This window comes from Panicum hallii, chromosome 9 (assembly GCF_002211085.1).
Source record: "Panicum hallii strain FIL2 chromosome 9, PHallii_v3.1, whole genome shotgun sequence".
NCBI classification, from domain to species: Eukaryota; Viridiplantae; Streptophyta; class Magnoliopsida; order Poales; family Poaceae; genus Panicum; species Panicum hallii.
The window spans coordinates 35,537,860-35,608,682 of record NC_038050.1 but is presented as its reverse complement, the minus strand read 5'-3'; the positions used below and the strand labels follow the sequence as shown (position 1 = coordinate 35,608,682).

Genomic DNA, 70,823 nt, shown 5'->3' with positions numbered 1-70,823 from the left:
CATGGCAGCCCTGAACAGGTTCATCTCCCGACTCGGGGAGAGAGGACTACTCTTCTTCAAGCTCTTGAAATGCCAATATAAGTTCCAATGGACGGAGGAGGCCGAGCGGGCTCTGCAAGATCTGAAACATCACCTTCAGTCTCCTCCGATCCTTACAGCACCATTGCCGGGGGAAGATCTATTGCTTTACATTGCGGCAACAACTCATGTTATCAGCAGTGCTATTGTAGTCGAGCGGGGCGAGGAAGGCCATGCATTTGGAGTACAGAGGCCTGTCTACTTCGTCACCGAATCCAAGGTACGGTACCCGGCCGTCTAGAAGCTTTTATATGCAATCCTAATCGCATCAAGAAAGCTGCGCTATTATTTCGATGAATACAAGATCACTGTGATTACGGATTTCCCATTGGCGGATATTCTTCATAATCAAGACGCCACGGGGCGTATATCAAAGTGGGCAGTGGAACTGGGGGCTTTGTCGATCGACTTCAAGCCACGCACTGCATTCAAGTCTCAAGCCTTAGTCGATTTTATGGCTGAATGGAGGGAGAATCAAGTTCCAACGCCTGTCGACATGCCAGAGCACTGGATCATGTACTTTGATGGGTCCCTCAAGCTCGATGGCGGTGGCGCCGGGGTTCTGCTTATTTCTCCACGGGGCGAGCAACTGAAGTATGTCCTTCAGATCCTGTGGGAGGTACCCAACAATGAAGCCGAGTATGAAGCCTTGCTTCACGGGCTCCGTTTGGCAATATCACTAGGGATCAAGTGACTACTTGTGTACGGCGACTCTCTTCTTGTCGTTCAGCAAGTCAACAAAGAGTGGGACTGCAACAAGGAGACGATGGACGCCTATGTACAGGAAGTGCGCAAGTTGGAAAATAAATTTTCCGGCCTGGAGGTTCATCACGTGCTACGGGAGCACAATGTTGGTGCAGATACTTTGTCCAAGCTGGGGTCAACTCGTGCTCAGGTTCCACCGGGAGTTTTTGTTCAGGAGCTCAAGCAGCCATCCACCAAGTCTTCTCCGCAGGTAACCATCGACGCGGGTCCCCAACAACCCGATCGAGAGGTTATGGTGCTGGGGGATGACTGGCGAGAGGCTTTTATCGACTTCATCCAAGATCAAAGGCTACCAGCGGGAATTGACGCCAGGAGCGCAGAGGCGGCACGCGTCATAAGCAGAAGCAAGCGTTTTGTTCTAGTCGACAGCAAGCTCTATCGACGAGGCGCTCGGTCAGGCATCCTCATGAAGTGCGTCACAAAGGAAGATGGATACGATATACTGCGGGAGATCCACGAGGGTGTCTGCGGTAACCACGCAGCTTCAAGAACGCTGGTGGGGAAAGCATACAGGGCCGGTTTCTGGTGGCCCACCGCGGTATCCGATGTGGAGGATCTCGTGCGCAGGTGCCAAAATTATCAATTCTTCGGCAAGAAGTCTCATGTTCCAGACCACAGCCTCATCACCATACCGCCATCCTGGTCCTTTGCTTGCTGGAGCCTTGATATGATTGGACCCTTCACGACAGCGCTAGGCGGTTTCACCCATGTGTTGGTGGCTATCGACAAGTTTACCAAGTGGATCGAGTACAAGCCGATAGCCAAGCTCACACCAGATCGGGTTGTTGATTTCATCTCTGATATCTTGCACCATTTCGGCTTCCCGAATACCATCATCACGGACTTGGGATCAAATTTCACGGCCAACCAGTTCTGGAGTTCTGTGAGAATGCATGCATCGAGGTTAAATATGCTTCTGTTGTGGGCCAATGGACAAGTCAAAAGGGCGAACAGTATGATAATTGATGGCCTCAAAAAGAGACTCTATGATGAAAATAGCAAGAAGGGAGGCAAATGGATACACGAGCTGCCACATGTCATCTGGGGGCTTCGGACTCAGTCGTCCAAAGCCACAGGACAAACGCCTTTCTTTCCCGTGTACAGATCTGAAGCTATATTGCCGGCCGACATCATGTGGAGATCCCCAAGGGTTGAGATGTACAAGAAGGCGAGGTGGACGAGGCGAGGCACTTAGAGCTTGATTCTGTCGAAGAAGCCCGTTGCACCGCTCTTGTTCAGTCAGCCCGGTACCTGCAAGGGATTCGGCGATATCACAATTGCAACATGAAGGAACGGTCATTCAGCATAGGCGACTTGGTCCTACGTCGCATCCAAGATGAGTTCGGCCTGTCGGGTTTTATCCGGCTGCCCACCGAGGGGTATCCCCAAGGTGGTAGGTTTTGGGTTGGGATGCGCCGAGATCAGGAACTCGAAGGTGCAGACAACACAAGATTTAGACAGGTTCAGGCCGCAATATGCGTAATGCCCTACGTCCTGTATGATGGTTTGTATTGCCTTGATGTTGATCTGGTGATCTTGTGTTTTGAGAGGGGTCCCTGCCCGCCCTTATATATCCGGGGGGACAGGGTTACATGAATCCTAGCCTGATACTAGCTTAGGAGTCGTACTCAAGTACAACTCGAGTAGTTTCCTTCTGTATCGACTAGTTCTACTCCGCATGCGAGTAGAATACAACATAAATGAGGTACAGGACATGTCCTATCCCCTAGTCCAATACGGACTCCTTAATGTACACAGCCCCGTGGCCCCGGGTCTGACAAGCCCCCGAGCTCTTCGTAGCTGAGTGCTGCAGGCTCTTCGAGTACTTCTGAAGTAGTCTTCGACTTCTTTCGCAACTCTGTGTTGATATCTTTCTTCGAGTACTCCTTTGGCTGCATCGAAGCTATGAGGTGCTCATGCCCCGAATTCCTTCTTTTATATGGGGTGCGATGAATAATCGCACTCCATATGGAGTAGCCCCCGAGCCTTAGGTTGAATCAAAGAATCAGGCTGAGGGTCAAATTAGTCTTGAGTCTTCTTCTCTTCTTTATCCTTCGAGTACTTTCGAAAAATAAGTAGTTGACGCCACGTGTCCCACAGCCCCCGAGCCTTGAATCCAAAATTTTTTTGGAAAAAAGTCGTGGCAAAAAAGAGTTCCTTTTGAAAAATAAAGTCTAAGAAGAGGCAATTTAGCAAAAAATTAGACTCGAAACCCGAAAAACCTCTTTTTTCGGGAAAACTAACCCAGAAAAAATGGTAAATCGAGTAACGGCCCAAAAAAAATCTGCTAAAAAACTGCCTGTATCCAATTAATCCTTTTGCGCGACGCTTCATCTTTCACACAGTAAACCACTGCCTGAACGCTGGTTATATAACCCCGCAGTTAGTCAGGTTTTTCCTGTGCCTTCAGATCTGACGCCGCCACCAGAGAAAAACAAAACCCTAATCAAAGCCTGACCTGCCTGAGCCCTTCCGCCGCCCAACGTAGTCGAAAAAACTTTCGAGCCCACCACCGTAGCCCCCGAGCATTGTTCGAACAACTCGTGGCGAAAAAAGGGTGGAAATGGCGCCGAAAAAGATCAACCAAAAAGACTTGAAGGAAGCGCAGGCGGCGACCAGCGAATGGTCAATTAGTAAGTGCTCTCGCCAAAATCTTGCGAGTTTAGTACTGGGAGGTCTGCTACAAGAGAGAGATCTCATTAATTGGCGCCTTCCTCTTCGTGATCCCTTCCCAATGGAAAGCGTCGATGAGATTGTTTCTTTCTGCTCTTTTTCTGAACGGGGATTCGCCCTCCCCACTTGCTCATTCTTCCGCAGTCTTCTCTACTTCTATGGGATTGAGCTGCAACACCTCAATCCCAACTCGATCTGCCATATTTCCATCTTCATCCACTTTTGTGAAGCCTTCCTTGGAATTGAGCCCCATTGGGCGCTTTTCCGCTATCTTTTCCGCATGAAGCCCCAACCCACCTCAAAAAATCCGTCTGCAATTGGGGGTGCTGGGATCCAGCTTAGGCAACACGCTAGTGACAAATACATTTCTTACAAATTTCCTTCCAATGTCCCTGGGTGGAAACAGCATTGGTTCTACATTACGAACCATGCCCCCCAACTCCCTGTGCGATCCGGCCGGCCTCCTGTTCAACGCAGCGAGTGGACATTGGAGCCCAGTGAAGCCGAAATGGACCAAGTAAAAGAGCTGCTTGAGTTGATTGCCGCTCACAAAGAGATGGGGGTAACCGGGGCATCTGTGATGCTATCCTTCTTTAAACGTCGAATTCAACCCATCCAACAGCGCCATACCTTAGGGTTCGAGTACATGGGTACTGAAGACCCATCCCGTATGTGCGCAGAAGAGCTTGGAGATGATGCTGCGCTTGTTCGCGTCAGGCGAATTCTACTAGATGTGGATGCCGTCCCATATGTTCCAGCAGGGTTTACAGCCCAGAATCGACCACCAGCAGTAAGTGTGCGACTTTATCGACTTCTTCCCTTGAACTGAAGAGTTGATACTAACTGATTGTTGATTTGTCTTAATGCAGGAAACATCAGCACTATACCGGAGTTACCCGCCACACCCCGATCTGCCCCGGCCTTACCATACGCTGCCCAGTGCCGCCAAAGCGCAGAAAGAACAAGTTGGCAGCGAATCAGCTACGGGCAGCCGGGCGGCTGGGGAGAGGGTGCATGCCGACGACTCCTCCGGATCGTCCGTGGACTGGTCGGACGACGCACCTCTCATTCCCCGGCGACGTCGGGATATGAGGAAACGCAAAGCCAGCGCCACTGATCTTGCCGGGTAAGTGTTTGTCGAAACATGAAAACTGTCGAGTTGTGTTGCTGAATACTGATGACAACCCTGTCTTGCAGCCCCTCATCTTCATTGCCCGGCTCCCGGCACCAAAAGGTAGCGAGAGTGCACTCCGGCAGCAAAGGTGCACCAGAAGCCGAGCCCATAGAGAGCGAGAGAGCCGATCCATCGCCTTCTGTCGCAGGCGATGTGACAATTGCCGTGGCAGGCACAATATCGGAGCAGCTCACGCCCTCGACCGAAGCAGCGCCGCCGCCGGCAATTGGTGTCACAGACATCGGCGTGTCCGAGCTGCCGGCCCCCTCGTCCTGTACACCGACTCCTCCAGCCGCGAGTACCGTGACAAGGAAGCCGTTGAAGCTGGTATGGAGGAAGCCGATAATGACGCGATCCCAGATGTAAGTAACGCCTTGGACCTTGCCCTTAGTCATGTGTAAAGATCACAGTAAAAATGTTGTGCTTTTGTCGTTAGCAGATCAACAGCTGCGGTGACGCCAGAACTCGAGGGTCAAGATGTTCTGAACTCTTGGAACATCCAGAACCTGCGCAAGTTTTACCCATGAGAAGATGTCCGAAGATAGCTGAATCTCTGGGGGCTTAGGCGGTCACTTTTTGTCGAATCAATTCAGAGGCTGTGCGCCACAAAATTCGGGTTGAAAATTTTTTTATGAACCTACGGAGGCCACGGCCATGTGCAGTATTTATATAAATTGACTTCTTGTCATGGATTTTACGGAGGCTACAGCCACGTTTATATCTTATCGACGTCATGTTTTGACGGAGGCCTCGGCTCCGTTCCTACCTTCTACGAATCAACTCCCGCTGTGACCTTGGATGGTCGCTCGCTACTGCATTTATTCCAACAAAGCCGATCCATTCAATTGGTTTATACCTAGTTTGTTGGATGGGCTCGCGTGAAGAGCTACCTCGATTACATCCTGAGTCGTTGCACTCAGGATAGTTTCATTTTTTGCCTTAAACACGGCAGACCCGCGGTGATGCCCGCGTTTGCTCCCAACGGGTTCGATCCGCTTGTCAGGTTCCTACGTAACTCGTTGAGCACGCCCATATGAGGAGCGACCTTGACTACATCCAGAGTCGATGCACTTGGGGTAGTTTCATTTTTCTGCCTTAAGCACGGCAATCTCGCGACGACGCTCGCGTTCTTTTCTAGCAGTTTACACCTGCTCGATCGGGTTGTGGTTAACTTGTTAGATGAGTTCCTACTTGGAGCTATGGCTGCCTTCAGGGTCGCTGCACCCAAGGTAGTGTCTACTATTTAGCCTTTTAAGCCTGGATGCCAATTCAGCCAAGGCACACAAAAAGTAGAGACGTCAAATACAATATATATATATATAGGGGAATGAGTATTTGTTTCTTACACCCTAATCCTGCAGTACACTTTGCACTATTTGTTCTGCTACAGGTTGGGCTTCTCGAAGGTACTTGTCGAATTGTTCCTCGGTACAGTCCGCTGCCATTCCCTGAGCAAATATCTCTAGCTGTGCGTCTGGCAAGAAGGACTTCACAAACGCGAGGGTGTTGCTGACGCATGCGACCGGAGCTTCTGAGAGGAATTTGAGCACCTTTTTCGAGGCTTCACGAAGTCGCTCTAGCAAGGGCCGCTGGCTTGCGTCGCCTTCTTCTGGTGGACCCACCATGTCCATCAGCTCCTGGGCGGCCCCCTTGAGGTCCTCCAGCTCCTTCTGTCGCTGCTCATCCTTTTCGCCCAGCGTCTTGACTTGCTGAAGGCAGTTGGCGAACTATCGTTCAGTATCGCCGATCACCTTCTACAGCCTCTCGACGTCATCTGTACGGCGATAGAGCAGGTTCTTCACGTCAGTAAGCAGCTCTTCTTTACACATTAAGATTTTCCTAAGTTCTATGGTGAAAAGTTTTTCAGAATCCAGGATAACTTGATGAATGCAAGTACTCGAGGGAAGCAATGGCTTTCCTTGGTGCACTTTCTTTTGCTCTTTGAGCTGCTCCTGGTGTGCGTTCCTCTGCTCCTTGAGCACCCTCTTCTGTTCCTCGAGTTGCTGTTGGAGCTCGGAGTTGGCTCTCTGAGGTTCTGCATGTCGTTCTTCAGGAGCCATGTCTCTCGAGTCCTTTCTTGCTTCAGCTTGTCGAGCTCCCTCTGCAGATACAAGTTCTTCGTCTTCTCATCATCGACGCGCTTTCCCAGAGCAGCGAGTTCTTGGTGACCCCTCACAACTGCCCGCAGTTTTTCTGATTTCTTCTGCGAGTGAGTGATCACATCCTGCACAAACGAGAAGATCGAGTCAAAACTATTCGACAAAGCATACAAGCAGACAAGTTCTCGGGACTTACCATGGCAAAGTCATACAGTTCCTTGTAAGCTTTCCTGAAGCCCCTTATGTTCTCGGCTGTCAGCATTGGGTCATCCACCAGGTCGGTGTTGATGACATTCTTGTATCCGGGCCTGGCCTTCAGTATTTCACCAGGACCCTTTGATGTCCCGGCGGTCCCTTCCGGTGGTGTTCGCTGGGCTTCTTCAGGTGGTGTCTGCTGGGCACCTGCAAGTACAAATGTTTTTCAGTATATTGCGCTTGGGTCTCGGCAGTTAGCCGTGGGCGGTCAGATGCTTACCTGTGCCATCTGTACGAGCGGCGTCAGGGGCCTCGACTTGTTCCTCGCCACCAGCTCTGGCTTCGCCTTGTTGGAGCTCGGGAGGCGGCAAGTCGGGCAGCGTCGTGTCTGCCTCGGGGGCTGGCTCCGCGGACGTCGACCCTTTGGGGGCTGACGGCTCGGGGGCTGGAGCAGCTGTGACTGGCCCCGCGCTTCTTGACTCTTCTCGGGTTGATGACCCGGGGGCTGGGGTAGTCGTGGCTGGCTTCAGTTGGAGCTTCATGGCGCTTGCAGCCCTGGTGAAGTCGAGTCTGTTATCACACAAGTCGAAAAAGAGCAGAATCTTTGTCGTGCAACCAGATGCAAACTTACAGTGTGGATATCTTTTTGACGGCCCTCTTCACCCGCAAGGCCTGGCGCGGGGTTTCTGTCGCTGGTGGCGGGGTTTCACCAGCCGATGACGCGGTCCCCCGCACGGCGGTGGGGACGGCAGTGGTGGCGGATGGAGCCGCTCCCACTTTTTCGGGCTCGGTCTTGGGAGAGGAGGTGGAAGGACTATAAATGGATACTGTTAGCATGCAACCATGTCGATGTTCATCAATACAATAAAGCAGCAAACCAGTACCCGGAAGATTCGATTTCCTGCGCCTTTCGCCTGCGCACCACCCGACGACCCTGCGGCACCAAGGGCAGAGCTTCGGTCAACTCCACAGCTGGCCCGGAGGAGTTGTCCCTTCTCGCCTCCCCTTCGGTTTCCTTCTCCACTAGGGGGCTCTCGTCTTCCGTGGACTCGCTGCTGCGATGAGCTGCAGCTACTCGAGCCCTTTTTGCTTCGGCAGCGGCGCTGGGGAGAAGGTGGTCTGGCCGAGGGATGTCGGGCTGTGGCGGGTAGCTGCGATACAACTCTTGTAATATCCAGGTAGTTAGACAACTAGATACTAAGTTTGGGTGTATTATATGTAAGCATGTTATAGTGTATACAAGTTGTACAAAACATTAGGGGTATAATTGTAATTTAGGAATTGTGTGATTATTTGAGTATAAGTGTGTAAAAGTACTCTTAAGTGGTAAACCTACATCATTGTACAAAAGAAACAGTGCAAAAGTCAAATAAAACCTAAGAGAAATAGACTTTGAAAGAAACTAAGGATCTAGGTGTAATTAACAAATGTATAAGGATTTACATATGAAATAGTTAAAAGGTAAAAGTAAAACTCAAATTTACATAAGAGTTAAAGTGTAAAAAGGGCTAGTCATGATTACTGCAGACAATCTTACAAAAAGACCCCAAACATTAAGACAATTTGTTTGAATTATAACACAAAGTTTATAATTTGAGTTGTGTTCAAAAGTTCAAAATAAAACCGTACCCTTTGAGATTTTGAACTTGAGCTCTAAAGCATTCTTGTAGCATTTAAAATTCTCTACAACTTTGCTTTAGACATTTTTCTCATTAGGATTTTGTAGCAGTGGGAAATTTTAGTTTACAGAGGAGTCCCTGAATTTTTTAGAAATCACAAACTAGCCCTTCTGACTCCAGCCTGCTTCGTCTTCCTCTGACCACGCCGCTTCCCCCTTCTGCTCCGCCCTGCCACCGCCGCTCACCGCAGGCGCAGACCTCCCGATCTCCACCTCCAGCTGCAGCACACATCCACGCGTCGTCTCCCCTCGATCCCGACCCCTTTCCTCTTCCCTGGTGGCTTCTCACGCGCACGCCACGACGCCCCGAGACATCCCCGGCCGCCACCTCCTCGCCGTCGTGGACAGCTCACTGCCGCACCTTAACCTCTTCCCTCTCGCGCGCAGCAGCACCACTTCAACCCACACATCCTATTCTGTTACTCCCAGAGCCCAATTCCGAGGAACCAAGCCGCATTCCTTCGCCGCCGTCTTCCTCCACTCCGGCCGCGCACAGCACGCCTGTGGGCAGCCCTCACCAGCTCACCCCCGCCCCAATCAACACCTGCACAAGCTTCCCCGTGACTTGCTCGTGCTCGACGACCAACTGTTCTTCCCCAATTTCTACTGAAGCTTTGTTCCCGACGAGCGCCGCCGCCGCCGCCTTCGGCCTCCACCGTGGGCAGCTCGCTCCGGGCACTTCCACGCCACCACGACCCCCTAGCCAGCACCACATCATCTCTGTGAAGCTGCCTGACCCATTCATTGGCTCTTTAATCCACCACAGTGCCTCCCCGACGCTCGCCGGCGTCCTCCCTCGTCGCCGCCGCTCCTGTCTCTGTCGGTCTCCTTTAATCCAGCACATCTTCTTCCAATTGATAGTACTTACACGTTCCCCGTGCCTCACTGAAGCTTATGCACAGGTTGGCTGCCGACGTTCACCACCAGAGCTCCGCCGTCGACGGTGACCCCTCCGCCGTCACCTCGGGCTCAAGTTGAACTCCATCTTTCCGGTCATCCCAAGCCTCGACAAGTGGTGCCACAGAACCACAGTAAGCCACTGAGCCTGTCCCTGCCCTTGGACCTCGCCGCCGGTGACCGCCGTCGCCGGAACACGGCCGCTCCTGTCTTGCTCTGTTCGGACTCACGGCCAAGGACTTTGGTTTAGAAGAATCAAAACTTCAGGGGGTTTTATGCATAGCCTCAGACTCAGAGAAATAGTATCCAGGGACCTCCTTATGTAAATATTGCTACCAACTTAGAAATGCTATATCTTTTCGAGGAAAAATCATAAAATTGTAAACTAAATTTTGTTAGAATCTTTAGATAAAGATCTGCAACTTTGCTTAAAGGGTCAACCTCAGTTTTTGAATGTTTTATGATCTAATTTAAATATCAAATTTAGTTGCTTGTAGGCTTAGGAAATGCATAGTAATTCATAGAAAAATGATAAAATGGTAAAACCAGTGATGATAATTTTCTTTTAACATGTAGAATTGAAGAAAACTTATAATTAACCTTGTACTCTAGTATTATTTTCTTAATGTACAAGTTTTGTTAGAAATAATGTGTAGTTTCCTTAGTATAATTAATAAACACAGTTTTAAATGTTCAAAAAAAATCATGAAAAATATATTAAGGTAATATTGCAACATGTTATTAAGTTTCCAACCAAGGATTAGGTATTAAATAAATTTGAAATAATATAATTAATCTATCATGCAATGGTAACTTAAAATTAATATAAATAATTAGTGTAGTCATTGTATAAAGCGTTTAATATAATTATTAGGAACCACACCACCAGTGGCTCCATGCCACTAGTTAGATAATTAAGGTAAACAACCCCGTTGTCTAATGAGTTTAGATAAAATAACTCATACTCGATAAATGACTGCCCAGTGCAGGGTAGTTAAGTTGATTGTCAATATGTGATGTCCTTTAGTTAGATTGCAACTTTATCGTGAACTGAACTACAAATGTATGCATCCATTAAACTTCATTTTGCATGTCATGTAGAATCGACCACTCTCGCCGATGGGGATTATCAGCTGATCCCGGAACAAGAAGGAGGTTATTCTGAAGACCCCGGAACTCTCGTCGCGGATTTCTCTGAAGCCCCGAACCAAGGTTCGGAAGAAAATATTTTGACTAACCCCAACCCTACCAACGAAGGCAAGCCCCGGACATAACCCCTACTTTACTACACTGCAACCTATATTATTTATATATATCTTTATGCATTAGGTTCTTAGGAGTTGTTTGGAAACCTTAGTTGCATTATTCCAGGAACCAATGTATTGAACACTAGAACTTGAGTACGACTAGCTGCTATGCTGATAGGACCGGTAGAAGTCGAGTGATTTCCTGTCACTCGCGCGATATAGGAATTGTGATGTTTACATTCCTGTTATCATTATAAGGATGACGGACGGGAGTTTTATAAGGTATCATGGTCAAGATGATACCCCGTCTGTTTTGATGAATTTGATAAGGTCGCAGTGTGTGGTAGCGGTGGTTAAGCGTTTGAAAGTACTAGCCACATACCGTGAAATATGGTAAGTGGTAAGCCTAGTAACCGATCGGCCCGAGGAGTGGACATACCCCCCACCACATGTATTTGCTTCTTTTGGTTACTTTGTTCGACGTGTAGGCATATGTGTTGCTGGGCAACCAGGAGTACGGGTTTTGTAGTCGCGCTACAGACGTACGTCCTGCACTTTGGAAGTGTGTATGACCTGCAGTCGCTTGTGGTGGCCCTGATCCACGAGTCGGAATGAAAGGCAAACGGTTGCTTCGGGACGACCCTTTGGTGTTCCAAGTGTGTGTGTTAGGTTTACCTTGCAAGGTTTGAATCTCGATTCAGAATCGTCCGCCTCTCACGATGCATGAGACTGCTTATTCCCTTTACCACATAGAGTAACAAGAGTAATTATGTGATTATCAAAGGTGATGTTTGAGTAAAGATTCTACCATGTTTGAATAGTTATAGGTGCTTACGTAGAATGGTTAATCCACTAGAACCTGAAAGCTAAAAGTTGAAATTAAGGATCTACTCTTTATTGCTTTTCAGCTAAAAACCCTACCCAAAGCTAAAAGCCATCATGAGTTTAGTTATGGGCAAAGATATACCCATCTCCGGGTAAGTCTTGCTGAGTATTAGTATACTCAGCCTTGCTTTTGTTGATTTAATCCAGGTAATCTCCCTGATGAGCCAGCTTTCATTACCCCGTGGCCCTACCCTTTGCCTGATGGTTGGTCCGTGGAATGGGATCCGTCCCCGGCCAACACAGATTCCGCCGAGTGATATTATGCCAGGGCTAGCATAATATCTGTAATGACGACGTGTATAATGACTACGCTTTTCAAACTCCGCTGCTTTGTCTGAAAACTAAAACCTGTCTTGTAATAATCTCTTCTCCGTGGAAGCTAATGATGCTTTGTACATTTTTGTAATATAACTGCCTGTGGTGTAAGATATTTTGGCATTGTATCTCTGGACTCACCTTCGTGTGAGGTACCTTGTTGGATCCTGCGTTCGGTGGTTTATCGGGACGTTACCCGATAGACCAATAGTTTTATACCGTTTGAAGTACGAGGTAGCCCTCCGGTGAGGACTCGCGTACTTGAGCCGGTATAAATCAGGTTGGTTCTGCCACAACTCTGTGTGTCGCTGCAGAAGATCCTCGGTTAGTAACGGCACAACAGAGGCTGTTCCCAACAAAAAGTAGTCGAATACTCACCGGTTTGGGCGGATTTCGCGTGGAAAACAACTCAGGCACGTAAGGCACGGTGTCCACGTCCAGTAACACCCGCTTGACTCGGAGGAGCACGGCGTCATCTGATAATTCCTCTGCGCACATGCGAGATGAATCTTCAGCGCCTGTGTACTCGTATCCAAGTTTGTGGCGTTGTTGAATCGGCTAGACGCGGCGTTTGAAAAATGAGAACATGACGGATGCGCCGGTCACCCCCGTCATCTTATGCGCCTCTATGATGTCTAACAGTTCCTCGACTTGATCCATGTCTCCCCTGGAAAGTTCAAGATTCCACTCCGGTCTCACTACAGGAGGATTGTTTGATTTTGCTGGGAGTTGAGGAGCATGGTTTTCGATATAGAACCAATGATTTTTCCACCCGGGAAGGTTGGAGGGGAATTTGTATGTCAGATACTTGTCGCTGGCCTGCTGACGCAGTTGGATGCCGGCGCCCCCTGCAACGGAAAGATGTTTCGAGGTGGGTTGCGGTTTGACGCAGAAGAGGAAGCGGAAAAGATCCCAGTGGGGTTCGATTCTGAGGAAAGCTTCGCAGAAATGGATAAAAATCGAAATGTGGCAGATGGAGTTCGGGTTGAGGTGATGGAGTTCAAGCCCGTAATAATACAGAAGGCCGCGGAAGAAAGAATAAGAGGGGAGGGCCAATCCCCATTCGGCAAAATGGTAAAATGTGACGATTTCGTCAACATTTTTCATAGGGAAAGGTTCACGGAAAGAGGGGCGCCAATTGACAAGATTCTTGTCTTGCAGCAACTCCTCGGAAACTAGCCTATTCAGATCATTGAGGGAACACTTACTGTATATCCAATCCCCGGTTGACGGCTGCGCCTCCTTCTTTTTCCCTTCGATTTCTGATCTCTTGGGCGCCATCTCCGGATTCGCTCGCCACGAGTTGCTCGGGGGCTGCGGGGAGAGGGGCGGGGAGATCTGGGCGGGAGGATTTCGCCGGGAGGATGGCGGTGGGCGTACGGCTCTGATTGGGGATTTTTCTGGCTTTGGGCAGATTGCAGATTGGAAGCACAGTCCTTTTTCACTGTTGCTGCGGGATTAAATAACCAGCGATTGGGGAAAAATTTACTGTTCCGAAGTTGAAGAGTCATTTTTGGGAATATTCCGAAGATGAGGGGTCATTTGGTGGATTGTTTGGATTAAATATTCGATTAATCATTTTTTCAGGGTTTATTGGCCTGAAAAAAGGGGTTTTTCGAATTTATGATCTAGCCTCCATCATTTGTATCATCATATTGGTAATTTACCGTGTAGACATCTTTAACCTGCATGCCACAGTTTTTGGATCCTTATCTCCAAATATGGGAAATTTGGATTCAAGGCTCGGGGGCTGCGGGATACGTGGCATCGACTACTTATTTTTTAAATTTATTTGAAAGGTAAGGAGGATTAACAGACTAATGCGACCCTCAGCCTGATTCTCCGATTCAACCTAAGGCTCGGGGGCTACTCCATATGGAGTGCGATTTTTCAATCGCACACCATATCAGAAATAAAATTCGGGGCATGAGCACCTCATAGCTTCGATGCAGCCAAGTAAGTACTCGGAGAAGGGCTTCAAGACGGAGCTTCAGAAGAAGCCGAATGCTACTTCGAAAGTACTCGATAAGCCTGCAGTACTCAGCTACGAAGAGCTCGGGGGCTTGTCAGACCCGGGGCCACGGGGCTGTGTACATAACGTAGTTTAAAGAGGTTTAAGGGATTAAGTTCGTCTTATCTCTTATTTATCTCGTTTATCTCTTATTTATCCCGTTTAAGTAGGAGATAGAGCTAATCGATACAGAGGGAATCTACTCGAGATATGTTTTGGTACGATTCCTTAGCTGGTGTTGGTTAGTATCTTTGTGACCCCGACCTCCCGGGTATATAAGGGAGGGCAGGGACCCCTCTCAAAACAAGATCTCCAGATCATTCTACACCAAAGGCAGTACAAACCACCATACAGGACGTAGCGTATTACGCACCTAGCGGCCCGAACCTGTCTAAACTTTGTGTTCCTTGCACCTTCGAGTTCCTGATCTCAGCGTCTTCTCACCCAAAACTTACCACCTTGGGTATATCCCTCGGTGGGCAGCCGGTAAAACACCGATAGAGATGGGGAACAGAAAGAGGCTAGGGTTTTGGGGCCGGCGGTTAGCGAAGCGAGGGCATGGGCGGCATTTCGCGTGGCTCGGGCCTCGCTGGCTGGTGAGCCACGGCGACATGTCTAGCAGCTTCTGCTCGCCCAACGGGCGTGGGAGAGAGAAGTGAGAGGAAGGAGAAGGGCCGGCAAGTGGGTCCAGGGGAGAAGGGGAAAAAGAAAAACGCCAGTTGAGCTTCAACTTCAAAAAACAGCAACTTCCCGTGATCCAAAAATCACAAAAATTATGTAGAGCAAATATAAAATCATCAAGATCATTTTGCAACAACAAACACCCAAAAATTCGTTCTAACTTGATCGCAGCAAAAATAAATAAAATAACATTTTTAAACCTTCCAAGAATTTTGTGGCTCAGGTTAGTTGACACAAAATTTAGGAAAAATATTGTAAAATCATCGTTTTAGATCTAGTATTTGAATAAATTATTTGGAGGCATATTTTCATAGCAAAAATTAAACTTACTTCACAACCAACACCCAAACAAGACAATAAAATAAATAAACTCAAGCACAACTCAAGCACATGATGCTATGCTATGCATTTGTGATGCTCATGATGGTGTGGTTTAAATGTTAATCATGTTTATAATATTTGAGTCGTGACATGGAGGGTGCGAGGGCGATGATCAGGGCGGCACGACGCGATGGTCAGGGCGTGGGGCACGAGCGGTGATCTCGTCAAATCACGCGGCCGAGATTCCTTCATGGCAGGATGAAGGTGCGGGGGGCGACGGTCGCAGGCGCCACACCACTTGTAAATATTAGTAGTAGAGATTAGACTGTAGCCACCGCGGAAGCCGAGCCGAGCTATAGAAGAGCCACATGTGGGGGTTTGGCGGAATGATTTGGGTGGGTTGGTTCGCTCGGAGGTGCAAGTCAGGCCGGACATAGAATTGGTTATTCTATGGCCGGCTACAAAGAAAAACACATTTATACATACCACATGTCTATAATGCATCTAGGTGAATTCTGTACAGAGAATGCACCCAGGTCAGTGGGTGCACCAGGTTAGACCAATTAGCGCACCCGACCAAATATTTGTGCTTCCCATAATAAGTTGTGTCATCTGCCTACCATACAAAGCCACGTAGCAAAAAAAAATTCAACCAGACTGCATGCATGCATGGATAGAATCTTTTGTTGGTTTGATTCTTTGAAATGAAATTTCTCCTAAACTGTAACTCCAATTGAAAAGCCGTTTGTTGCATCTTACTCAAAAATATGCTTAACAAAACTAGATACAATATCAATATATTTTATTTCTTTTATGCGAATTGCATCTCTGTACCACCTATTGCAACTCTGTATATTATCGAGTTGCAACTGATTATAACTATATGTACTATTTATATCTGATCTCTATAATAAGTTTTTTTTGTAATTCTGAATACAACCAGAGTAGCAATTGATTTGCAACTGAGTAGTAATTGACTGCACGTAACTGGATTGCAACTAGTAGTAATTAGGTTGCAATTGGAATGATAACTAGATTGCAACTAGTGGTAATTAGAGGTTGCAACCAGTAGCACCTGATTTCAACTGACCAGTAACTGATTACACTAGTAGTAGCTGGGTTGCAAATGAGTAGTAATTGATTTTTCAACTAGTAGTAACCGATTGCAACTATTAGTAACTGGCTTGTCTAGTTGCACAAGTAGTAATTGGGTAGTAACGGGTTACAACTTTCACTAACTAGGCTTGCAACTAGGTTGTAACTAGTTTCAACTAGTAGCAATTGGGTAAAAACTAGGTTCTAGGTGGTTGCAACTAGCGCTAACTACACTACAACCAAGTTGCAATTGTATTGCAGCTGTGATGACAACTCATAGTACAGTAAAGTTGCAATTACATACTTGAAAAAAAGTTCATCAAATATAGTCTTCATGGACCTCGGTTTGTTAATCACATTTTTTCCAACAACTTGATGTAAACGGATCTGGAATCAGAGCTACGGTTCAGGAGATATTGCATTTTTTTGATAGGAATCAAGAAAAGATTCTCTACATGTATGCTTCTAGGTGGGTGGCAGAGGGGTGAGCTGTGGTAGGTTATCTCCATCTAATATTGCATGCATGAGGAAGTATGCGAGACCGACGGATCATGGCCGATTGAGAGAAACCCAAACGAACAAATCTATTATGCATTTACTTTTTACCTCCTAAACCCTAAATCCCTCTCCCAACCTCTCTTACTGTTCATCTACTGATCATAGATGGCATTCTAAGTTTGCTGGTCGACCTAGTGCACACTGGTGATGTTTACTCGCTGATGGGTCCCTCCCAGCGAGAAGATCGGCGACCTTTGCTAATTTGTTCATAAACTAGTAGTTTTTCGTCACGTAAGCGCATTGGTTATCATTTGCTAGTTTGCTCATAAGTCTAACTGTGCTCCATCACATAAGTGTGGCCGTTAGCATACTTGGATGACCGACTCGTGCCAAGCCTAAGGGAACCAGCCTGATCGGTCCTTAAAATCGGTTTGACCAGTTGTCGTAGACTCACAGCTATCCGATCTTATTACGATCCACATGTTCCAGTGTATTCAGTGTGTTGATCAAATTTTGCGTTAACATTTTGACTTGGACGTAGATCGCTGGCGTCCACCAGAGCCGCTTAGGGTAGGGGTGGGCGGCAACACGGCGTTGCTCTGTGCCACCATGGAGGGTAAGTATGTTTTGAGGTTTTCAATCTAAATTTATAGCTTAGGTTAAGAAAAATAATCTTTTGCACGAGAGAAAAGAAAGTTATTAGTGGAAGAAGAATTTATTTATGTACCATAATACATACTAGACCTTCGTTATATCCTGTAGTTATTTATGCTCTACCTTTTTTTTATCAGTTTTACGTATCCTATGCAAATATGTCCAATACGTTGCTACAGACAAAGATTTGGATACGTTCGTATACGAGATGGATCAAAATCTACGTATAAATGAGAAGTTGGACCAAACTAAAAATTAAAAATTAAGGTGAAAATGCTATGCACTTTAGAAATAGATAAAGTTATGTCAGCTATATTGAGTTACTAGCAACTGCGGGGAACTTGCAAGGGCCTGCAGCTAGTTCCAATGCCAGTAGCTATGGCCGGCGGCGGTCGAGTCCTTGATTGCCGCAGTTTCTGGAAGGCCGGCGCGTACGAGGCCCCCGCCGCCCCCTCCCACGAGTTCCAAGGTTCCTCTCTCTTCATCGAATTCGCCATCCTCTTCGCTTTGCTGCTTGCTCATGGTGCTATTTTGTGGCGTCAGATGCCCTAGAGACAGGGGACTTCGACCGCGCTCGCGTGCACCCTAAGTTTCTCCACACCAACGCGACCTCCCACAAGTGGGCTTTCGGAGGTTGGTGCCTCAACGCTGTTTCTCTCGCCTGTTCCGTGATTCTTTGGGTATTGCTGCTGTGGTGCTGAAGTGGGAGCCCAGGGCGTCGGGGTTCTACAGTACAGGGTTTCATTCTTATTATTGTTAGGTCAAGGAGGGGGAAAATTTTATGCAACTGAAAGACTCATCCCCTGATTGATGGGTATGGCACTGTTGTTGCTGCACATAACAATCGTATTTGATCTTGATGGAAGAAATTTTTAGCTGATTATGTAACTGTGGTACTTATATTGTTTGATGAGCCTGTTATGTCAAATGAGATAGACGTAAGTTTGTTTGGGTGAAGAGTAATCCCTTGATCGATGGGAATGGGTTAGGGAAACACTGCAGTGTTTCCTGTTTTGTGTAATTGTGCCTGATTATATTATGTACAAAGCTTTTGTGTGACTTCCGCTGAGTGTGGAATTTATTCGTAATCCAATTTGTAATGATCATGCTGAATCTATCAAGATCGGATGCAAATTGTGCTCTAGCTTTCACTTTCTGGCAATCTAGCACTTCTAAGAGTTCTGGCAATTTAGTAACTTCCCGTAACAGATTCATCCCAAATGGTGTTCTATTGGAAAAAATAGTTACAGCTAGATGATTCAGAGATGGCATTCTTCATCTTTTCTGTTCGAGATATCTGTGTGACTGGTCAATATTCCCTTACATTTTATTTCTTCTTCTTTTCTGTTGCAGCTATAGCTGAACTTCTTGACAATGCGGTGGATGAGGTTTGTAGTATCTTCTGAAAACTTAATACATTTTTTGCTCAAAACTAGCTGAATTTTCTCAGTTTGTTATTGGTATATGTTGCAAATGGCAGTAACTATTTTCTGATATTGTCTCAGATAAACAATGGTGCCACGTTCATAAAAGTGGATAAAAGCATCAATTTGAAAGACAATAGCCCAATGCTAGTTTTCCAAGGTACTAAAAAAAAACCAAAATCCATTATAAAGCTTAATGTTGGAATATACTTAGTATTTTTGATAAGTGGAATATAATCAGTTGGATAGGATGGGGTAGATCAGAGTCTTTCCTATAGTAATTTCCGCTAACATGGGAGTTTCACAGATGATGGAGGAGGTATGGATCCTGAAGCTGTTCGTCGATGCATGAGTTTAGGATTCTCAACCAAGAAATCTAAGACCACTATTGGCCAGTGTATGTATTATTTTGTTTAAACTTGATGATTTTATGACCTAGACTACATGAAAACACTTTCATATAGATGCCTCCTACTGAGCTCCAATAATTTAGTCTTGGAGATTATGCACTCTACTTTCTGGAGGAATACTGCTAAATGATGAGATGAAACAAAAATAAGATGGGTTGTTTATTCATAGTACTTGAGTTATGACATGATAAAAGTCTTCAAGACTTTGACTAACATGAAAACACTTTCATATAGATGCTCCTACTGAGCTCCAATAATTTAGTCTTGAAGATTATGCACTCTACTTTCTGGATGATGAAATGAAACAAAAATAAGATGGGTTGTTTATTCATAGTACGTGAGTTATGACATGATAAAGTCTTAAGCATATTTAGTACTTAATCCTTTTAAGATCCCTTGTGTGCTTATTTAGTTGTTGTACTCTTGTATAGGATAGGCTTTATTGATGTAATATGATAGGCATGAGCTGAGGTTTTGTCGAACCAATTCAGTGGACTTCATTTGTGTCACTTATATATATTGATGAATTGATGTTTAAGAATAACATTGAAAGAGTTACTTTTTTGTCAAGTCTTAGTGGCAAATGAAAAATCTTAAGTCCAAGGTCCTATCTGGATACATTGTTACTGTACAAAGGAAAGCCAGACAGTATGGCTTGGAGTAGAGTGGAGTATAAAAAGTTACTGCAGATGGCTACAGGGATGGATACTTCGGATTTGCAGAGACAGGATTGTTAGAAACAGGATGGGATGATATAACTTATTAACTTTAGATTAGATGGGAGAGAACTATTTCTTGCTTCCTTCGGTTTATTGCACAGATAACTATTATATGGTATTAGATGTTTGGGCCCTCCTAGTTCTAGAACCTGGAACTTAATTTGGACTCTGTGTAGTTTTTTCCGTAACTTACTCAACTGATCATGGATCTTGGGAGCATGGATCTTGTGGAAACATAGAAATTCTTGTGTTTTTGATGGGATGGCTCCAAACTTGCAGAAGGCCATTCAAGATTTCAAGGATGAATCACACCTTTGGCAGTTTGCTGGGGCTAAGGGTCTTGTTACCTTGGGTCTCGATGGGGTCCCAACTTAGTGTGGGTGCTATTGCTGGTCTGGTCCTATGTGTGTGTTGCTTTGTAATTAGTCTCACCTAGACACCGACTTCCCCACTCTGGTCCAAGGTGGGGGTTGTTACTTTGTAATTGGACCATATTTCCCTCTTAATACAAAGATACGCAGCTCTCCTGCGTGGTCGAGAAAAAAAAACTCAACTGATCATAACTGGGAGATTCCTTGACCTACCAACTGTCTCTCTGAACTCTTTTCAAATATAACAGGATTGGGTAGTGGGGATTTGGAATTTTGGATACAAATTCATAGAATGTAATTCAAGTTAAAACTTACTAATGTTTATAGAGCAATCCCCATCATGCAAACACCCCTAAGTTTGAGATATGTGGTTGTCAAATTGTTGGTGACTAGCCTTTGGGGACCTTCAAATGATACAATGTGCTACAGTTGATAAGCTGTTTCTCACATAAACGTAAGTAATATTTACTTGTATATCCTATGTACAAGATTGGTATTAAACAACTCAAGATCTTCCATACGAGTTGCGATTTTGTTGCATAATTCAAATCTCAAATAGATCTGATTGTTTGCTGAAACTCATAGACATCTAAACCTTACATTGAAAGAAAAGGCTGCTATGTTCTAGCTGCTGCTGATTTTCTTAGTTCAAGCCACTCGTATAATTTTTTTTGTTATATCTAGCTGCTTTGTAATTCTGTGTAAAAAAAATCTCCTGTTATTCCTATCTATCATTACTTTCTTACCTTTTTCTACTGCACAGATGGAAATGGCTTTAAGACAAGCACAATGAGACTTGGTGCTGATGCGATTGTTTTTACTCGTGCAATCCGTGGAAGGTAAATGTGCATAAGAAAATTTGGAATTGATTTTTTGTAGGATTCATGGCACTTCTGAATCCATTCTGTAATTATTAATAATTTTCACATAGTTTGTTCTCCTGCAGTGATGTTACATTGAGTATAGGTTTGCTCTCCTACACTTTTTTGAGGAGAACAATGAAGGATGACATAGTTGTCCCAATGGTATATGAAATTTTCAAGCGGTATATGTTTCAAGCAATGTTGTTCGTCTGTCTGGGACTCTGGGTCTTACATTTTCCATTACTGTTGCAGCTCGATTTTAAAATCCAAGATGGGGACATTGTACCTTTGGTGTATGGTTCACAGGGTGATTGGGATAGTAGCCTAAAGATAATACTTGATTGGTCTCCTTTTTCTTCAAAGGAAGAACTTCTGCAGCAGGTGAGGCGTATTCGTTCCAGGCATTTAGTCAATCTGAATCCAAGTACTGGTCTTTTTCACAAATGAGTAACTGTGGTCCTACACTAGACAGTAGCTAACATATTTTGGATGGAGCTATGTTTATCCCAATTATAGTGAAGTGCTTCAGCTATGCGACTCTGCAGGACCCTGTAAAATTGAGTTGTACTCCGGATCAGATGAGGACACTCATCATAATCGTAGTTGTTTAAGTTGTACGATCCTACAGTTCTAGACAACTTTGTAACCCTTTTCATCCACAACAGCCAACTTTAGTGGTCCATATATGATCCTATTGATTCTTTGTTAATTGTGAATGAAGTTATTTGCTTTCACAAATTAATCTCCTTGAACAAGAATTGGATATATGATATATAACCTTTAGTTAGGCAGGTTATATTAAATTTATCATATCAATAATGGTTAGGACTGCCTGATATATAACCAGGCTTATTGTAGTCGTATAAGCAGCATCCCAATCCTCTAGCCTCCTGTTGTGAAACCGAGGGATTTTATACATATCAAATGTCAAATTTAGAACCAAAGTAACCTACAATGAATCATTCTACTGGATGATACATCTAGGGGTAGCACCAATGTAGCATACAGACATTGAGGAATACTTTTTTTTTTTGTGGCGAAGTGGGTGTATGTTTGTTGTTATCTTTTCTTGTGCCCTCACTCAGAATTTCTTTTGTTCTTTCCCAAAGTGGCACCCAGGCTTGTTTTTTCATCAGTGCTATTTCCTGTGTGGCATGCATGCTTTATGTGGTCGCAATTCTTTATGACAAGCTAAACTGGTTCTCTTATTTTTCTGAAGCTATTCAATAAGCAAGTTCAGCATCAGTTTCGTTCTTGCTGATAAGCAGCAACTTTTTCTGTATACTTGTATATTGACAGTGTTCATATATGCATTCAGTTTCAGGATGTTGGTAGCCATGGAACTAAAGTGGTAGTGTATAATTTGTGGCTGAATGATGATGGCCTTTTGGAACTTGACTTCGAGGATGACGATGAGGTGAGTGTTCATATAATTTTCATTGCAAGTATACAATGGCTCTGCATATTGTTTTGGTTGTGTGCCTTTACGGCAGCAACAACCGCAACACACGTTATTGTATTCTTTCTTGGTTGTATTTTATTTGCACACAGGAGGCCAGTAACAGAAATTAGCCAGATTAGACATGTCAAATATAATTCTAAAATTTGCTATGGGGGAAGTTATCTAGTTAGTTTTGATTTATACTGTCCTAGTGATAAATCCTCTGAAAACTACCTGACTGATCTGTTCTATGTAAATTTCCTCGAGGAAAAAAGTAAGTATAATTGTCCTAGGGTTAATATATTTACTTGATTAACTATATTCTCAAAGGAAACTAATGTTTGCTGTAGGAATCTGGGTTCAAATACAAAAACGTTTAGTTTCTCTTTGTGTTGCCCATGTAGGTCGCTAAACTTGCAGTTTATAGCACCCAAAATGTGCAGTTTACTTCTTTGCCCTCTTGAACTTGCACCATTGTCTTTGTCTAACTTGATGCCATGAACGGAAGTAAAGTTAAGTGGCCTAGGCAAGACAATCACACATGTTTAAGGGGGTTGGTGAGTGCATTGTTTGGGAGCCAGGTGTCAGGTGTGACAACTACGCAAGTTCAAGGGCTCAGATAGTAAATCAAAAGTTCAGAGGGCTAGGTGAGATGATCATTGATCGCACAAGTTTAGGGGCCTCCAGTGCAATTCCTCTTTAAAAAATGTCACACATGAGAATCACGAAATCGACATTGATTTTTAAACTATGGTTCTTGCATTGCATAGCCACTTTTCTGTTCTACTTTTATTATCCTCCCTGCTTGTTTTGAACACTGGGTTATTCATATCCTTATCTTCTGATGCCAATTTTTCAGGACATATTGCTTAGAGATCAAGGTAGTGCAAGTGGGGGAGTCACAAAGGGCCAGAAAGAAATTGTTCAGCAACATATATCCCACAGACTCAGATTTTCATTGCGAGTAGGTTTTCTTTCTAGTTCTGGATTTTTTTCCGTCTTTATTATCTGGATGGTAACACGTTTCTCCTTGCGCAGGCTTACACCTCCATCCTTTACCTCAAGAAGTTTGATAATTTCCGAATTATATTAAGAGGAAAACCTGTTGAACAGATATGCATCATTGATGAATTGAAGTTTAAGAAAGTTGTCACTTACAAACCTCAAGTCTCACATGATTCTCGAGTGGTAATTAATATTTTTTGCAATTTCAATCCCTGTTATCTTGTTTCTTATTTATGCAATTTCTCTCCAACTAGTAATTATGCTCATGATTTCATCAATAGTTCCTCTTTGGCAGTTTGGCTGTATGAGTGGGTCAAAAGTTAGAAAAGCAGTCACTTTCTTCTTTTCCTTTTTTCTTTTGGTCATGAAATGGTTACTTCAGTTCTTTGAAATTAAATTTCTTTTGTTTGTATGCTTGCTTACTATGTTTCAATTGTAACTGTAGGTCTCAGTGAAAGTTGATGTTGGCTTTGCAAAGGAGGCCCCTATTCTGGGCATTTTTGGGATGAATGTCTACCACAAAAATCGTCTTATAATGGTAACATCCAACCCCACCCTCCAACAAAGATCTGGTTACTTCCCCCACTTTTTTATTTTTTATGGAAGTTTCTGTTTTTATTACACGTCTTGTTGCTAAGATATCAGCATTTATCTAAACCCCTTGTGTGTGTTGTGTATTGGGGAGGGGATGTCTCAGCCTCTCCCAGTGTACTTTTTTCTCTCTTAATGAAATGACATGCAGCTTTCCTGCGTTGTTCGAGAAAAAAGTCAGCATTTTAGATCAACATTTCTCCTAACGTCCAATAATGCGCATGTGTTGTTTCTGGTTCTGGGTATTTAATATAATTGATGTATGAAGTTTTGTGCAAGCATGCCAGCCAAGCATACACTATGTATATCTATTAAGTAATACTTTTAAGAGGTCCATTTTCAGCTATCGATAGGCAATAGAGGCTTCTTGTTTGTACTACTTTCCAACTAATCAGCTACGGCTTCTCGAGATTTCAATTAGTATATTTGTGGAATAAAACTAGAGAAAGGATATAATACATGCCCATTTGTTTTACTATTCTTTTCAGTTATCTCTTTTTCAATAATCGTAGTTTGCATTTGCTTGCATGTGTAATCCTGGTTGATGTCTTCATACGGGTGCAGAAATCTTTAGCTCCATTTTCAAGGCATTCAATATGACAATATGCGATTCAGATATATGCTGATGTCCAATTAATGCTTCATTCCCTCAGTCCTATTGAGACATCGAGAATTTTCTTTTCTTTTTTGAATGGTATCTAGACCTGTTATGTTAGGGATATCAAGCTTTCTAGCAAAAAGTTTTGATATGTTCTGGCAGATGTAATAGTTTCTGCAATAATTTTGCTGGTTTTTTCTTAACATAATGAGAATTGTCTAAGTGCTCCTCATCAATTCGACGTATTATAATTGTTTGGCTAATGTTATTTATAATGTGAAATCAAGGTTCCAAGCTGTGCAAATCATCTTAAATGCACAGTTCTAGAGATTCAAATATTATAGCCAATTTTTGATTGGAGCTAAGGTTGTTAACCTTTCTCCCTTTTACAGCCCTTCTGGAAGGTCCTTCAGGAGGGATCTAGTAGAGGGAGAAGTGTAGTTGGTGAGTTTCATATGTTCACTACTGCATTTATTGTTATTTATCTATGGGATGACAAATGTCATGATTCAGGTGTACTTGAGGCAAATTTTATTGAGCCGGCACACGATAAACAAGATTTTGAGAGGACTCCACTATTTATTCGTCTAGAAACAAAACTTAGACAAATTATTGTTGATTTCTGGTAAGTGCTTTATGCTATTTGGTTCAGAGCTTTCCTTGTGCACTTCAATCTTCAAGGAAAATAGGCATTTTGTTCCTATATTTAATCATCGCTGAGTATACCACTTGTCCATGTCCAATACTTATTAAAAGGTTATGTGGTCACATTGTCATAAGCAAGCATTCAACTAGTTGCAACACTCCTGGGAACTGAGCACTGTATTGTAATTGATGTTACAACTTCTACTGGGCAAAGGATTAAAATATTGCAGAAAGGAAAAAAATTAAATTTGTATGTAACCTATGTATTTGCAGGAAAGAAAAGTGTCATTTGATTGGTTATCAGCCAACTGATCCACATTTAAGATCCCAGTATAAGGCCACCCTTAAAGATTCAGGTGGTCCAGCTCAGGTTCACCATAAAGCTTCCACTGCCCGGAGGACTGCAGGGCTGTCGTCAAATTTGCTACCAGAGACATATGACGACATAGCAGCTGTTGGGTTGGCAAATAATGGTGCTCAATACTACCCTATTTTTTTGTTTGTACTAGTATTTTACTATTTTATGTGTGGTTGAATTATTATAAAATCAAATAGTTTTCCTAAGATGATGGTGCCTTTTTTCTTTTTTTCATTTTGTAAGGTTGTTCATTTCCTCAGTTATGGGGTTTTATGAACCTGACACTGTGTACGCCCCCTTTTTATTTCCTACCTTAATGAAATGATATGAAGCTCTCTTGTGCCGTTCGAGAAAAAAAATACTGTATGCTAAACTGCCAAGAGGTCTCCAACAGCCCAACTATCTGATTAATGTGGAATTCATGTGAAAAGTTCTGTTGAATCTTGGCCTTGGCAACATGATAATTGATAACATCTGGAAAAAAAGCACATTTATGGAAACCATGTCATGCCTTAGGGGCATCAGCAAGTTTATTGTGGCTGCTGTGTTATGAGATACTCTCAGTTGCACCCATTGTTTGATCTATTTATCTTAATTTTTTTTGTTCCATTGTTTGCTTTGTTTTTACTATGCTCATCTTAATTCTTGCACTTGAAATGGCGGTTTTATTTATCATAGACTTAGTTCATGATTTCCTTGTTTTAAGCATTTTTTACATGAGAATCACTGATAACATATGGATTTTTTAATCGTATTTATGCTCTTGCTTTGTTCTTCTGGCCAGGTTCTCATTTGCAGTCATGTGGCCAAGCGGAAGAAAACAATATGGAGTCAGAAGGCTTGGATGAGGTCTGTTCTTTTTAGGCTTTTAATTGAGTTTGGTTTCTATTTAGGTGCTTTTATCCTCCCATTTCTTTAGATCATCATAGCTCTTGAGAAAAATACACCGTTAGCTACCCTTTGCATCATACCCTTTACATCGAGCAAGCACGTCCATCGCTTGGTAACGCAGAAACTAATCAAACAGATGACTGAACTTAGGCGTCCAGTTGATTGGTTAGGAATATTATTTTTTTCCCTCAAGATGCATGAGGGCTGTTTATCTTTGTATTAAAGAGAGAAGAAATGGTACCAGACTCACAAGGGAGTTGAAACCTCTTTTCAACTCTATGGTTTGCCCGATTCCACCAGTCTGTAAACACCGTGTCATCTGTGCCTGAGTGTGAGTAGAGAGGCCGATGTGCGATAAAAGCTGTGAAAATGCCAACTCTTTCTATTTTACATGTCAGACCATCCTTTCAGATATGGTTGTCGATGATTGCCAAAAGTATAGTGATAAGTTGCGTAGAACATTTTGGTTTTGTGATAGGTGCAAAGAAGTGCAATCTAATGAATTCTTTGGACTGCTACACATACTTGTAATTTTGTGAAATTGCTCAATTTATTATTGTAACGTAGGGTCTCTAACAGGTAAGTTAAGAGAACTAGTCGATGTAGCAATTGGGAGGCGTGTAAATATTCTATGCGTGCAGGAGACTAAATGGAAGGGCCAGAAGGTGAAGGAGGTGGAGGGTTCTGGCTTCAAGCTTTGGTACAGGGGACAACTTCAGGTAGGAATGGTGTAGGCATCTTGATCGATAAGAGCCTTAAGGATGGAGTTGTAAATGTTAGGAGGCAAGACGACCGGATTATCCTAGTGCGGTTGGTCATTGGAGATCTGGTTCTGAATGTGATCAGTGCCTATGCCCCTCAGGTAGGTCTTAGTGAGAGTTCCAAGAGTCAGTTTAGGGAAGACCTTGATAGCATGGTTAGCACCGTGCCTATCAGTGAGAAGCTCTTCATAGGAGGAGACCTCAATGGCCATGTGGGTGCGACTAATGTAGGATATGAGCGAGTACATGGGGGTTTCGGGTGTGGTAGTAGAAACGAGGGGAGGGGGGAGGATGTTTTGAATTTTGCGTTGGCCTACGACCTGCTGTTAACGAATACCCTCTTTAGAAAGAGAGAGTCCCATCTAGTGACCTTCCATAGTGGACAATCAACAACAACAACAACAACTTAGCCTTTTGTCCCAAGCAAGTTGGGGTAGGCTAGAGATGAAACCCACAGAAAACAAGAATAAGAAACACATAAAGGGCACAAGACAAAGGAAGAGTTAGGGGTTAAACAAAAAGTAAAAAAGGTTATGGTTCAGGTACGTTAATTGCTAATCTCCAAGCACTCCTATCCATAGCTAATTCCTTAGCGATATTCCACTCCTTAAGGTTTCTCTTAACCGTCTTATCCCAATTTAGTCTAGGTCTACCTCTACCTCTCTTTACATTATCGCCCCGCTTTAAAACTCCACTACGCACCGGCGCCTCGGGAGGCCTCCGTTGTACATGTCCAAACCATCTCAACCGATGTTGTATCAACTTCTCCTCGATAGGTGCCACCCCGACCCTATCTCGAATCTCTTCGTTCCGGACTCTATCCTTTCTTGTATGCCCGCAGAACCAACGCAGCATACGCATCTCTGCTACACTCAGTTGCTGGACATGTCGATTTTTTGTAGGCCAACATTCAGCACTGTATAGCATCGCCGGGCGAATCGCCGTCCTATAAAACTTACCTTTTAGCCTCTGTGGCACCTTCTTGTCACAGAGGACGCCAGAAGCCTGCCGCCACTTCAACCAACCGGCTGAAATTCTATGCCTAACATCTTCATCAATGTCTCCATCTTTCTGAAGCATTGATCCTAGATACTGAAAAGTATCCTTCTTGACCACCACTTGACCTTCGAGGCTAACGTCCCCATCCTCATGCCTAGTCGGGCTAAAGTCGCACATCATATACTTGGTCTTGGTCCTACTCAGTCTGAACCCCCTCGACTCTAACGTGTGTCTCCACAGCTCTAACTTCATATTAACCCCTGCCTTACTCTCGTCAACTAGCACCACATCATCAACAAAGAGCATACACCACAAGGGATATCACCCTGTATGAACCTTGTGACCTCATCCATCACCAAAGCAAATAGATAAGGGTTCAATGCTGACCCCTGATGTAGTTCTATTTTAATTGGAAAGTCACTGGTATCGCCATCACATGTTCGAACACAAGTCATCGCATCCTTGTACATATCCTTGATGAGGGTAATATACTTAGTTGGGACTTTGTGTTTTTCCAAGGCCCACCACATGACGTCTCTCGGTACTTTGTCATACGCCTTCTCTAGGTCAATAAAGACCATGTGTAAGTCCTTCTTCTCCTCTCTATATCTCCCCATCAACTGTCGTACTAAGAAAATCGCCTCCATGGTCGACCTCCCAGGCATGAACCCAAACTGGTTTTGGGTCACCCTTGTCAATCTTCTTAGGCGATGCTCGATAACCCTCTCCCAAAGCTTCATCGTATGGCTCATCAGCTTAATCCCCCGGTAGTTAGTACAACTTTGAACATCTCCCTTGTTCTTGAAGATCAGTACTGATATACTTCTCCTTCATTCCTCCGGCATCTCGTTTGATCGGAAAATTAGGTTAAAAAGCTTAGTTAACCATACTACCGTCCTCTCGCCCAGGCATCTCCACACCTCAATGGGGATGCCATCAGGACCCATCGCTTTACCTCCCTTCATCCTCTTCAAAGCCTCCCCTATCTCTGCCTTCTGAATCCTCCTTACAAAGCACTGTTGGTATCATCAAATGAGTCGTCCAACTCAAAGGTAGGACCCTCATTTTCCCTATTAAACAACTTGTCGAAGTATTCTCGCCATCTGTCCTTGATCTCCTCATCCTTCACCAGAAGTCGATCAGTCCCATCCTTGATGCATTTGATTTGGTTTATGTCCCTTGTCTTCCTCTCGCGGGTCCTAGCGATCCTATAAATGTTCTTCTCTCCTTCCTTCATACCTAGCCGTTGATAAAGGTCATCAAAAGCCTGATCTTTCGCTACACGTACAGCTCGCTTTGCAGACCTGTTCGCTAATTTATGCCCTCGATGTTGGTTGCGCTCTTGTCGAGGTGAAGGCGTTTGAAACACTCCTTCTCTTTAATAGCCCTTTGCACCTCGTCATTCCACCACCAAGTCTCTTTCACTTCCTGCTTGTCTCCCCTACTCACACCAAACACTTCTGAGGCCACCTTCCGAACACATGTCGCCATGTTTAGCCACATATCATCTACATCTGCTCCTTCTTCCCAAGGCCCCTCGTCTAGCATCCTCTCCTTAAACGTTTGTGCCTCTTCCTCTCTAAGCTTCCACCACTTCGTTCTCGCAATCTTGGCACATTTGTCCCGGTGGGCACGTACCCGAAAACGAAAATCCGCCACCACAAACTTGTGTTGGGGGACAACACACTCCCCAGGTATCACCTTACAATCTAAGCAGGCACGTTTATCCTCTCTCCTATCAAGGATAAAGTCGATTTGGCTCGAGTATTGTCCACTATGGAATTCACTAGATGGGTCCTCTCTCCTATCAAGGATAAAGTCGATTTGGCTCGAGTATTGTCCACTATGGAATTCACTAGATGGGACTCCCTCTTTCTAAAGAGGGTATTCGCTAACAGCAGGTCGTAGGCCAACGCAAATTCAAAACAGCCCCCCCTCGTTCCTACTACCACACCCGAAACCCCCGTGTACTCGCTCATATCCTACATTAGTCGCACCCACATGGCCATTGAGGTCTACTCCTATGAAGAGCTTCTCACTGATAGGCACGGTACTAACCATGCTATCAAGGTCTTCCCAAAACTGACTTTTGGAGCTCTCACTAAGACCTACCTGAGGGGCATAGGCACTGATCACATTCAGAACCAAATCTCCAATGACCAACCGCACTAAGATAATCCGGTCGTCTTGCCTCCTAACATCTACAACTCCATCCTTAAGACTTTTGTCGATCAAGATGTCTACACCATTCCTACCCGAAGTTGTCCCCGTGTACCAAAGCTTGAAGCCAGAACCCTCCACCTCCTTCGCCTTCTGGCCCTTCCATTTAGTCTCCTGCACGCATAGAATATTTACACGGCTCCTAATTGCTACATCGACTAGTTCTCTTAACTTACCTGTTAGAGACCCTACATTCCAACTACCTAGACGAATTCTAGTTGGCTCCGCTAGCTTCCTTACCCTTCGCACCCGTCGAGAGAAATGCGAAGACCCTTGCTAATTTTTCACTATACCCGGGCGCAGATGTAGCGCGCCACAGAGGATGAATTTCTTATGGGTTTCATTTCCATTAGAGTGGCTGATTTTTTACGCTGGTTCGCCAAACCTAACACAACCCTCCACATTTTCTCATCGCGGGCTTGGGACCGGCAATACTCGAGCCAAATCGACTTTATCCTTGCTAGGAGAGAGGATAGACGTGCTTGCTTAGATTGTAAGGTGATACCTGGGGAGTGTGTTGTCCCCCAACACAAGCTTGTGGTGACGGATTTTCGTTTTCGGGTACGTGCCCACCGGGACAAACGTGCCAAGATTGCGAGAACGAAGTGGTGGAAGCTTAGAGGGGAAGAGTCACAAACGTTTAAGGAGAGGATGCTAGGCGAGGGGCCTTGGAAAGAAGGAGTAGATGTAGATGATATGTGGATAAAGATGGCGACATGTGTTTGGAAGGTGGCCTCAGAAGTGTTTGGTGTGAGTAGGGGAGACAAGCAGGAAGTGAAAGAGACTTGGTGATGGAATGACGAGGTGCAAAGGGCTATTAAGGAGAAGGAGTGTTTCAAACGCCTTCACCTCGACAAGAGCGCAACCAACATCGAGGGCTATAGATTAGCGAAGAGGTCTGCAAAGCGAGCTGTAAGTGTAGCGAAAGGTTAGGCTTTTGATGACCTTTATCAACGGCTAGGTACGAAGGAAGGAGAGAAGGACATTTATAGGATCGCTAGGACCCGCGAGAGGAAGACAAGGGACATAAACCAAATCAAATGCATCCAGGATGGGACAGATCGACTTCTGGTGAAGGATGAGGAGATCAAGGACAGATGGCGAGAATACTTCGACAAGTTGTTTAATGGGGAAAATGAGGATCCTACCTTCGAGTTCGACGACTCATTTGATGATACCAAGACCAAGTATATGATGTGCGACTTTAGCCCGACTAGGCATGAGGATGGGGACGTTAGCCTCGAAGGTCAAGTGGTGGCCAAGAAGGATACTTTTCGGTATTTAGGATCAATGCTTCAGAAAGATGGAGACATTGATGAAGATGTTAGGCATAGAATTTCAGCCGGTTGGTTGAAGTGGCGGCAGGCTTCTGGCGTCCTCTGTGACAAGAAGGTGCCAAAGAGGTTAAAAGGTAAGTTCTATAGGACGGCGATTAGCCCGGCGATACTATACGGTGCTGAATGTTGGCCTACAAAAAGACGACATGTCCAGAAACTGAGTGTAGCAGAGATGCATATACTGCGTTGGTTCTGCGGGCATACAAGAAGGGATAGAGTCCGGAACGAAGAGATTCGAGATAGGGTCGGGGTGGCACCTATCGAGGAGAAGTTGATTCAACATCGGTTGAGATGGTTTGGACATGTACAACGGAGGCCTCCCGAGGCTCCGGTGCGTAGTGGAGTTTTAAAGCGGGGCGATAATGTAAAGAGAGGTAGAGGTAGGTCTAGACTAACTTGGGACGAGACGGTTAAGAGAGACCTTAAGGAGTGGAATATCGCTAAGGAATTAGCTATGGATAGGAGCGCTTGGAGATTAGCAATTAACGTAGCTGAACCGTGACCTTTGTTACTTTTTGTTTAACCCCTAACTCTTGCTTTGGCTTGTGCCCTTTTTGTGTTTCTTATTCTTGTTTTCTGTGGGTTTCATCTCTAGCCTACCCCAATTTGCTTGGGACAAAAGTCTAAGTTGTTGTTGTTGCTGCTGCTCAATTTATTATTGTAGTCTCTACCTAGCACAATTAGGAATCCCAGCGTCCTGGGTCATTGGCACTGACCAGAGTGTTACAATGACATTTACTTGGTTGCTTTTGTTATATACAATCTTTAATCAATCATAGCATTCCTCCAAGTAAAATTGCTATTACATCCGGCGATTTCTATTTTTTATTTTTGCTGCATTCAGGATCTGGTAGAGTTTGGCTCTGGTGTTCTCGATCCCAATTTTGTTGAGAAGCTGAGCGAAGAAAACATTGCGCTGTTTACAAGGTAAATTGCTTTACTTTTGGTTCATGTATATGGGGGAATTTGAACAAGATATGGTCCTTTTGAATATTATTATTGCAACAGTTGTTGTAGAGTTTCTGCATGGACTTTGCAATTGCTGATCTTGTTAAAATTAAAATTTAAGCATGATTTTGATAATGAATATATTACAACTTTATGTCCTGTCCATTTGGCATATAACACACTCCATTTTCTCCGTGTATCATGTTTCTTATAAATAAACATCCTATTAAGGGCGTGTTTGGCATCACTCCAACTCCAGAAAATTCGTGGAGTTCTTGGAGCTGCTCATACCCAGCTCTAGAAATTCTTGGAGCTAGAGTTGTAAATAAATCAAGGGTCTTTTGCTGAGTCATTATATTTTTATTTTAGATTTAAAATAAAAATATAAAATATTTTAATCTATTTTACAAACTTTAGCTCCAGCATGGATCTCGGAGCTTGAGCCATGCCAAACAGGCCCTAAATCCCTAATTTAGCTTTATAAACAGCCATGGACAGAATATTTGCCTTTATGGTACCTGTATGATTGACATGCTACAGTGTATAATTAGGGTGCATCTTGTTCACAACTTACTGTTTATTTGACTGCCACAACTGGGGCCTATCTCACACGACAAAACTCAGCTTTTTATAACCTTGCTGCCACATTATTTTGTGCTAAGCCACTCTTTACCAAACCTAGTAGCAGCAAAGTTACTGAGGAATTAAACATGCTCCTTGGTAAAAGGCAGGACAACCAAATGGAGTATTATTTGCTTGTTTTGGGAATGCCATTTTTTTTTTCTTGAACATGCAGGATAGCTTTGGGAAACTATTTAGCACCACGGAATGTTCAGCTCACCGGTAATGGCAATATAAATCTCACGCGGTGTATTTGTTGCATAGTTACTTAAAGCTACCTAATCAGACTGTTGCGTGGTAATTTAGTTGTCTGATCTTGGTAAAGAAAGTTGAAGCCAGCATAGGTTAAGTGACTTCCTGAATGGCTGCGATACTATTCCAGTTATATGATACTCTCTCCATAGGGGCGAACTTTGACCAAGTCCATAGAAAAATATATTAACATCTACAATACCAAACAATTATACTATCAAGACGTATTTCATGGTGGATTTAATGAAACTAATTTGATGTTGTAGATTTTAACGCATTTTTATAAACACTTGGTCAAAGCTAAAGAAGTTTGACTTAGGAGAAAACAAAAACGGCCTACTAAAGAATCTTACAGAGGACAAATAAAAAACAACCTATCTTTTGGAATGAAAGGAATATGTTTTAAGTATCTAAGCGATCACCATAAACATAAATATCATAAACTGTTCTGATATGGGCTAACGATGACAGCTTTATTGAGGAGGAAATTTAGAGATAAACCCTAGCCAAATTGAATCCAGTTGGCCCTCCGAAGAGGCTTTGAACCTTAAGGACTCAATCACTGGCTGCGTAAACAATCTCAACTAGCCGGCTTATATAATGCCGTGCCTAACAACCCTAACAACCAAATCTGAACTTCCTAAACCTTGCTAACAAATTAATCTTCCTAGGCTGCCTGCTGATGGCGCCTCCTGCACTGATAGACCGGCCCACAAGGGCGTCCACAACACTTCCTCGCTATGAAACAGCTCGTCCTTGAGCTGGAAATCCGGGTGCTCCCGCTTGAAGGACGCTCACCATCTCCCAAGTAGCATCGGCAACTGGACGCCCGACCCACTGCACAAGGATCTGCCAGTCGCCACGGTTGAGACGAGCCTTCAACACCTTGGTAGGTACAGGCAGCACCTTGCCATTCTTGATTGGAGGCAGCTGCACGATTTCCACCGGCTGATGAACTTCTTGAGGAAGACGACATGGAAGACCGAGTGAATGCGAGCGCGCGGGGGCAGCACCAGACGATACGCCACGGCGCCCACGCGCTCCTCCACGCGGAACGGACCGTAGAACAGAGGCGCTAGTTTGCCCGCGGTCTTGTCCGCAATGGCGGCCGCCATCCGCTGGTGAAGACGAAGCCAAACCCAGTCGCCCACCGCAAACTGCACGTCATGGTGGCGACCATCGTACTAGTTGCGCATCAGCTCCTGGACGTGCAGCAGGCGCTCCTTGATCTCAGCCAGGAACTCATCGCGATCGCCCAGCTGGCGGTCGACGGCCGAAACCTTGGCGCTGCCTGGCTAGTAGGAGGCCAACGTCAGCGGGTCGCGGCCGTAGACCACACGTAACGGTGTCGTCTTCAGCGCCATCTGAAACGATGTGTTGTAGCAGAACTTGGCCCATGGAAGCCAATGTAACCAACTCTTTGGTCGATCCTTGGCGAGGCAACGCAGGTAGACCACCAAGACTCGATTTGTCACCTCCGACTGGCCGTCGGTCTGGGGGTGGAATGCGGTGCTCATGCGCAAGGTGACGCCGGCGAGCTTGAACAACTCTCTCCAGAATGCGCTGGTGAAGACGGGGTCGTGGTCACTGACGAGAGAGCAGGGGATCTTGTGGAGGTGGACGATGTTTGTCGAAGAACGTTGTCGCCACGGAGACTGCGGTGTAGGGGTGGCCGAGGGCGATGAAGTGGCCATACATGGAGAAGCGATCGACAACGGTGAGGACCACCGATTTACCGCCGACTCGTGGAAACCCCTCGACGAAGTCCACAGCAATGTCCACCCATAACACGCTCAAAACCTCCAGAGGCTGCAGCAACCCGGCGGGGTGGAGGTGCTCCATCTTGTTCTGCTGATAGATTGCACACCCCCTTGATGTAGTCGCGCACGAGTCGGGTCGCCCTGGGGTTGAATGAGGTGCGGAGGCGCTGCATGGTCTTCTGCACCCCTTCGTGACCTGCGCCGTGGGCCATGGCGAGAATCTTGGGCCATAGTCCGGACACCGTAGGGACGAAGATGCGTCCCTCGTGGAGGACGAACCCGTCCACGATGGACTAGGCGGCCATTGCCTCGCCCCACGAAATCATCTCCTTGGCGGTGATGATGTCCGCTAGGTGCTCTGCTTCTCGGCGAAATTCGTCAAAGCAGTCGAACGCGGGGGAAGAAATGGCGCGCGTGGAGATGATCTCCTCGTCACGGCGCGACAGAGCGTCAGCCACCGTGTTCATCTTGCCTGGGTTGAACTCCACGCTGAAATTGTAACCAAACAACTTGCTTACCCACGTGTGCTGTGGTATGGTGGAGAGGCGCTGATTGAGGAGGAACTTGAGGGCGTAGTGGTCCGTGCGCACCACGAACGGCCGTGCCCACAGATATGGCCGCTAGTGCCATACTGCCTTGACAAGGCCGATGATGTCGTGCTCGTACGCTGCGAGCTTGGCGTGCTGTGGCGCCACCGGCCTGCTGTAGAACGCGATTGGCCCGTCGTCCTGATGCAACACGGCCCCAAATCCTGAGCCGGAGGCATCGCAGTTTATGATGAAACGGGCGTCGGAGTCTGGTAGCTGCAGTGCTGGCCCGGCTATGAGTTCTCACTTGAGGACGATGAAAGCCTCCTCCACGGCGCTGGATCAAGAGAATGCCTCACACTTGAGGAGCTGGGTCAGTGGCCGGGCCACCAAGCCATAGTCCTGGATAAATTTCCGGTAATACCCGGTGAGGCCGAGGAAGCCCCGTAGTGCGCGCACTGTTGTTGGCGTTGGCCATGCTTGCACGGCCTCCACTTTGGCCGGGTCCATGGTGACGTTGCCGTCAGCGATGACGTGGCCTAGATATGCCACCGAGTGCTCCCCGAATGAGCACTTTCTTTGCTTGAGGGCGAGCCGGTGCGTGTGCAAGACTTGGAAGACGGTGCGCAAGTGCTGGAGGTGAGCAGACCACGACAGGCTGTAGATGAGGGTGTCGTCAAAGAAGACGAGGACGAACCGGCGTAGGAACGGCCGCAGGACGCGGTTCATCATGGCTCGGAACGTCGATGGCGCGTTGGTGAGGCCGAACGCCATGACGATGAACTCAAAGTGGCCGTGGTGGGTGTGGAAGGCGGTCTTGGCGATGTCCTCGGCGTGCATGAGCACCTGATGGTACCCACTGCGCAGGTCAAGCTTGGTGAAGAATCGCGCGCCCTTTAATTCGTCGAGGAGCTCATCGACCACAGGGATTGGGAACTTGTCCTTGATGGTCTTGGCGTTGAGGGCGCGGTAGTCGATGCAGAAGCGCTAGCTGTCTTCCTTCTTCCACACGAGCAGCACCGGTGACGAGACGAGCGACGTGCTGGTGCGGATGATCCCCTGTTGAAGCATCTCGGTGCGCTGCTTCTCGATCCCGTCCTTTAACTGCTGGGGGTAGCGGTAGGGGCGAACTGCGACTGGCGGCGTGTCTGGCAGTAGATGGATGCGGTGGTCACAGGCGTGTGGCGGCGGCAGTCCCTGAGGCACCTCGAAGATGTCCGCGAACTCCGCGAGGAGCAGCTGAAGCAGGTCGTTCGTGGAGCGGGCGTGTGCTGTCGGCGTGGCAGGCACGCCCGACCATTGGACGCGGTGATAAGCGCGCCAGAAGGACATGGTCAGGCGCCCAAAGTCCCACAAGATCGGCCCCAGCTTGCTCAGCCATTGGCAGCCGAGGACCATCTCGTATCCTTCCAGGGCGATGACGAAGAAGTCGATGCTGAACGTCTCGTCGCCGATGACGAGGGGGATAGCAGGGCAGAGGCCGATGCACGCGACCCGATCTCCATTGGCGACACCGACCGTCAGGCCGAGTCGTGGGGTCGGTGAGAGACCGAGGTGCTGCTCGGTGTCCTGCGCGATGAAGCAGTGAGTGGAGCCAGAATCCACCAGCGTGCGGATTGGCTTGTTGGCGACCACGGCGTCTAGCTGCATTGTCAGACTTGTGGCGACGCCGGAGAGTGCGTTGAGGGAGATCTGCACTTCCTCCTCGTAATCCGCTGGAGTGTCGCCATCCAGCTCCAGCAGGTAGATGCCGCGCATGGGGCAGTCCTGGATGTGTGCGCGGGAAAACTTGGCGGTGCAGTTGAAGCAAAGGCCGTCCTCGCGGCGCTGGGCCATCTGCTCCAGCGTTAGGCGAGTGAAGCGCGCTCCCGATGGCGGGCGCACCCGCTGGCCTGGTGGAGGTGCCGGCACCGCTGTTGGGGCTGGTGACGGGGCTGGGGTAGATGTAGCAGACGAGGACGATGCGTACGGCGACGTCGGCGCTAGGACGCGGTGCGTGCCGAGGCGAAGCGCGCGCGGCTGTTGGGGCGGTGTCATGCGTGAGCAGGCGGCGCTTGAAGGCGCGCACGAGGCTCATGGCGTCCTCAAGGGACACCGGTCGTTGCAGCTCGACGTCGACGCATAGGGGATCGCCGAGACCCGCGGTGAAGATGGCGATCTGTTAAAGCTCCGTCACACCGTCGCAGTGGGCCAGGAACGTCAGGAAATGCTCCTGGTAGTCAGCCACCGTCCCAGTGCGGCGTACTTAGATGAGCTCGCCAAGGGGGTTGCTGCGCGTTGGTGGCCCGAAGCGGATGTTCACAAGCTCGACGAAGCGTGGCCACATCAGAGCGCCTTAATTGCGTTCCAGGCGGAAGTACCATTGCTGCACCGCACCATCCATATAGAAGGATGCCAGCCATACCTTTTCATCGTCGGCGGTACAGGCGGCGCGGAAGAACTGCTCCCAGCGGTGCGTCCAGGCTATAGGGTCGGTGGAGCCATCAATCTTGGGGAAGCGCAGTTTGTGCGACGCCGTTGGTGACGCCTTTGTGGTGTCCGCGACACTCTTGTCCCGCGACCCCGCCAGGGACGATTCTGCGTAGTCGCGGTGGAGTGACTGGACATTGTTGCTGGCGACATGGAGCCGACCCTTGTCGACTTTGATTGAAGAGATCTTGCCCTCCAAGCCGGTGACCTTGTCGAGGATGTCGCCGATCATCTTCTTGAGGTCGGCCATGCTGATGTCGCCCATGGTGGATTAGATGGGATGGGATTGGGTGGGATACGTGGGGGTGGAAAAAAGATTGGCTCTTATTGAGGAGGAAATTTAGAGATAAACCCTAGCCAAATTGAATCCAGTTTGCCCTCGGAAGAGGCTCTGAACATTAAGGACTCAATCTGTGGCTGCCTAAACAATCTCAACTAGCCGGCTTATATAATGCCGTGCCTAACAACCCTAACAACCAAATCTGAACTTCCTAAACCTTGCTAACAAATTAATCTTCCTGGGCCGCCTGCTGATGGTGCCTCCTGCGCTGATAGACGCGGCCCAGAAAGGGGTCCACAACATGTTCCGTTAAATAATATTTAGTTCAGCCCATGGGTTCAGGTAATACTGAGGTAACCCATCCTGCACTCGTTCTTTGCTCACTGAAATTGAAAAAAAAAAATTACAGGCGTGAAGAGCTTCGACAACAAGATACACAGTTGAAGCGGAAGGTACACATGTCATGCTGAGCCATTAACAAGCGAAGTGAATATATCATCTCTCCTGTTCAGAGCTGAATGCTGTTTCTTTGTAGATTGGGGACCTGGAGCATGAACTGGAGGAAACAAAAAGGAAGTGCGGTCAGCTTGCTGCTGAGCTGAAGGTGCGAAAGAATCAGCAGAATCTTCCTTACATGTGAAGGTTAGTTTGGTTACATCTGACAACATGTTTGCTCTATGTGCTAGGGTTTCAGTTTTTGTGAAGGCTTGAAAGCCCTTATCTCCATGATTTATCTTGTTCAGTTACTATTATTTCTAAATCTCTTGCTATTCAAAATTTCTAGTTGATGAACTTTTTTTTTTCCTGAAGCGGCCAACACATGAGCAGCTAACTTGTAGGTAATGTTTGAAATTTGTCGTCTGGAACTTAATGAGTCTTCGTGCTGTTAGCACTCTTTAAGTAATTCATCTTGTTTGATTTGTGGCAGGTCTAGAAATTGTCTGGGGCTCAAATGGAATTAGCTAGCTTTTACTCCAAAAAATGATCTTGTTAAGAGTGTAGATTGCAATTTGAGTTTGAAATTTTCAAATTCTGATCGATGGGCATTGATTTTGGCGCCAAATAGACTTGTTTGTATGGTAGCTGTAATAGAGAGGGAGGTTTAGGGGTGGGAACCAATCAATTTGTTTTTTCCTGGTTAGTTCCATTTTCTTGACTCAAGGAATAAAATTAGTTTAGTGCATCATCAGTTCATTGTAATTACCATGCAATTACAAATAAGAATTTGGTTATCACTTGAGAAATACTACCTCTGTTCTTAAATATATGACAGACTTTTTTCGTTCATTTGACTTTTCATCTTTCCTATAAATTTTTATACATATAGGTAAATCTACAAGTCAAACCTAAAGTATATCTGATGATAGATCTAATGATACTTATTTTAATTTATTTGACTAATAGAGTAAGTAAATATTGTTGTTCTAAATTCAGAAAAAAGTCAATGGTGTCATATATTTAAGAACAGAGGTAGTATGGAATTAAGGGTCAACTTGTCCTAACTTGATCTAAAAATGCCCTTGCTTGCTTTTCTTTTAATGCAAAAAAGCACTCAATTATTTCATGATTAAAGTACTGACGACACATAAAGTGGTTCAGGGAGGTCATATCTACTTTTCAATCTACAACTTTGATTTTCTGCCTGTTCTTTGCATTTTGTTCATTTTGAGCTGCCTTGTCACTGATCACATGAAGTACTGACGACAGAAGGCATATTTATTGGGGGGCATCAAATGATAAACTTAATCAATAATGCCAACCATTGTAACTTCAAATTTCGTCTTTAATAAAATGGTGACCTAACAAGTAGACATTTTTTTCTGTTTGTTAGTAAGCAAGCTTGATTTATTTTGCGATTGCAAAAATGCAGGGCATATTTAGTACCGAGGACACAGGACAAGGACCAATTCTAACAACGAACTGGAAGGTGTTGAGAAGTGCTGAAACAGCATATAGTTTTGGCTAGTACAGAAGTAGGCTAACTAGATGAGCTGAAAAAAGGTGTAGGGTGTAAATTTTAATCAAGTGCAACAGAATGGTTATGTAAATTTTGACGACTGATTCCTACTGCTAACTTCCATTGCACAATGTTAGTAAGGCCTATGTTCCAACCTTTTGAGCATCAGGTACAACCCAAATTAGCTGCTGAACAATTGAGTTACTTTGATAAAAGGAACTCTCAGCCATACATCATGAGTTTTTTCATTGGCGCTTATACCCCTGAAACATCTGATCAGCACGATCGTGCTATTAGACTTTCAGAAGTTAATGTGTGTCCGTACTTCGATCTGTTGGTTGCTGCACGGATGTGTAGATTACTCAACTCTTTAAAAGTACAACCAACCCTGTTAAGCGTACAAGATTTTGCTTGGTGAAATGTTGTGATCTAGAGTGGACTTAAATGGTTTGGTGACTTCAGGCCTATCAGTAAGGCACGGTTGCAGTGACTGTTCTGTGCCTGGGGTCAGTCAGGATAGAACAAACATTGACAAAGCCAACTTGTCTCATCGTCTCATCCAAATCCAGCATGTAGTACTCGTCCAGAAATGGCTCGGTGCTCTTCATCAGAGTGAACAACACTGGGGATAGTTCCTGAAATTGCATGGCCGGTATGAGTCATTCCCTCTGATGTAAAAGGTTGGTTGGAATATTGTGCTGAGGCTTACCTGAAGTACTTTGGATTTTGGCTGCAAAGGATTTAGAAAGGTGGACGTTAGACGATTTTTGAACAAGTTTGCGCACATAAAATTTAGCAAAAGTGAAATGGAAGAAATTCTAACCGAATTGTCGGTTAAGGCGATGGTTCCTCCTGGGCGAAGGACCCGGAATGCTTCCTTCACCAATCCTGTTATTGCTCGTGCTGGGCACTCATGGCACTGCAGGTTTATTACAGCATTGGTGGTGAATTATATTCCGTGCACTTGATCCTCTAAAGTGTGCTCTTGATTGTTGTGCTGAAGAAAGTTTGGCTCAATTTACCCCCTCAAATTATTTAATTGGTCGAATATGTCTCTAGTAAGATTTGACATTTTTGTTTCTCTACGCATAATTTTGTAGGGTCAGATAGGATAACTTGCATAAGAAAAACATATTAAGATCTTTCCATGATTATTTTAATAGGTTAGAAGAATCTAATAACTAATTATCTCTAGAAAGTGCTTTTTTTTTAACATATCATGTCCTTTGTTGCCTTACAAAATTTGAACATAACTTACGCAGAGAAACAAAAGAGATGGCAAAGTGGATTGCTGGGGTAGCAAATAGACCTTTTCCCTCTAAAGAATATTGACATTGTAGCGAATTAATTAATCTTATGGTAACCATTATTATAAATTTGATATCCATGTAAAGAAGATTCTAAATCTGATAAAAAGTTTACCACATATGCAAGGGACACAAGGTCGAAGGAATCTGAGGGCAGTCCAGTTGATTCACCATTGGCATGAACCCAACGAATAGGGTTTTGTCGTGATAGTTTTTCTTCCTTTTGTGCAGCCACTGCGAGAAAGTATGGTGACAGGTCGAGTCCCTGCATCATTCAGGGTTTCTAAATTAGCATGACAATGTAAAACTTGTGTACAATCCATATGCAGGAAGACTGCAATACAAGCTCCTACTTAACCATCTATTCGATTTTATTCTTTCGATGAACATGTTTTGCTTGTGAAGTAATGAGCGCATCCTTCCATACAATCCGGATGGAGCTTAAGCAGATATGAGCACTTACAACAGCTTGAGCTGAAGGGAACTTCTCAGCCAGGTATCTTGTGCTTACTCCAACAGAGCAGCCAATGTCCAAGATATCATTTATCTCACAGTTCCCCGAGTACTTGAGGTGATGCTCCTCGATTGCGTTCAACCAGCTTCCTCGAACAATTTGATTTGCTTCTTCGATCGATTTCGCCTCCGATATGGCCCTCTTGGCAATGGACATTGTCGCAGGTTCAGCTTCTGCTGCAGCCTACCATATTCGTGATCAGCACAAGCGAAAACTAAAGATCATCAGATCTTTCAGCTTGCGATTGCCCCCTCAGTGAAACAGTTGAGATATTTCGGGTTTGACATGTTTGAGAGTTTTAGAATGCCAACATCAACATCATTGTTACAGAAGAATTCAGTTGCAAGTTATAAGTCAAAAGATCAAGTAGTGAAATTGAATAACAAAAAAAACAGAGAAAAGCTAGTGAACTACCAGCCATGATAGATTCCCTTCATCATAAGCGTGAAACGGACTCAGATAATCTGCTCAAGAGAAGCAAGGCGCCATCACTCAAGTTACTACAGACAAAAGAGAAATCTAGCAAATTTTTCATTTGGTGAAGACATTATTTACAGGTGCCTTTCTTTCCAACGAGTGGTGAAATTAAACTACTCATCAACTGAAAGAAAGAGCAAACGGAGAGAAGTAAATGAGCTCACAGTCAGGGTAGACTAAGTTTGGATCTCGTATCCTCTCGAACACCTCGTACACGTCGGACTCCAGCACCTTTTTCGTCATCTCTCTCCACGGGATGTTCGACTTCTCCGCCGTCCTACACAAAATCCACATTCTCGGCACCAGTTCTCCCATACCCATTGCCATCAACAAGTGAAGAACAAGAATGCGTCGGCCGGCACGTTTGCAGCTGTTACCTGATGATGACCTCGCGGGAGGCGAGCTTCATGAGCGAGTAGAGCGGCTTGAAGGCGATGAGCGCGCCAACGAGCCGCGACAGCGGGGTCTCGCCGGACCACGCCGGACGCTCCAGCGCCCCTTCCTGCGGCACCGCCTGCCCGGTCGCGGTCCCCGCGGCGACGATGACTGCGTTGCGGTGCCGGCGACCTGTGGACTTCGGGAGGCTGCCGCTGGCGGCGGCGGTGGCACCGGCGCGCGCGAGGATGGCCGCCATGCTTGTTTGGTCGTCGCTTTCTTGGGCAACTGTTCTTAGCTCGTGGTGGTTCTTTGAGCTCGCTGGAGCCTGGAGGGATGGCGTATTGTTCCGCCGCGTGCGATTGGCTCGTGGGATTGTGTCCGTTATCGGGAGAGTGAGCGGCGGCCAGTAGGGCATTGACACGTGGATGTCCCCGCGGCAGGTCAAAAAGTTTCCTCCGCGAGTTTCATTCTGTTTTCTCCTTTCTCCCAACTAAATTAGTTTTTATTTTTGAGAAATCTTTCTCCTAATTTACGTTGCTATGGCAAATAAATATAGAATCCCATCATATTATTCAGTTGCCATTTGACTCAACAAGCATTAAGCATGGGATTTAACTTTGTTGGGCTATTGGTTCCTGATTATACATGATTTTTTAATCAAGCAATAATAAAGAAACCCTCCTTCAGGTGCTGCAGTTCGACCCCAAGTTCGCGAACCGCAGGTGGAAATCCATCAGCGAGACCACTTCCCCTTCCTCGGGGTGGGGAAATTGCTCCCCGACAGCGGTGCGTCGGCTTCCTCCCACGAAGGAAGTACGCCTCCCGCCACCAAGTCTTCTAGCATCGCCAAGGTAACGATGGATGTCCTCCATTGTGACATCTTTAGGAAAGAAATAAGGAGGAGGAGATGGTGAGGGTGCCACACGGGAGGACGCCTGAGCCTTCTCTTGGACTTTTGATCTCTTTTCGTCTCCGTAGATGGCAGCAGCAAGCAAGAGCGACGAAGGAGGTGGCAGAAAAGACGGGGCGGGGGTATTTGTACCTAGCACCCTCCGGAAGGCGGAACGATGCCCTGGAGGAACCTCCTGGCCGGTGCGGGCCCCACTATGCGACCCGTCGTGGAGTGGACGCCAGCCTACACGCGGGCGCATGCGCGCCAGGCGCCATTAGGATGCGACGGAGCAAATCGAGGCAGCCGCTTGCCCGTCTTGGTTTCCACCTTGACATCCCCACTTCCGCGCAGCGTGATGCGAGACCGCGCGCCATCAGCAACAAGCAGGGTACTTCGGGAAACCCGCACAGCTCGAAGTTGGAGGCCGGCCCACCGACCAAGCTCGCGGCCCAATCGAACGACAACTGATATCAGTGACGGGCAACGAGGACGGCGTGAAGCCACCTTGTTGTGCCGGTTCGCCTCTCTCGCGCTGGGGATCGGGCCCACACCCGTCGGGAGCGATCCCGCCGGAGGAAGGGGACAGGCCATCTGACCTCCCACAAAGGTAGTTGGGGATCCGCATGGCTGACAGATGGGGCAGACGGAACTCACCGCGGATGGCCACGACCGAGCACGGATGTTTGGGCGCTGGGCGGGTCTCACCTGTATAGCGCCTACATGGCTTGGCCGCGCTATCGCATAGCCGTCAATGAGACCAGCCCACAGCGCCCGAACTAAGGACAACGCAATGCAACGCGAAATTTTAACCTGTACCCCTTAGTTGATACTATCCTTATCCTGGCCATTGGCATAGTTAGAGATACATGAAGTTGTCAGATTAGATTCGTTTCGTATTTTGTTTGGTGAAGCATATACTAGTTATATACTCCGCACATATAATGTCTTCTATCTATAGTCTAGTACCCATCTTTCTCTCACCTTATCTTTTATCTACGTTGCTTTCATCTATTTCTTGCTTCTCGTAGCAGAGAAATTTTGATATTTGCCACTCCATACGCGTGCCTCGCTGAATTTAGCATCCAATTCGCATACCTTTCAATATTTGACACTCCACGTGCGTGGAGTTTTTTCTCCCTTTTCTTCAAGTTTCCATCTTTTTCCTTTTTTCCTTTTCTACCTAGGTGAATGGACAATATTAGCCTGCTCTTATCCTTTACTCTCCCATACTCTCCCAACCATCTCTAGTTCCTTTCTTTTGGCGAAGAAAAAATTGTTCCACCCGCGTCGGCGCCGACGCCGGCGAAAGTCGGGCACGATGGAATTGAATCGCAGGAGCTTGTCCTTGAACACGGACGCCACCACCGAGTCGTCCACCGAGGTCGCATGCGCCAGTGGCCTGGAGGAGGAGGCAGCGCAGGTGCACTCCCCGGTCCATCTTGCGGCGCGCGAGGTTAGTGCCGGCTCTGGCGATGGCGGCGGCGTGCACCACCGGGTTCGGCGCGGACAGGAGGTTGTTGTTCGAGAAGGAGAGCTCCACGTACACCTACCTCCTCGCCAACGTCGCGGACCCCGACAAGCCCACCGTGGTGAGTCTAGCGCTTCCTGTGTTGGGGATTGGTTGGGTGCATGAGGATGACGCGCGGCAGCTCCTGCTGGCGGCTCGCAGTGGTCGGCGTCCTCGTCCTCTGCGCGGGCGTCCTCGCGCCGTCCGCCGCTGCGTTCGACAGCGGCAACCAGTTGTTTATTCGCATCGGGAGAAAAAAAAAAGGACAGGGAGGGGCGGGCGGAGGCAGCCTGGGCCCTGGGGCGTGCTGCGCGGCGATGGACAGAAGTGGCCGAGCGGCGGGCGGCCGGAGGCAGCCTGGCGGCTGCGTCGCGGACGAAGGGAGCTCCGTCCTCTTGCATCATTGTTCCGCCCGCTTGCACGGACACCCACCATGCCAATCCGGCCAAAAGAACTCCAAATCAGAGTCACCTATGAAACCTCGTTCCATTTTAGCCGTCTCTGGATCCATTGGTGAACCCCATGATTGAGTTTTGAAGTTGGGGAGAAAGAAGCGGTGGAAATGTACTTCAATTTTACATTTGGCCTCTTTGCATACCCTGAATGGCAGGGGCATTATTGTCAGTGCACTAGGGCTGAAAGGAGAAAAGAAAATGAAGAGATAGAAATTGAAGAAAAGGTTGGAGAAGCCCCTAAATCAAAACAATTCGCATGCCGAGTGTTAAATATTGAAAGGCATGCAAATTCGATATCAAATTCAGTGAGGCACGTGTATTGAGTATCAAATATCGAAATCTCTCCTCGTGATATATCTATTTGCACCGGCGGCCTGGCGTCACCACTGTGTCGAGGTTCTACCTGCGCCGACGCTCCGATCCCCGACAGTCTACCTGCACCGCCGCTCTGCTCGCCACCGGTCTACTTGCGCCGCCGCTCTGCTCGCCGTCGGTTTGCGCCGCTCAAGCTGCTGCCATCTTTCTTCCCCTCGCTTCCATCTATCGACTATCGCACGTGGCATGTGTTACTGATGTAATCCGCTACTACTGGTGTAATCTGCTGCCGCTTGGACTTGTCTAATAATGCATACTGTACTTATCTAATAATCTGCTACCACTTGGACTCGTCTGATTAGCACCATTTGGTTACTAGATTGACATCATATTTTATATACAATAAATCACAATCATAATGTTGTGTATATTGTTCACCATGTGAAAACAATTTATTGGCTGTATGATAATTAGCATTATCTATCGATAAACTCCTATACTAATTGGATGATATCATCCCAACTGTTAAGTAAAACACCCAACACTCATTTTGGTATGAGAAGTTTTTAGTAGGGAAAAAAGTATCTCTGTAATTGCTTACAGATCTCCCAGATCTTCCAGCTGTTCATGTTCCACTAGTTTGTACAATTCAGTTCCCTCTTCTTTGCATATGACTAGTAACACATTTTATTGACAATGAAGTCATTGTAACAATGTAGTCCAATGGAAAACAAAATTAGCATCATGTATTGATAAAATCCTATAGCAGTTGCCCAATTAACTTTGACAGCGTCCCAAACAGTGCGATAGTCAAACTCATATAATCAGTGAAACAATGCTGAACATTAGCATCCGGGCTGAACCAGATGCACAGCGTAGCCATCAGCCAACCTTCGCCTCAAGCAGTTCGTTAACTGAATAACCAGGAAAGGGAAACAAGCAAAAATGTAAAACCAATGCCGTCGACGGAGAAGCGGATCTTGAAGTGCACGCATGGGGACGGCACGCACAACCTGCGAAGAATAGCATTCTGTACGAACTCTCAACTGAATCAGAAAGTTAGAAGCCTTTCTTCGATCCAAGCAGGAGAAAATCCAGAAGGGGAAGAAGCAGAGGGTATGCACGACCTGCAAATAAGTGTGGGATGCCACAGAGGAGAGAGAAATCTTGATCTGCGCCTCCAGACGTGAGAGCTTGTGAAACTCGCCAGCGGTCGGTGGAAATGCTGGACGCCGGAGTTCGAAGAGAGGACTGGATGGCGGGCAACATGGGCATACGAGCGTGTCGTAGAGTGCCGGTGGGTGCGGCTGCCGCGGTAGTTCGCCGGAGTTGGAGACGACGCGGTGGTTCGCCAGAGCTAAAAGAGGGAAAGGGAGCATGTAATTGGCGTGCGGCAGCGTATCCGCAGGGACGGAGATGCAAGTGGCGGGCAGAGGAGGAGGATGCAAGTGTCCGCCAGCGGCGGAGGAAGAGGAGGATGCAAGTGGCCGGCGGCGGGGACGGCCCGCAGCCTTCTCACCAGGGATGGGAGCGGATAAGGGAAGCGGGCGGGGTCCACATCGGCGGGGGAGTAAATACCTGCGTGCGGGAAAATAGTGAATACGACTGAAATACCAGGAGAGATAGTGTCACACAGATCTCGATGCGCCAAATGGACGTCACAGGTAAACACCACTGAGCGGGTACATGTTGCTTTGTATTTTCGCAATGCAGGAGGCCGACGCGACGGTCGAGTACCAGGTATAAGGTGCAAACAATAACGTTCATGCATTCATTCAAAGGGATATCACGGAGTTCTAAAAAAAAATTATCACGGAGTACAGAGCAAAATGGCCGAAGGCCGTGTACAGGTAAAAAACGTAGAAGTTGCTTGGGGATTGCGCTTTGGCTACGGCACGACGCGACAAACGCGCTGGTCGCAACCCATCTTCTAGCTGCAAGGCCGCTACAGCAACACCTGCGGAGAAGGCAAGGGAGGGGAAAGCCCAGGATGGCGTCGCACGGATCCGTCGCTTACCCAACGAACCCGTACAGCACCATCGAGATCCGTCACAGCGCGCCATGCAAACCTAGGGTGTGCACCGAGGCTCGCTCGTACCTCCCAGCCGGAAGGCCACGAAGGGCAGTGACACTCCGATGGATTTCAGGCGGACTCACGGATCAGCTCTTGACACTGGGTGACATAGGTGTTGGGCAGTCTCAGACTGCCGGTGGAACCGTGCAACCAAGGAACAAGAGCCGTATATCCCCCTTGACACGCCCAACCGCTCGCAACCAATCTTGTAGCAGCAGACGACAAAGGAACCACACCCAGCTCCAGGCGGCCGGAGCCGAGCCCGGGGAGGTCTGAATTCATCACTCTCCACAAGACATTGCTCTACGAGGTTGGGTAGAAGAAACACTCGTCTGGAGCCGCTATTCAAAAACACGAGCCAGAGCGCGCCCCCCCATTGAAAAACCACACCTGCCACTGCCTGACCGGCACCGCATACCAGGCAAAGTGTAACATCCTGAAAATTTTACCCAGAAATCACGCGCTAAGATTTTCGTTTTCGAGAACCGTTCCACCGAAACCCTAAATTTCCCGGCACCCGAATCCGATCGCAGTCACGCCATCTTTTCCCCCTCGTGCAGCGCGCGGACGCCGCGCGCGCGTGACCGACCAGCCGCGGTCACCGCCGTGAAATTCGCCGCGCGGTCGCCGCCACGAATCCCGCCGGCGCGCGTCACTTCTTCCTTTTTTTTCATTATTTCTTTCCCCTTTTTCCCTTTCCTCTCTTTTCCCTTTTTCCTTTTTCCCATTTTCCTTTTCCCTTTTTTTTTCCTTTTTCTTCCCTCCCTTTTTCCTTTCTCCTTCCTGTTTCTTCCTCCCTGCTCCTCTGCTCCCGAGCGCCACCCCGCACACCGCTCCGGCCTCTGGCGCCCCTGCCCTTGCGCGCACGCCACCCCGCCCTCGCGCGCACGCCGCCGTACGCGCGCGCGCCGCCGACCCTCGCGCGCACGCGCTTCACGCGCACGCGCAGGGCCGAGCCGCGACGCGCTCGCGCACGCGCCGCCCGCACGGCCGCCGCGCCGCCCGCCGCTGCCGCGTCCCGCCTCGCCGCCCGCGCCCTTCCTGTGCCGCACAGCCCGCCGCGCCGTCCCTTCGCCCCGGCCTCGCTGCCCGCGCACCGCACGACGACAAGGCCGAGCGCCATTAATGGCGCTCCGCGCCGCTCGCCGGCCCCCACCTACCCCGGCCTCCCCACCGCGGCACCCCGCCTATAAATAGGCCCCCACCCCGCCTCTCTTTCCCCCACGGCCTCCACCGCCACTGCCGCCGCCTCCCCACGCTCCCAGCGCCGCCGCCGCCCGCAGTTCGGCCGCCGCCCACCGCCCGCCGTGGGCACGCCCCCTCGCGCCACCCCGGCCCAAGGTGAGGGCGGGGATCGAATCCCCCCCTCCTCCTCTCCCTTTTCCCCCAAACCCTAGCCGCAATCGAGCCCCGGGCCGCCGGATTGGGCCGGCGCCGAGCTCCTCTCCCCCTCCCCTGTTTTCCACGGCTAGAGGAAGAAGAAAGGGCTATTTTGCCCTTAGCCCCCTCCCTTCTTCCCTAACTGTTAAATAGCCCCCCACTCTATTGGCCTTTTTGCAAGAAAGCCCCTGTTTACTATTTTCTTTCAAACTAAGTTCCCCCCCCACAATGCAAACTTATTTCCAAATAGGCCCCCCACACTTTCTACTACACCCTAGCACTTTGTAATTTACAAATAAGCCCTTCCCTTTTTAGAGAAACTTGCAAATAAGCCCTGGATTCCCTGTTTGACCCCTAGATCTCCCTTTACCTCGTCATTTTATGTACGAAACAACCTCCGATCGACCTGAAATTTTACCACGCCCTTTCTAGCATAGTTCTAAGCACGCTATACAGAAACCACCCGAAAATATTAACCCTACCTCCGTAACTAAATTATTTCCGATTCGAGCTCAACGATAAAAGCTTTCAGTTCTTGTGCTTGATTGTATGTCTGTTTGTTTGCGTCGTAGGACACGGAGTGAACGAAGAAGTTCCCGACTGCAACCAAACAACCGAGGACCAGTACTGCGACCCCGAACCTGAGGGACAGTGCTTCGATCAGGACCTCCCGCAAGGACTTGATGATGGCAAGTTCAATTCCGCCCTTTGATGCATGTTTTTGTCCTAGTTTTTATAAACACAACCCGATGGCCTGTTTTATAAAATTGCATGGTTTTGCGTGCCGTAACCATGGTAGGATAGCCACCCTTGTTGTGACAACCATACCTTGACCACCTGATTTTATGAAGAAAATGCGTGTGTGTGGGAAAGGGTAAAATGTGGATTTGAGAAACGAGTCGGACGGGATGGATGGCATTTCTGTGTGAATTGCCGTTGGTGTGCTCGTACCTGTGTGGTTGAGCGTGGAGGGGAGATATCCATCTTGTCACCCCTAAGGACCGAGTTGATGTGTCGTCTCACCTAGCTTCCTGTCGTGCAAACCACTTGACCGTTGTATGGGCAACGGCTTGGCCTAACCCCACTAGTTAGTCTGATAGCCATCAGGAGAGCTAGGAGCAACGGGTGATCAAGGAGACGGGATAAGCTCTGTGTGACTTATGCCCCGGTTAAACCTCGGTGGTAGGTCGAATGACCCCTTGATAAATCCCGTGGTGGCTAGTCAGGTCTAGCTAAGGTGGGTAAGGGCTTCGATGGGATCTGCACCGGCACTAAGGTGTTCGTGCTGTGGTACCCCACCTGTGGGTAAAGTTGCACACCTCTGCAGAGTTGAAAATTTATTCGAATAGCCGTGCCCACGGTATTGGGCAAGTTATGGTGTGGTCACATAACTAGTGTTTCTCTTGGGAATGATTGGGCTGGTGTGAGTTGTTTGGAAAGTGTCCGGCAGTTGTGCTGTGTGCTACGGCGGACGGGGAGTCCGGTAGCAGTTTAAAACTTGGATCCTGTGTGGATCAACACTACGTGGTGTTTGAGAACTAGTTCTGAAAGTATTTATGAACGAACCTTTGCATATAACCGAGATTTCCGTAAACAAACCCTAACCGTACCCTTGGATTGTCCTTTGCATTAATTTCTGTTATACCCCCCCTCCGTGGGTGTGATTGGACTTGCTGAGTACGTTTGTACTCACCCCATTCTTACTTTTACAGTGGAAGACCCAGACTACGTCCCCGAAGACAACGAGTAGGGTTTCGTCCTGCACCCAGTCTTGCCTGTGGTTGAGGCCACCGTTGGATTCCGCATGGCGCAAGACTCTGATGATCCTCTTTTCGTAACTAGTGTAGTGGTGTGGGTTTTAGTTGTAATCCTCGCGATAGTGGCGTTTCACTGCCCATTACCGCGAAGAGTTGTACGGTGATGTACCACCTGTTGTAATAAAAGTATTATCAGCCTCCTGGGACTAATAAATTCACACTTTTAAGTCTTCCCTGATGGGGGGACGTTTCAGGTGGTATCAGAGCCGTAGGCTGGCCGTAGGACGGGACCCTAGGAGCGAGACCCCTTTTCAGGCCCCAGAACTTGTCCTGATTTAGAAATTTTTTGCACAAACACTCACCACTGGTCTTTGCCTTGTTCCAGATGGCTGGCAATGGATGGGTTAGCGGAATCTGCCACGCAGAGCTCGGCCTCCCCAAGTTACTATTGCTCAGCCTGGAACGCGTTGGGGTTATGGAACCACCGGAGTATGCCTACCGTGAGTACATCGCCGGAGGCACCCTTCGGTGCGACATGATGGTTTTTGTGGAGAGAAGCACCCGTTACCCTGATGTGGACCCTTGGTTCATCTCCACCGCTGGCTTCCATTTCCCCGACACCTATCGAAAGGCCGCCCGTAAAGCCCTACGACGGCTGCGTGTGCTTTACAGGCACCACCTTCAGCGGAACCCTATGGGATTTTTCCCACCTGCTGAGGGAAGAGGACGCACTTGGATTGCCCGGATGAGAGGACTTGGATGAGAAGAAGAAGACCTGGAAGACACGGTCTCCCACCTGTCCATCTACCTCACTGGCTTGGATGCACTCTACCGCGAACAGGCGGCACAACTGAAGCAGCTAATCCATGGGATTGAAAAGATAACCCAGGAGCTGGAGGAACAACGGACAAGAGCCACAAGCGCCGAATGTTCCTTAGCCGCCCTCCAAGCCCAGATGCAAGAATACGAGAACCGCAACGGAATAGGTGGATGGATAGAGGAAGAAGAAGAAGAACCCATGGAAACCCATTGGGATAAGGGTACTCAGACCGAAAACGAGATGGATCGGTTCCTTCCAATAAAGAAGCACACTATTAGGACCGAGGAAGGATCCCCATGATAGGATTAGCACCCCTAGCAAGAACCCTACCCTAATGACCACGTATCCATGAAAACTGTACCACCCTTGTTGTAATAATAAATATCATCTACTCCCTTTTGCACCTGTACCAGGTTGTTTACCCTGTTTCTGTTTCAGATGGCTGAGGAAGGATGGACCCAGGGCGATTGCCAAACTGCACCTGGATTCCCCAGCCTCTTGATCGACACCCTGGAGGACCTTGGTGTTACGGAGCGCCCAAGGTACTACAGCCGAGAGTACGAGCACCATGGTACCCTCCGCTGCAGGGTGATCCTGGTCATCGCCAGGAGCAACCGCTACCCCGACATCCAGCCCTGGCGGGCGACCGCCACAGGGTTTAGACACCAAGACACCTACCCCTTGGCCATCAGAAAAGCACTCCGTTATTTGTGCCGGATTTTTGAAGAACACCTCGCCCCTACACCAGCGAAGTTCTTTCCGCCGGCCATCAGAACCCCAGTCTGGGAAGCACGCATGAGAAACCTGGAGCGGCGTCGCCATGAAGAAGGCCCCCTGTACCAAGTGACTACTTACCTAGCCGCCCTGGACCAACTCTTTGATGAGCAAGCCAACCTCCTAAGGGAGCAAACCCATCGAGCCGAGCAAGCAGAGCTCGCAGTAAGGATACAGCAGATCCGAGCCGCCCACGCCGAGGCGAGAGCCGCAGCAGCGGTCAGTAGCGAAGCAGTCGCCCAAGAGAGCCTCAGGCAAGCCCGAGACCGGCGTATGCAAGATTGGACCCAAAGCGGAACACCAGTCCCGGCGATAGGGGAAGACCATGTTTTACTTGGGACACCCGTCATAGGGTGGGGGTCACTCTTTCGGAGCACACGAGCTCCACCCGAGGACCCTGAAAGTTCTGCCGCCGCCGACGAAGGGGATGCTGCAATGCAACCCCTGACCGATGGGGACCCAGAAGACGGCGAGCGAGAACCTCTCACCCTGTCCGCCCCGGAAGAAGACGCACCACGCAAGTAGAGTGACCGACGCCATCCCAGTGATGCCCCTTCCCAGCCCTTCTGTTTAAGACGTGCCCTTTGGCAAGACCCTGGCCGAGTAACACGGGACCTAGACGTACCCCTAAGTTGTACCCCCTGCATAATAAAATAGTTGGTGCTTGTTGCTTGTGATGTTGTGTGCTGGTTTGTTGTGTGCTGCTTGTTTATATGGGTACCTGCAGAAGGTAGATTCTGCCTTATATATACGAATTAAACAACTTAAACATCACATAATCGTAACCCCAATTTACCCAATCAACAGGTGACCCCCCGGAACATCGCGAGGGCCTCCCGTGGCCGGAACCCCGTAGCCGCTAGTGCTGGAGCACAGCCCGTTGAACAAGATCTCCCCCAAGGAGAACAAGAAGTAAGCTAGAACCGAGGAGGTAGTCAAGAAGGAGAGCAACTACCACCACCCCCACCTCTCGGAAACTTGGCGCAGATAATCCATAACCAGACCCTCATTCTGGAAACACTGGCGAATGCCCTCATTAACCGGCAGCCACGAGGGCAGAATATGAACGACAAGCTGACGGCCTTCCTAAGGACCAAGCCACCCACCTTTGCCGGGTCCTGCAACCCGTTGGATGCTGACGACTGGTTGCGAGTGATTCAGAGGAAGCTTGAACCATTCGAATGCCAGGACCGGGACAAAGTCCTTCTAGCAGCCCACCAGCTCACCGGAACAGCATTATCCTGGTGGGAAAACTATTGTGCCGCAGCCGAAGATGCCTCTACCATCACCTGGGGAGAATTCGTAAGGGAGTTCCGCCGCTACCACATTCCTTCGGCCACCATGAAGCGCAAGGCGGATGAATTCCGCGCACTACAACAAGGGAGCATGACGGTGGTAGAATACACCCACCGGTTTATAGAATTGGCCTGATATGCGCCGGAAGAAGTGAACGACGACGACAAGAAGCAAGACATGTTCAAGAAAGGGTTAAGCCCAGAACTCCGGACCTTGCTTACTCCCCACATTTATCCGGACTTCAACACCTTGATGAACAAGGCTATCCTCACAGAAAGGGCCAAAGCCGAAGAGAAAAAGGACAATAAACGCAAATTCCTGGAAAGTAAGGCCCGCCAACAAGACCGTTTCCAAAAGCCGAGGAACTCCAACTACACTGCACCAAGATCCCAGGCCCCAATGCAGTATAGGACTCAGTCCCAAGTGACAGGAACACGAGCCTCTGAAGCACAGCCCAAGAGTCAGAATACCATGAGGGCCCCGCAGGGCAACGCAAGCCTGGCCGCCTCCGACAACAACAATGTTAGGGCCTGTTTCAACTGCCGTGAAATAGGGCATTACATTGCCAATTGCCCTTATGCCAAGAACAAGCCGGCCACATCAGCCTTCTCCAACACAGTGAATGGACCCAGACCAGCCCTAACTGGTGCCAACCGTGTGCCCGTCCGCAACAATGACAACAGTCAGCAGACGAAGCAGCCCCAGCAGTCGTTTGGACGAGCCCGCGTCAATCACATCGATGCGCAGGAGGCTCAAGAAGCTCAAGGCGTAGTGCTCGGTGAGTACCTAGTCAACTCAGCTCTGGCAACAGTACTATTCGATTCTGGAGCATCGCACTCGTTTATATCCTCGAGCTATGTGGAGAAACACAAAATACCTACAGTACTACTAAAAACACCCCTATTAACCCGGACGCCTGGAGGCGATATCAATTGTCAATTAGGTTGTCCACGGGTAAGGATCAATTTAAGTGGGGTAGACTTTCTAGCAGATTTGGTAGTACTTAAGTCTGGGGGAATAGACGTGATCCTTGGAATGGACTGGTTAAGCCGACACAATGGTCTCATAGGCTGTACTGACAAAGTGGTACACCTAACAAACCACGAAGGAGTACAAGTGATCTGCCGTACCCGGGATAGTAAGTTTGACCCAATGGTATTTAGCATGGAAGCCAAGCCCTTAGAAGGAGTCCCGATAGTAAATAAATACCCAGATGTTTTTCCCGAAGAACTTCCCGGTATGCCACCAGACAGGGATATAGAATTCGTCATAGACCTTATCCCCGGAACCTCTCCGATAGCCAAGAGACCCTATAGGATGGCGGCTTCTGAGCTAACAGAATTAAAGAAACAACTAGAAGAACTGCAGCGAATTGGCTTCATCAGACCAAGCTCGTCGCCATGGGGAGCCCCAGTGCTATTTGTCAAGAAGAAAGATGGGAGTATGAGGTTGTGTGTAGACTACCGAGCACTGAACGAGGTTACCATTAAGAATAAGTACCCCCTCCCCAGGATTGATGACCTTTTCGATCAGCTAAAAGGAGCCAAGTACTTTTCCAAGATCGATCTAAGGTCAGGATATTTTCAGCTCAAGATTAAGGAAAGTGACATCCCTAAGACAGCTTTTGTCACCCGCTACGGGCAGTTTGAGTTCACCGTAATGTCCTTCGGACTAACCAATGCCCCTGCCTATTTTATGAACCTCATGAACAAAGTGTTTATGGACGAGTTGGATAAGTTTGTCGTAGTCTTTATCGACGACATACTTATTTACTCCAAGAGTATTCAGGAGCACGAGCAACACCTGCGGGTAGTAATGGAAAAGCTGAGAGTATATAGACTATATGCCAAGTTTAGCAAGTGCGAATTCTGGCTGGAAAGAGTAGCTTTCCTTGGTCACATCCTGACCGCGGAAGGCGTAGCTGTGGACCCAGAGAAGGTCGAAGCAGTCTCTAACTGGCAGCGACCAACTAACATTAGTGAAATCAGGAGCTTCCTTGGGTTAGCCGGGTACTATCGGAGATTTATCGAGGGATTCTCCAAGATAGCCCGACCCATGACGGAACTTCTTAAGAAGGAGAAGAAGTTCGCCTGGACGGAAAGTTGTGAAAGAAGTTTTCAAGAGTTGAAACGAAGGTTGACAACCGCCCCAGTGCTGACTCTACCGGACATCCATCGGGACTTTGTCATTTATTGTGACGCATCCCGACAAGGATTAGGGTGCGTACTGATGCAAAACGGGAAAGTCGTTGCATATGCCTCCCGCCAACTCAAGACTCATGAGCAGAATTATCCGACCCATGATTTGGAATTAGCAGCCGTAGTGCATGCCCTTAAGATCTGGAGACATTACCTGATCGGAAATAAGTGTGAGGTTTACACCGACCACAAGAGTCTGAAGTATATCTTTACCCAGCCGGATTTAAATTTAAGGCAGAGAAGATGGTTGGAGTTGGTCAAGGACTATAATTTGGAAATTCAGTATCACCCCGGAAAGGCGAACGTGGTAGCCGATGCCTTAAGCCAAAAAACATATGGACCCAAGGATGACCACCTACGCGAGGAAATGGCACGATTGAACGTGCACGTTGTTCCTCGAGGTTCCAGCAAGGTGCTGAACGTCCGATCAACGCTAGAGGATAGAATCAGAGAGGCTCAAGGATCGGATCAAGAGTTAGTAAGGATTTGCAAACAAACTGGAGAAAACAAAGCACCGGGTTTCAGAGTGGACGATAAGGGAACATTATGGTACGAGGATAGGATTTGTGTACCCCAGAATGGAGATTTCCGGCAATTGATCATGGACGAAGCCCATAACTCGGCCTACTCCATCCACCCAGGATCCACCAAAATGTATATGGACATAAGGCGAAAATATTGGTGGAATGGAATGAAGGCGGACATCGCACGATTTGTGGCCCACTGTGATACTTGTCAGAGGATCAAGGCCGAACATCAAAAACCAGCCGGGTTATTGCAACCCTTGCCCATTCCGGTCTGGAAATGGGATGAGGTAGGAATGGACTTTGTAGTGGGTCTACCCCGAACACAGAAGGGACACGATTCCATATGGGTAATAGTGGACCGACTCACTAAATCGGCACATTTCATACCCGTACGAACTAATTATGGTGGAGAAAAGCTGGCAAAGCTTTATATTGAAAACATAGTAAAGTTGCACGGAGTGCCTAGCCGAATTGTCTCGGATAGAGGGACCCAATTCACCTCTAGGTTCTGGAAAAGCTTGCATCAAGCCATGGGCACCAAGTTGGATTTTAGCTCTGCATATCACCCACAGACGGATGGTCAAACCGAAAGGGTAAATCAGATTATGGAGGATATGCTGAGAGCATGTGTCCTAACCTACGGAAAGGACTGGGAGCAGAGTCTGCCTTATGCAGAGTTCTCGTACAACAATAGCTACCAAGCCAGCCTGGGCATGTCGCCATTCGAAACTCTCTACGGAAGAAAGTGCAAAACTCCTCTGATGTGGTCGGAAGTTGGGGAACGTGCCCTAGTTGGACCTGCGCTTATAAAGGAAGCAGAAGAAAAAGTAGCGGAGGTCCGCGAAAAGCTGAAAGCGGCTCAATCCCGACAGAAGAGCTACGCAGACAAGAAGAGGCGGGAAATAAGTTTCAATCCGGGAGATTTTGTTTATCTCAAGGTCTCACCCATTCGAGGAACGCGAAGGTTTCAAGTGCAAGGAAAATTGGCCCCTCGATACATTGGACCGTACCGAGTTCTGAAGAAGGTCGGAGCAGTGGCATACCAACTGGAGTTACCGGAAGAAATGTCAGATATACACCCAGTATTTCATGTCTCGCAATTAAGGAGATGTTTAAGAGTACCCGAGGGAGAACATGTGCCTGTGGAAACAATAGATCTACAGCCGGATCTGCGATACCAGGAAATACCGGTCAAAATTCTGGACACCGTCACTAGGAGGACAAGAAACTCCGAAGTACGGATATGCAGGGTTCAGTGGAGTAGACATGGAGTAGAAGAAGCGACATGGGAACGCGAAGATGCTCTAAAGAAGGAGTTTCCCCATTTGTTTAGGAGCTAGCCGAATCTCGGGGACGAGATTCATTTTAAGTGGGGTAGGTTTGTAACATCCTGAAAATTTTACCCAGAAATCACGCGCTAAGATTTTCGTTTTCGAGAACCGTTCCACCGAAACCCTAAATTTCCCGGCACCCGAATCCGATCGCAGTCACGCCATCTTTTCCCCCTCGTGCAGCGCGCGGACGCCGCGCGCGCGTGACCGACCAGCCGCGGTCACCGCCGTGAAATTCGCCGCGCGGTCGCCGCCACGAATCCCGCCGGCGCGCGTCACTTCTTCCTTTTTTTTCATTATTTCTTTCCCCTTTTTCCCTTTCCTCTCTTTTCCCTTTTTCCTTTTTCCCATTTTCCTTTTCCCTTTTTTTTTCCTTTTTCTTCCCTCCCTTTTTCCTTTCTCCTTCCTGTTTCTTCCTCCCTGCTCCTCTGCTCCCGAGCGCCACCCCGCACACCGCTCCGGCCTCTGGCGCCCCTGCCCTTGCGCGCACGCCACCCCGCCCTCGCGCGCACGCCGCCGTACGCGCGCGCGCCGCCGACCCTCGCGCGCACGCGCTTCACGCGCACGCGCAGGGCCGAGCCGCGACGCGCTCGCGCACGCGCCGCCCGCACGGCCGCCGCGCCGCCCGCCGCTGCCGCGTCCCGCCTCGCCGCCCGCGCCCTTCCTGTGCCGCACAGCCCGCCGCGCCGTCCCTTCGCCCCGGCCTCGCTGCCCGCGCACCGCACGACGACAAGGCCGAGCGCCATTAATGGCGCTCCGCGCCGCTCGCCGGCCCCCACCTACCCCGGCCTCCCCACCGCGGCACCCCGCCTATAAATAGGCCCCCACCCCGCCTCTCTTTCCCCCACGGCCTCCACCGCCACTGCCGCCGCCTCCCCACGCTCCCAGCGCCGCCGCCGCCCGCAGTTCGGCCGCCGCCCACCGCCCGCCGTGGGCACGCCCCCTCGCGCCACCCCGGCCCAAGGTGAGGGCGGGGATCGAATCCCCCCCTCCTCCTCTCCCTTTTCCCCCAAACCCTAGCCGCAATCGAGCCCCGGGCCGCCGGATTGGGCCGGCGCCGAGCTCCTCTCCCCCTCCCCTGTTTTCCACGGCTAGAGGAAGAAGAAAGGGCTATTTTGCCCTTAGCCCCCTCCCTTCTTCCCTAACTGTTAAATAGCCCCCCACTCTATTGGCCTTTTTGCAAGAAAGCCCCTGTTTACTATTTTCTTTCAAACTAAGTTCCCCCCCCACAATGCAAACTTATTTCCAAATAGGCCCCCCACACTTTCTACTACACCCTAGCACTTCTGTAATTTACAAATAAGCCCTTCCCTTTTTAGAGAAACTTGCAAATAAGCCCTGGATTCCCTGTTTGACCCCTAGATCTCCCTTTACCTCGTCATTTTATGTACGAAACGACCTCCGATCGACCTGAAATTTTACCACGCCCTTTCTAGCATAGTTCTAAGCACGCTATACAGAAACCACCCGAAAATATTAACCCTACCTCCGTAACTAAATTATTTCCGATTCGAGCTCAACGATAAAAGCTTTCAGTTCTTGTGCTTGATTGTATGTCTGTTTGTTTGCGTCGTAGGACACGGAGTGAACGAAGAAGTTCCCGACTGCAACCAAACAACCGAGGACCAGTACTGCGACCCCGAACCCGAGGGACAGTGCTTCGATCAGGACCTCCCGCAAGGACTTGACGATGGCAAGTTCAATTCCGCCCTTTGATGCATGTTTTTGTCCTAGTTTTTATAAACACAACCCGATGGCCTGTTTTATAAAATTGCATGGTTTTGCGTGCCGTAACCATGGTAGGATAGCCACCCTTGTTGTGACAACCATACCTTGACCACCTGATTTTATGAAGAAAATGCGTGTGTGTGGGAAAGGGTAAAATGTGGATTTGAGAAACGAGTCGGACGGGATGGATGGCATTTCTGTGTGAATTGCCGTTGGTGTGCTCGTACCTGTGTGGTTGAGCGTGGAGGGGAGATATCCATCTTGTCACCCCTAAGGACCGAGTTGATGTGTCGTCTCACCTAGCTTCCTGTCGTGCAAACCACTTGACCGTTGTATGGGCAACGGCTTGGCCTAACCCCACTAGTTAGTCTGATAGCCATCAGGAGAGCTGGGAGCAACGGGTGATCAAGGAGACGGGATAAGCTCTGTGTGACTTATGCCCCGGTTAAACCTCGGTGGTAGGTCGAATGACCCCTTGATAAATCCCGTGGTGGCTAGTCAGGTCTAGCTAAGGTGGGTAAGGGCTTCGATGGGATTTGCACCGGCACTAAGGTGTTCGTGCTGTGGTACCCCACCTGTGGGTAAAGTTGCACACCTCTGCAGAGTTGAAAATCTATTCGAATAGCCGTGCCCACGGTATTGGGCAAGTTATGGTGTGGTCACATAACTAGTGTTTCTCTTGGGAATGATTGGGCTGGTGTGAGTTGTTTGGAAAGTGTCCGGCAGTTGTGCTGTGTGCTACGGCGGACGGGGAGTCCGGTAGCAGTTTAAAACTTGGATCCTGTGTGGATCAACACTACGTGGTGTTTGAGAACTAGTTCTGAAAGTATTTATGAACGAACCTTTGCATATAACCGAGATTTCCGTAAACAAACCCTAACCGTACCCTTGGATTGTCCTTTGCATTAATTTCTGTTATACCCCCCTCCGTGGGTGTGATTGGACTTGCTGAGTACGTTTGTACTCACCCCATTCTTACTTTTACAGTGGAAGACCCAGACTACGTCCCCGAAGACAACGAGTAGGGTTTCGTCCTGCACCCAGTTTTGCCTGTGGTTGAGGCCACCGTTGGATTCCGCATGGCGCAAGACTCTGATGATCCTCTTTTCGTAACTAGTGTAGTGGTGTGGGTTTTAGTTGTAATCCTCGCGATAGTGGTGTTTCACTGCCCATTACCGCGAAGAGTTGTACGGTGATGTACCACCTGTTGTAATAAAAGTATTATCAGCCTCCTGGGACTGATAAATTCACACTTTTAAGTCTTCCCTGATGGGGGGACGCTTCACAAAGGGTGCTCTAGGAACCCCTGCGGCTGGGCTCCCGCCAGATCCACATCGATAAGATGCGGCCCTGCCACAGCTGGCTCTCGAGTGCAGGGCAAGAGGTGACCATAGGATCCCAGGGCAGGACAATGGATCCACAGAGATGCTGAACAACTGGTGTTGTGACCTTTGGCCGCAGCAGTAGCAACGCGAACTCACGGTAGGCACGCCGATCTAGGCACCAAAAGACCGGTAGCCGAGAGACCAAGCACGAGTCCCTAAACCCTAACCCTCTGAACGAGTCTCTTACTCCTCGAGAGGCTGAAGGCTACATAGTGGATAAGGCGGATGAACCACACGTAGAGCAGCGGCTCCCGGAGCCGGCGAAACCGACAAAACCTAGCTAATCCATGTCGACAACCCCAAAAGGAGTCCTTGACTCCTTCAGGTGCTTGGGGGCTACTGATGGGGGTACGTACTAGGGGTACCCACGAGGAAGACCTTTGACGCACGGCCCAAGCAGGCCTCGCGGCCTAGCAAGATTAGAGGCCCGGCGAGCAGGGCGACCCGAGCCAGACTGACCACTCGGGCCCACGCTGGAGCCCCGATCCCGACCTCCCAACTCAGGTCGGGAGGAAGAGACACGTGGCACACGCCTAGTCCACCATAGAAGGGCGGGACGGGGAGCACTAAATACACCTCAAAGTGATGCAACCCGCATGCTAGCCCATGCGCCCAGCCTGACAGCTGGGGACAGGGGCGCAGACTACGGACCAAGGGGCCGACGCATGACTCCACGGTCGGTCAGGTCATCATGACCCTCTCTGACTGTGCCCGCACTGTCAGCCCCGGCCCCATCAAGTTGACGGGACGAGTCGTACCAGGCCGCACTCCGCCCTCAGGCCTAAGACGGAGCGCGCTACGCTAGGTGGGTCCACACTGACCAGGGAGGCTGAGCCGAGCTCCCGACCAGCCAACGGCTCCCGACCTGACCCATGAGGATATAGGGGGAACCTGTTGACCGTGGCTGCCCGCATGACAGCTACACGCACGCCATGCTCTTGGGATGGCGGACATGATTGAGGCCACACCGAGTACTGCGGCTGATCCGTCGATAGGCACCCATCGTCATGACGAGATGGAACGCAACAACCCCGAAGACCCTAGCGAGAAGGCTTAGGGTAGGACACGTGTAGCTAGCTTCCCCAACCTTGCCTCCAGGATGTCAACTCTAGGGATGAGACACCCCTTTCTATCGTTGTAGCCTAGCCCACTGAATTTTAAGAAGTGAAGCTGGGCCTCCTTCTCCCTCTCTCTCGACTCTCATATACGCACACACCTACACTCGCACGCTTGCAAGCACCCCGTTGTAAGCATCCAACATTCGAATGTAAGGAACATGAACATACCACCCGCGCTGGATGTAGGGTAGTTGCCTAAACCAATATAAATCCTTATCTTCGAGTGTTAGCCATCGAACTACGGAGAAGCGCGGCGCATTTTACTAGCCGGTGTACGAAATACCGACAAGTTTCGGAAATCTTCTTGTTGTCTCCTATTTTCTTAGTCATGATTAGGCATTCTTCACCATTGTCATCATTTGTTTCTACATCATTAGTATGTAAATCCTTAAATCAAAGCAATGTTCCGATTGATCTAGATAAAATAATGCTTCTTGAATTACTACTTCCGATCCATTAGGGAGAATTATAGTGGATCTTCCTATGCCGACTATATGCATACCACTTCCAGTGATAATAGTAATGTTTTCACCATTCTTTCTAAGAGTCTGAAAATATCTTGTATCCCTAAGGATTGTATCAGTTGTGCACCTTCTATAATAAGGCAATATAATTTATTCAGATGATGCACTAAATGGGAATGCTTTAAACTAGAACTTTCAACAAAAAGAATATAATACGTACTAAGATTTGTTTAAGCAACATCTTCAACACACTTATTATATAAGTTCTATGAGCTGACTCCAAACCATAGAATTCCTGCAAGGATTAAAATACTAATACTTATTATAATACTACCACCGTACCACTATACTACTAGATAGTTAGGTACAATTTGGAAGACTTAGACGGAGTCCCCATGCATATCTTCAAGTTCTTCTCCTAGAAGATCATCATCTTCTTGGATTGCTTTCTTTAAATTCTTCAGAATATCAGCCATAGTGTCAGTTGGTTTGATGTCTACCAACATGTCTTCAGCTTCTTCTTCTGTGGCAGGACCTTTAGTCTTCTCTTCTATAGTGATAGGAGCTTCATTCTTCTTTTCTTCAGGTTTAGAAGGATGAGTCTCCATTTTTTTTGACTTGGAAGATTCTCTAGCTTGAAATAAAGTGAGCTCCATGCTCATTCTTCCATTACTTTAGCTGACCATTGAGTTCTTGGTAAAGCTTCACTATATGCTTAAGAGTGCTACAAATTCTAGACCAATGGCCTTTCATTCCACACCTGTAGCATTTTCTGGTCCTGTAACCATATTCTCCCCCTGGTGGAATCCTCTTTGATTTTCACTATCCCTTCTTCTTGAAGTTTAGACTTCTGGTTCTTTCCTTTACTAGGTGCCTTCTGCGGTGCCTTCCCTTTATCTTCATGCTTCCATGAGATGAAGAAACAATATTTGCATCAGGCTTACTCAAGCTGCTAGTCGGATGAGTTAGGTAATTCTGCATCAACTCTTCATCTTCACCTTGATCTTGCTGTAAAGCATTACTAAGGCCAATATACTTGTAATTTTCTTTCTTGTACTAGCAGCTCAAGAATGATGCTTTGGGATGGAATGTTGGCACGGTCTTCATTGATCTATGAGATGTGATTCTTTTAGTGCAATGCCACACAACTTCATGTGTGTGGCAATCCCATAAAGTTTGGCATTGTATTCCTCCACTGTCTTGTAGTCTTGATAACAAAGATTCTACCAATCCCGTTAGACACAAGGGAGAAGTACAGTCTCCATATTTTCAAAGTGTTCATGCGATGCTTTCCATAAGACTTTGGGGTCACGTTCAGTCATATACTCATTCTTCAGTGATGAGCTTATTTGATATCTAAGAAAGTGTAGAGCTTGCACTCTTTCAGCACTTATTGCAGCTTTCTCATTGGTGGGTTTAATCGCATGCACGAGATTTTTCCCATCCAAGACAATCTCAGCATCTAAGGACAAGAGAGAAAGTTGCAACCATTCGGGCCAACTCGACGACCTCTTTCTTCACAGGATCAAACATTAATTTCTACATGATGAAAATGGTGTGCAAGTATTACTGCTGGTAAACAAGTAGTATAACAAAAGTAAAGTGGACGGAAAGCTTAAATAAACTTAGTATGATTTTCTAGCATTTTTCAGGAATTAATGGTTCATATTTTATAATTTTCAGAATCACCAACCATTAAATATGCTAGAAAAATATTTCAAGCTCAAAGGGGTTCCAAACGAGAGCTCGTATCCGTAAAATCATGTTGTTATGAGTAAAGATATCATTTATAGTGTTTTATGATTAATTATAAGAATTATATCATAAAATAGTAAAAAATAATTTACAGAGGCGTTATACTGTTAAAAGATAAAAATTTACTTCAACAATCATAAAATCGATTAGTTCGATGTGTTTTGTGCTAGAAATTCTCAAAACAAACTAAAAACAAGATCCAAACCGCAAGTTTTACATATTTTTCTGATTTTTTTACTCAGGTTTTTTTTTACAAAAATCTCAGGATGCTGGGCCTTTTTGAGCCGGCCTACTCAGCCCGATCTCAAACCCTAATAGTCTCGTCCCCACCTACTTCCTCCCCCTGGCCGCTGCCTCCTCCCAGCCGCCTCCTCGAGCACGTGCCCCGCTTCAAGTGGCACCGCTTCGTTGGCGGGCGCCCACTCGTCGAGGGGCCAGCCGCTTCAAGCGGGCGTGGGTGGCACTGCGGGAGCCGTGGTAGGAAGCACTTCGGGCGGCATGGCAGGAGGCGCTTCAGGTGATGTGCGGGGGGTGTTGAGAGCGATGCGGCGGGAGGAACAAGGGCGGCGATACGAGCGGTCGTCGAGTGGGGCCAAGAACACTTTAGGTGGGTGGCCGAGCAGCGGTCATGCTACGCTGCAGGCGGGTGGCTGGCCGGCCTAGTGGCCAGGCAAGCATTGCGGGTGCCTCTGTCGTGGGTGCCACGCCTTGAGCGTGCCGCCACCAATGCGATGTGGATCGGGTGTCGAGCAGGATTTTTTTTTCAAATATCAAACTGCTAGTTGAATACTATTGAAATTCATATAAAACTAGATCTACACAACATGGAGGGTCCAAAACATCTAGTTAGAAGATTAGAACCAATCTAATCTAATTACAATATATTGGGTGATGGCTAACAATCGAAGGCAAGGATTTAGATTGGTTTGGGCAAATGCTCTACGTCTAGTGGGGTGGTGTTCTTCATGTTCCTCATGTTCGAATGCTGGGTGCTTACAATGGGGTGTTTGCAAGCGTTGTGTGTGTTTTTTTGGATAGCTAGAGAGAAGGCCTAGCTCTGCCTTATATGTCCGGTGGGTTTGGCTACAATGCGAGAGAAGGGGTGCCTCGCTCCCGGGGATTGGTGTGTCGGAGGAGAGGTCGGCTATCCTACACGTGTTCTGCCCGGGGGCTCGATCGAACGTGACCTGCCGCTTCCTGAAGCCAAGTCCCGTCCGCCCAGTCCACGATGCCGCCTGACACATCCTTGATCCTGTTCACCATCCCTGTGGTAGGGGATAGTGCCGTCGTACTTGCGGCACGCCTCTCCTGATGCGCCGGGGGCGGGCATCTCGTTTGGTCAGCAAGGCCAACCTCCCCCGTGATGGTTGGGAGGTCGGGCGCCCCCGCTTCCGTTACCGTCGGGTCTCATGGTGGGGCCTGCTATCTTGTGTGCCTGCCTCGCCTGTCACACCCGGTTTTTAAGGACAAAACTATATGTATACAAGGATCAATTTCCATACATATAGTAACTTCATCAGTGAATAATCAGCAACAGTATCACGAAAAGAGAATTAAAGGACTATAAAGATTATCAGAGTTATACAGGTTATCCTGAAAAGGAAGACTCCAAACTTCACAAGCAACCGACCGGGGGTGCGTAGGCCTAGAACTCAGCATCATCTTCAAAAGACTTCACATCACTTTCTCCTCTGAGCAGCAATTATAACAAGCGTGAGTACACTTATGGTTGGTACTCAGTAAGTGTTGGGAATTATATGACATGAAGGCCAAAATCAAGGAAAGACTGACTGGCTTACTGCGATAAGCAATTTTAGTTTGTCAAGTTTTATTAGCACCTGATTACTAAGATATATGTTCATACCCAAAATCCACATTAAAAGAAATAGAAGAATATAGCAGAACATAACCACAACCATAAACTTGGTCCACGGTTTAATTCATCTTCAAGTTCATTAATCATGTGAGGGTCCAAGCGGCTCTTAACCGTGAGCACGGCTGATATATCAGTTTTCACTCTACAGAGATTGTACACTTTATCCACAATTCGTGTCTCCCAATTTGCCCGAGGTAGCTAGCCTCTTAAACACTTCCGAGGTGAGTGGCAAGGGATTCACTATGAGGCCTTTACAAAGATTCCCTAACTTATGACAATTCGCTAAGGTTTCAGGCCGCAGTGGTCATAACCCTCCCTAATGAGGTAGACGCCTTAACCAGGAACATATATACGCCTCAAGAGGACTGGGCTGTACCCCATCAACGCACTCCCCTCTTGCCCTTTTGGTAAGATCAACACAAGCTAGAGTTTCTAATTAATTAGCCAAGACCAGGGCCATATAGTATTGTGGTTGCGCTGTTTTCCTAGGTGGTTCTCCATATTCCGATTAAACATATGATCTTGTGATTAACAACATAAAGAGCATGAACATGGATAAAACAGGTGTAGCATCATCATTATTGTCATCATGGTTATATATTATTCCCAAACCGGAACGAGTTATAGCAACTAAGCAATAGTTACCCAACATAAAGGTAAAATCTAGGTTAACAAGAAATGATCATAAAGGCTAGGCATATCCTTAATTAGGATCCATCAAAATTAGGACACATGCATGCATATAGAAAAAGTTATATGTATTATGATTATTGGGATAAAAGAATGATCAAGGAAACACTTGCCTTCCTTTTAGAGAATAGCTGCTTAGAGTCTTCATCTCTTGTTCTTGAAACTCTTAATCTTCAAAACTCTTCGATCGCGCTCCTTCTAACGTCACACAAGCATCGGACCCAAGCATACGAGCAAACAAACAAACAAGAATGACTAAGAATAGATACAACAAATAATAGGAAAGCTTTAAAAGAGCATACAAAAGGATAGGGCTTATTGCTACGGTCACAAGAACGAAAGAAACGCGGAAAATGGAGCTAGGGTTGAAAAGAAACAGCTATCGGAAGATTTATATTATAAAAGAAATAAAAGAACTATAGGCTTTCATTTATTTTAATTTAGAAAACTAATATAAAAGATATTTTGAAAGAAATATCTAGATTATTATTATTAGCTCATATTATATTTGCATGTATAAAGAAGAGGTACAACTTAGTCAAATTTTATATATAATTGTCTATGTACAAATTATCCTAATTAAACAATTAATTAGAAAAGAAATTGTGAGAGCATCTAAATATCGAGCTTTATGGTTCGTGTTGAACTAAAAAAATTAAATTACAAACACATTTGAGCTGGTATTAATTATTAATTAAGAAAACCGGAGTAAAGACTTAATTGGATTTTAATTGAAAAACGCGATGAGAGGATATTAATCAAATTAAATCTATATTTAATTTTAAAAATAGGAATTATGGTACAACAGCACTACTAAATGATAGCTTAGGGTTTTAGAAGACTAACGCAAAAAGAACGGATCGAAACGGATCTAAAACATGGAAACTACGCATGAAATAAAGTTGGAGGGACCTATACGTAATTAACTATAGACTTCAGGGGCTAGCAACAAAGAATTGTAAGACACAGAAAATAGTGCTTGCAAATTAGGAAAAGTTTAGGGTTAGATCTGAAAAATTCCACAGTGGGACTCGATTGAAAAGATGTAATAGATCCTTGGGGTTTTTGCAAATTTTGCAAGACACATGAAAAATTGCAGGAATTACAAGATTTTCAGGGGGCTAAATTGCAAAAAGCTTGAGACAGCCCTCATGGTGGCCGGCGGCCACTGTTTGTCGAATTCCCGATGATTCCGGGCATGGGAGAGCGCGGGGAGTAGGGCAAAAGAAAGAGGACGACGAGGGGATTCGATTCCATACCTTACTTACCGCGGGGATGCATCGTGGTGGTCGAATTTTGCCAGAGAAGAGGCGGCGGCGGGTCTGTTCCTGGGTGGCGGCACCCCTGATGCATGATGGTGGTGCTGGGCATCAGGGGCGGTCTGCAAGGGGAGGGTGTGGCACGGTTGCAGGGGGGCGACGCACGGCAGCAGAAGGACGGGCTGGCGGCGGTGCTCTGGTGGTGCGCACGGGCAGGGGAAGGGCGCGACAGCGCTCCTGGTGGAGCACGGCAGCGGTGGCTCTGGTCGTCCTGTCCTAGGTGGCGGCGGTGTTGCAGGGGAAGCTGGTGGCGGCGCACGAGCATAGGGGCACGTGGGGGGGGGGTGGAGTGTGTGGGAGGGCGACGGTAGCAGGAGGAAGGCGCGGCTGCAAGGGCAGGGCAAGACGGCGACGCTCTCGTGTGCAGGGCAGGGGTGCAGGCTTAGGATGCAGTGCGGGCTGCACAGGGACAGTGCAGCTGGCGGCGGCGCACAGGGGCCGGTCCGGGTGCACGGGATGCAGGGTCTCGGGCGTGCAGGGGCTCGGGCGCCTGCCGTGTTCCTGGTTGATGGCGCTGCACAGAACAGCGGAGAGCAGCGGTGCAGGGCTGCGCACGATGGGGGGGGGAGGAGGCTCGGGCTGGCGACGTGCGGTGCTGCAGGGACGCGATGCAGAGGCTAGGGGAACAGGAGGTGCAGGACGCGTTTAAATAGTCCTGGAGATCTCGTGCTAGGCTCAGACTCGAACAAGGACATGGACGTGGTGGCGCATCGGGCTGGGACTTGTCCTTGAGTCCAGATTGCTCACTGGAGAAACAAGATTGGGCTGACCTACGGGCCCCACAAGTTAGCGAGCAAAGAGAGGAAGGAAGAGGTAAAGAAAGGAGGAAATGACCTCGTGTCGAGACTTGAGTGGCGAGCGAGTTCGGTTATGGGCCAAAACATGAAAATGAGCTGACTGTGCTGGTTGGACACGAACGGGCTATTTGAGAACGTGAAATATAAAAGAGAGAGAGATCAGGCGGGGTCATTGGCGGATCAGTTCAGGACCTTGCAGCGGCGATTCTGGTTATCAGAACTGGCAGTTCGCTAGCGTCAACGAACAATCAAACTCCGAGATAGAAAGAGAGAGAAACGAGGTGGTTGGCCTAGGGTTCCTCAAAGAAAAGCTTCTGATCTATTTTCTCAATGAAACGCGACACACGACGAGATAGTAGTGGTGACCGAGCTGAAACTCGCACGCGGCACGTTTGTAGGGTTGAAGGCAGAATAGACCCAGAATGAGTTGAATCCAGCTCAAGATGAAAAGAAAACGAATTTATTTTCCAGAACATACCTTCAGGCCTAAAATAAATCTAGAAAAGTCTAGATAAATCTTTTAAACCATGAAAAATATATCCAGAAGAATCCCAAAAATTCCGACAAAAACTCGAGATGCAATTTGGGATACGAGGAATCCAAATAAAATACTTGGAATTCGAAAGGTAGATTTTTAGAACTTTCCAATAAATGGATTTAGCTCTACGGAAAAAGAGAATAATCGCCAGAAAAATCTGGAAAATTCTCGAAAAATGCTAAAGATGGATAAATACATTGTAAAAGGCATTCACATCCTAAAATTAAATATTTTAGGGTGTGACATCGCCCTACGCCTGACGGCGGAGGGTGAGCTAGTATGAACTATACCGTCGGGTTGACGGGGGGAGTGCGGCCGGCGTATGTGCCGGTCACGGAGTCATGATGGCCCGGCTGACCGGGGGATCTCCCGCCGGTCTTCAGTCCATAGGAGGCGCTCCTACCCTGGATGTCGGGCGAGGGGTGCACATGCACGTCT

General features: G+C 47.6%; 2 protein-coding genes and 2 long non-coding RNA genes across 15 annotated transcripts; 2 read left to right on the top strand and 2 right to left on the bottom strand.

Moving 5' to 3' along the window:
* Nucleotides 1–17,594: 17,594 nt before the first annotated feature.
* Nucleotides 17,595–40,869, top strand: LOC112878330 (protein MICRORCHIDIA 1-like). 12 transcript variants are annotated; one of them, XR_003225686.1, is made up of 22 exons: nt 17,601–17,735; nt 17,810–17,899; nt 18,620–18,654; nt 18,772–18,850; nt 18,998–19,087; nt 20,954–21,029; nt 21,122–21,215; nt 21,306–21,434; nt 22,372–22,470; nt 23,354–23,458; nt 23,533–23,682; nt 23,945–24,037; nt 25,081–25,132; nt 25,202–25,313; nt 25,607–25,806; nt 26,476–26,540; nt 32,744–32,826; nt 33,644–33,690; nt 39,166–39,208; nt 39,292–39,398; nt 39,567–39,595; nt 40,627–40,869. XR_003225686.1 is itself a non-coding variant. In XM_025942782.1 (21 exons), the coding sequence occupies exons 1-19, from the start codon at nt 17,633–17,635 to the stop codon at nt 39,394–39,396; spliced, it is 1,803 nt and encodes a 600-aa protein (XP_025798567.1). In that variant the 5' UTR covers nt 17,601–17,632; the 3' UTR covers nt 39,397–39,398; nt 39,567–39,595; nt 40,627–40,869. The 12 variants fall into 12 exon arrangements, 6 of the variants coding, with proteins under 6 accessions (XP_025798571.1, XP_025798567.1, XP_025798566.1 ...); XR_003225685.1 differs by lacking the exon at nt 40,627–40,869 and adding an exon at nt 39,685–40,598; XR_003225683.1 differs by lacking the exon at nt 33,644–33,690 and having other exon boundaries at nt 39,541–39,595.
* Nucleotides 40,870–40,918: 49 nt separating this feature from the next.
* Nucleotides 40,919–43,692, bottom strand: LOC112878332. Its single transcript, XM_025942787.1, has 8 exons — nt 43,389–43,692; nt 43,176–43,288; nt 42,949–42,998; nt 42,484–42,717; nt 42,136–42,285; nt 41,537–41,632; nt 41,423–41,443; nt 40,919–41,348 (listed from the first exon to the last, which is right to left on the bottom strand). Exons 1-8 carry the CDS (start codon nt 43,643–43,645, stop codon nt 41,181–41,183), a joined length of 1,089 nt encoding a protein of 362 aa, XP_025798572.1. The 5' UTR covers nt 43,646–43,692; the 3' UTR covers nt 40,919–41,180.
* A 1,651-nt stretch (nt 43,693–45,343) lies between these two features.
* LOC112878325 lies at nt 45,344–46,898 on the top strand. Its single transcript, XR_003225681.1, has 2 exons — nt 45,344–45,870; nt 45,951–46,898. It is a non-coding gene; the product is annotated as an uncharacterized LOC112878325 (long non-coding RNA).
* A 386-nt stretch (nt 46,899–47,284) lies between these two features.
* Nucleotides 47,285–48,118, bottom strand: LOC112878324. Its single transcript, XR_003225680.1, has 2 exons — nt 47,686–48,118; nt 47,285–47,588 (listed from the first exon to the last, which is right to left on the bottom strand). It is a non-coding gene; the product is annotated as an uncharacterized LOC112878324 (long non-coding RNA).
* Nucleotides 48,119–70,823: the final 22,705 nt, after the last annotated feature.

What these genes read in the sequence shown, in the direction of transcription:
- LOC112878330 (XM_025942780.1), top strand. Translation starts at nt 17,633, where the DNA reads ATGCCAGTAGCTATGGCCGGCGGCGGTCGAGTCCTTGATTGCCGCAGT. An exon ending in AACATTGCGCTGTTTACAAG is followed by an intron (nt 32,827 to 39,165) that starts GTAAATTGCTTT and finishes AAAAAATTACAG; the next exon opens with GCGTGAAGAGCTTCGACAAC. An exon ending in ATACACAGTTGAAGCGGAAG is followed by an intron (nt 39,209 to 39,291) that starts GTACACATGTCA and finishes GTTTCTTTGTAG; the next exon opens with ATTGGGGACCTGGAGCATGA.
- LOC112878332 (XM_025942787.1), bottom strand. Translation starts at nt 43,645, where the DNA reads ATGGCGGCCATCCTCGCGCGCGCCGGTGCCACCGCCGCCGCCAGCGGC. An exon ending in AAGGGAATCTATCATGGCTG is followed by an intron (nt 42,718 to 42,948) that starts GTAGTTCACTAG and finishes CGAATATGGTAG; the next exon opens with GCTGCAGCAGAAGCTGAACC. An exon ending in TCGCCTTAACCGACAATTCG is followed by an intron (nt 41,444 to 41,536) that starts GTTAGAATTTCT and finishes AATCCTTTGCAG; the next exon opens with CCAAAATCCAAAGTACTTCA.